Source organism: Mirounga leonina, unplaced genomic scaffold (assembly GCF_011800145.1).
Source record: "Mirounga leonina isolate KUSES-001 unplaced genomic scaffold, KU_Mleo_1.0 Mir_53, whole genome shotgun sequence".
Taxonomy (NCBI): domain Eukaryota; kingdom Metazoa; phylum Chordata; class Mammalia; order Carnivora; family Phocidae; genus Mirounga; species Mirounga leonina.
The window spans coordinates 79,698,155-79,770,243 of NW_023270807.1; the positions used below are offsets into that span (position 1 = coordinate 79,698,155).

The 72,089-nt window shown below is 34.3% G+C and overlaps 1 long non-coding RNA gene across 1 annotated transcript; it reads right to left on the reverse strand.

Moving 5' to 3' along the window:
• Positions 1–25,675: 25,675 nt before the first annotated feature.
• Positions 25,676–27,464, reverse strand: LOC118001537. The gene is made up of 3 exons (XR_004676722.1): positions 27,444–27,464; positions 26,331–26,432; positions 25,676–25,703 (listed from the first exon to the last, which is right to left on the reverse strand). It is a non-coding gene; the product is annotated as an uncharacterized LOC118001537 (long non-coding RNA).
• Between the last annotated feature and the right edge of the window lie 44,625 nt (positions 27,465–72,089).

The window sequence follows — 72,089 nt, forward strand, 5'->3', positions numbered from 1 at the left end:
AAAAAGTTGATTTAATCATGTCATGATGTAGCTTTACTATCTGATCATTTGCTAAGAATGTGTTCTTATAGGCATGCCTGGGTGGCTCAGTCGGTTAAGCATCCAACTCTTGATTTCCGTATCAGGTCATGATCTCAAGGTCACGAGATCGAGCCCTTTGTCAGTCTCCACGCTCAGCGCAGAATCTGCTTAAGATTCTGTCTCCCTCAAATGTCTCCTTCTACCCCTCCCCCCAGTCACTCTCTCTCTCTATATATATATAATTAAATTTCTAAAAATCTCAAAAAATAGGGCGCCTGGGTGGCTCAGTTGATTAAGCGACTGCCTTCGGCTCAGGTCATGATCCTGGAGTCCTGGGATCGAGTCCCGCATCGGGCTCCCTACTCAGTGGGGAGTCTGCTTCTCCCTCTGACCCTCCTCCCTCTCCTGCTCTCTGTCTCTCATTCTCTCTCTCTCAAATAAATAAAATCTTTAAAAAAAAATCTTAAAAAATAAAACAAAGAATGTATTCTTATAGACATCCCTGATATATATATATATATATGTAAAATAATCACTCTATATTATGGCATAATAATTTATATTTTGAACACTGTGGATTTTAAAAGGAACTTTTCAGTTCTGTAGCATGGAAAATTCTCCAACCGTATATTAGGGATGAGATTTGATGTTGATTTTTGGAACATTTTCATCCAGCAGAGCACCACAAGTGATTTATCATCCATGACTAGATTAAATAATGCTTTCAGCCATTAAACATTAAATGTGTTATGAAGGATATACAAATAAATAAGACACTTTCTCTACAGTCAAGGAATTCACAATCAGTGAAAACTGGTGATGATGATGATGGAGGAGGAGGAAGAAAGGAGAAGGATAGAAGAAGATACACTGGGCACTAATAATATGCCAGTCACTGAACTAGATACTCTGCACACATTATATGATTTTTTCCATTTAATACTGATAATAGGGAGACTCTTATTATTTTCTTTTTACAGTCGAAGAAACTGAGGTCTCAAAGATTAAATAAATTTCTTAGGGTTACAAAACTGGCAATGTGACAAAACTGGCAACTTAGATTTAAATTCATGCTCTATAATGCTCCTGTCTTTCACAGGATGACATAGTGATTAAGAGAACAGAGACCATAGGATTAGAACCTTAGGCAATTATGCCTAATTGCCAACAGATTGGGGAGGTCTAGTTTCTATTTTAAAGTTCTATCCCTGTCTTATTTAATATGCGCTCGTTAGTTTATTACAAAAATCTTTCCATACAATTTAAGTAATAATGATTTTTATATTTCATTCACTATCCATAAAATGTTAGAGGAAATTGAGTTAAAATAAGAAAAGAAAAAAAATTGATGTATATTTTTGGCAGTTGTCCTATTCTTGCTTCAGCTTAATAAGGTAGACGTTGTTACTTGTGGATTGGCCCTTTACTGGAAGCCTTTATTCAGTCACTGTGCTCTCTAAATTTTCATAAGAGCTGTAGTTTTGGACCCACCATGTGCTAAAATTTATTAAGCAAAAAACATGGCTCTTGGTGTTGAAAGCTATATTGGGACAGCCAAGCAGGTCCTTGTATGTCCTAGTCATGCCAATAAATCCAGCCAGAAAACTCTGTTTAATACTTGCATGAGTAGCTGGTATTTTAAGAAGACACCCACACAGAGGGGAGAGGTACAGGGAAAAATCAGATTTTCAAGGGCTCAATAGGGGAGTTTGCTTATTCTGTTAAACTCCACCTGCAGTTTAAGCAAGGGTTTGGTGCCGAGTCTGCAACAGCACTGCGTGCTTCCTTTATGTATTGTGTGGGATCTGATAAATTTTTCAGGATCCAGTCCAGCTGTGCTCTCATCACATTGATTTAATGGCCCTTAAGAGAAACCATAAAAGTGCTTTCTGGTTAGTGGGGCCCAGCTGTTTCTCATAGTATTGCATAAGACAGCAAGCTGAATTAGCTATAGATTAATGATATTAAAAATTCAACTTTTTCCATATTGTTTTCTTTTCATACCAAAAAAGACTTAGAGCAAATATGTGATTTGTTAACTTAGGTTATGAAACCCAAAGTGAAAGGACCCAAAGAGATTATCAGATTTGCTAATAAGCTAATTGAGGCCCCCAAATAAACACTGAGTCATATTAAAATATCTAGTATGTATATGAATGTGAGTGTGTGTGTGTGTGTGTGTGTGTGAGTGTTCCCAAAGGGTGATGTGAAGGCTGATGGATGGAAGGAGGGCTCTATTTTCATTACCAGGCAACAGTGTAAGAAGCCAGCAAAATTATTTGAGGATTATTACTCTGATGAGGTTAAGAACACTGAAAGTCAGTATGAAATGAATAGTTGTATAGATTGGGGAGGTCTAGTTGTACAGATTTATAGTGTCATTCTTGTCATTTGAGCCCTTCAGTTTTCTGCAAGCAAAAGGGTGATTGCACTACCAGGCAATCTGTTAAGTATTAAGCCTGGGTATGAAACAGACATATTGAAAGTATTTCACTCAGAAGCAGACATGAAGCATTTAGAGCTTTTTCACTTTAGGTACTTTTAGGCAACAGAGTACCCAGTAGTAGAGTAAAACGTTTTCTCACTCCTATTTAAACAAGGAGAGGTATGGGGATAGGGAGAGTTAGAAAAGAAAAACACTAATTCTAAAACCATGATTTTTTAGTATTTTACCAAATTACAGTTCCTAAATTCAGGAAGTACAGCATGGACTCATTGAAATTAGAAGTAATAGAAACAAATGGCTGGAGAATTATATATTATATGACTAATTTTTGTTGATCAACACTCTGATTGTAATAACCTTTTTGAATACGACCACATGGAAGTGACTCATCCTTTGTGATTGTAGGATCACAGAAGGTGAAAGATTGTGCATATCAAACTGTTACAATTTGAAATACTTGTAGTTTAGATAGGAAATAATTACCTTTCTATTATTGGTGAAGAAAGATTTTGCTAAATAGGGCACCTGGATGACTTAGTAGGTTAAACGTCTGACTCTTAATTTTGGCTCAGGTCATAATCTCTGCATCCTGAGATCCAGCCCTGTGTCAGCCTTTTCACTGGGTGTGGAGCCTGTTTAAGATTCTCTCTCTCCCTCTCCCTCCCCCAACCCCCCCACTTGTGTGTGCGCCCTCTCTCTCTAAAAAAAAAATTGCTAAGCAAAAATATTTTTAGAAGGAGCTCAATTTAGATGCACCCATTTAAATGTAGAGCTTGATATATTCTTATCTACTCATTAATGTGGTTTCCAGTAATAACACTTTGATAGCTTATTTTAAACTTCAATTGGTTTTAAAACATCTGAAGTTGTATATTTCAAATTTAAGGATTTTTTTTTCTCCACAAGCTTAAACACTAAAGATATTTATGTGTTTTTTAGAGGTTGTTCAGGGCTTAAGTGAATTAAGCCCTTCTGAAAATCTATAGAATATCCCATTTATAAGAAAATCTGTGGAACTATTCTCTGGATGGAGAGAAAGTGGCATATTGTATAAAACTAGGCAGTGGTTTATGTCATATATACCCATCATTGTTTTTCCTCTGGGGCAACTGAACAAAGACTTTAGAGTTCTTAACAGACACCTACAGACAGAACTGAAGCAAGAGAGATGCTGTTACTAGGGGTGTTTTAAGGTCAATATTTCAGTAGCTGCTGTTTTTGATTAAGTATCATGTAGACCAGTTCCTCTCTACTGAATAACATTAGCTTGAAAAATCAAAGGCTTGGTGGCCTAAATAGACAATAATAACCAATATCTTAACTTTGCCAGATACTTCTGTGGGAAATGCTAAGCCATGTCAATATTTGCCACTGTTACAATTGTATCCAATGCTCTAAAGGCAGAGTTGTGTTGCTTGGTCATGATGTGGGAGTGGTGAGGATGAGGCATCCCTCTGTTCTATTGTTTGCCAACAAAGTCAAGTTTTCTTTTGCCATCCAGAGCAATGCAGTTTGGGCTCTCTGTAGTTCTCTGTGGTTTGCATTCAGTCCTGAATTTAGAGACCAGGATAAGAAAGTTGCTGGCAACCACCGGCATGCAAGTCAGAAAAATGCCAGGCTGATGTAATGCAGGCTTCTATTTCACTTCAGAATGAAAATTTAATGTTCTTTGAGAGTCTTTTACAGAGGAATTCATTATGGTTATCTTATGAATGATGGGTTCTGAAAAAATAATGTTTGCACTACATATTTTTGTGGCTATTTCAGAAAATACATTAAAAAGGCAAACAGCCAGCAGCACGCATCATGCTTAAGACTGTTAGAAATAGATCTGGTTCAGCACAAACTGAGTTTTTGTTTATTTCTTTAGGTCAAAGGTAAAGGGCTGTGTAGTGTAGAGCATGCACTTTTGGGAAGGGTGCCTGTTCTTGTAAGGGTTTTTTCCTTCTCTCTTTTGCCCACTTTGAGCAATTGAATCATTTTGAAATTTTTCTAATTTATATTGCTCTATGTGCTTATTTTGAAAACCTGGAAAGTGAAGAAAATCAAAAGAAAGAGGAAAAATATCGATCTGATCCCACATATACAACTATTGTCAACATGTTGATGTATCTTCTTCCAATAAAATCCTTATATATATATATATAAATATATATATATATTTATATATAGAGGCTTTAAAAACACAATATGATCATGATATCAGATCAATATAAAAACATATATGATCCGGGGCGCCTGGGTGGCTCAGTTGGTTAAGCGACTGCCTTCGGCTCAGGTCATGATCCTGGAGTCCCTGGATCAAGTCCCGCATCGGGCTCCCTGCTCGGCAGGGAGTCTGCTTCTCCCTCTGACCCTCCTCCCTCTCATGCTGTCTCTCATTCTCTCTGTCTCAAATAAATAAATAAAAATCTTTAAAAAAAATATATGATCCTTATTAGTATCAGATTAATTTTTCATTCAACACTAAGTTCCAAGCATTTTTCATATTTATAAGAGATATTTCCAGATTCTAACATTCATACCCAGATATTAATAGTCCAGAATCTCAGGTTATTCAATTAGCAGGAGGACTTTTATCAGGCTTCATTCCACAAGTATTTTTCGGATCCTTGGGGAATATTCACATGTTGTCACATGCATCCTGATTGTTGATTGTCACCTTAATGCAATATCACCATAGGTTGCTGCTCTCCTCTTGCTCTCTCTTACCACTTTATAATCAATGTTTCCAGCTTTCATTAGTCTGTCCTGACTGCCATAACTCAAGAATGCACACATGCTAAATTTCCCAGGCAAGAACTAATACTGGGCAATTAACAGGTAATAAAACTTTGTTAGAATTTGGGGGTTACCAGATAATGCAATGAAACAATGAAAGAAAAATTAGAAATTTTTAAAAAGCTACTTAATATTCTATTGAGGAAAACAATCTGGAATATCTTCATTGTGTGCCTGTTGTTAAGCATTTAGATTGTTCTCAATTTTTTGCTTTTTAAATAATTCTCATATAGGTGCAAAATTTTTATAATTCTATTTTACATACCATCTCTGTGCAGAAAATATTCTTAGCTCTTCTCTACCAGAACATTTTATGGGAAATAAATCTTAGAGGAAGAATTTCTAGATTCATTTACTTTAGTGGTTAGCAATTGTTTGTGTTTTCTATTTCCACTTGAGTCAATTTGATAAATTATATTTTTCTAGGAATTTGAGCCTCTTATCCAAGTTTCCAAAATTTACTGCCAAAATCTGTTTATAGTATTCTATTACCTGTTTCTCAGCTGTAGTTACTATTTCTCATTTTTTATGTCCATTATTTTGTGTGTGGATGTGCATGCATGTCTGCACTCTTCTTTTTATTTTCCTTGATTGGTTTTCCCAGAGTTTTATTAATTTTACCAGGGAAAAATCTATGGTTTTATTTTTATATTTTATTAATACCTCCTCTTATCTTTATTATTTACTTCCTTCTACTACTTTTTATTTATTACTTTTTCTATTTTAAATTTATTTATTTGAATGCTTAATTTTCAGCTCTCATTCTTTTCTGTTAGACATGAGTCTCTCTCTCTATATATATATATTTGTCTTAAGCACTTCTTTAGCTGAGCCCAGATGTTTTAATTTGTGGTGTTTTTAATGTTCTATTTATTAATAAAATAGTTTCAGATATTTTCTAATTTCCATGAAAATTTATAATTTCTTCTGTCCTTACTCTTATTTAGAAATGTTTTGCTCAATTTCCAAATTTAAGATTTTCTACTCATCACTTTATTATTATTTTCTACCTTAATTACACAATATAATATATATTATAGTAGTAGGTATTATGTGGTATATAAGAAGACATTATATTATATATAATATTCTATATTCTACAGTATATATTATACTTATCCTTTGAAAGTAATTAAAAGTGGACCTGTGGCCTATTTTGTGCTCAACTTTTAAAAATGCATTCATATGTGCTTGGAAAAAAAATATGAAATCTACAGTGGTTGGGTACAGTATTTTAAATATAATTCCAGTGGATCAAGCTTACTAATCATGTTATTCAAATCTTCTGTTTCTTAATGAATTTTTGTCTGCTTTTCCAGTAATTTACTGAAAAAGGTATGTTAAACTATTCAATATGATCATGAACTTATATATTTTCCTAATTCTGAAAAATCCATTTTGGTATTTTAAGGCTATATTATTTAAGCATATGAAGGTATAGAATTGTCATAAGTTCTTCAATTTATAATTAAAACCTTTATCATTATGTGCTAACCTTATTTATTTCTAGTAATGATTTTTACTCCAAATTAAAAAAAAAAAATACTAACAAAGCTCCATTAGTTCTGTTTGGTTAGTATATGCTTGATATGTCTTCTTCCTTTATTGTTTATCTATCTTGTTGTATTCCTAGTTCAAAAATGTCACTTGCACACAGAACACAGGTAGATTTTTAAAAGTTGAGATCAACTATCTTGGAATTTATCCTGTTTGATATTCATCAGTTTTCCTGAATTTGTGGATTCATTATGAATTCTAACTAGATGTATGTTGGATCTTCTCATTCTAATGCCATATCTCTTTATCTCCCTATCATATCTTCCATATCTGTTTCTAAACTGTATTTCTGATATTTTCTTCAGATCAATGGGTTATATCTATCTTCTGTTTAACACATGAAAGGTGTTCTTAATTTCAGTTATATTATTTATATTTTTATTTCTTTATTTTTTTTTTAAAGATTTTATTTATTTATTTGAGACAGAGAGAATGAGAAAGAGAGCACGTGAGAGTGGGGAGGGTCTGAGGGAGAAGCAGACTCCCTGCCGAGCAGGGAGCCCGATGCGGGACTCGATCCCGGGACTCCAGGATCATGACCTGAGCCGAAGGCAGTCACTTAACCAACTGAGCCACCCAGGCACCCTATATTTTTATTTCTAAGTTTCTTAGTCCTAAAAGCATCCTACCACAAGTTGTTCTAACTGACCTCAAGAGGGTCCTGCAGCTCTGGTTTTATAAACTACCAATCTTTGCTTATTGATGACTCATAAAGCTCTCAAGCAGAGATCCCTAACACACAAACTCAAAAGGAGATTGGGAAATGTGGTCTTCTTATTGCTGGATTTTCATGGCACTCATTACTCATAAGTGAATTTTAAATTCACTGGTTCTCAGTAGTCTGGTTTGACTTTTTTTTTTTTTCAAAATGAACAAAAATATGTTTTAAATAAAATAAAACAAAAGATTATAGCATGTGATTACTTATGTATGCTATGACTTCATTCACTCTTACACTTAGATATGCTGTGACTCAATTGGTTTTCCTTGCACTTGACTTGCTATTTAATTTATACAGATATTTGTCACTTATTAAGACTTTTAAACTTTAAACTTACTAAGTTTAGCCTTTGGAACTAAGACATAGAACTTCATCTGTTGATTGCCAACAGCTTATATGAGATAAAAAAACTTAACTTCTTCTATTTTAAAAAGAATTTACTTTTTATTCTCATCAAAAAATGTTACTTCTGATTTGTGTATTCAAAAACAGCAAATTTTGAATAAAATAATATAATGAACTTATAAAATTTATAAATATCTTTAGTGTTTTGTATGTCACAGATTACCAAAACAATATTGAAAAAGGAAGAGAACTAAACAGTAACAGAAATCCAGAGGTAAAGAACACATTATCAAAAACCACTGATAATATACAAGAGGAGTAAAAGAAACAGCAGTAGGAGTGATGGAAGTGCTCAATGATGGTGACATATTTCCTTCCTTACATAATAAGAATGGGGTATAAAAAGACAAACAAAAGGCAATAAAAAAATAGAAAAACACCATATTGTGCTTACATCTAAGGAAATTAAATTAGGATTTAACTTATAATCAATTCATTTTATTGCATACAGTTAATCATAAGTTGGAAAGCAATTATTTATAACTTTTTTTTTTTGTAAATTTTGTTTTATTCACCATGTGTAAAGCTCTGGTTTAGGCCCAGTAGGAGAACTAAATGACATCATGCTATCTAAAAGCTAATGAACTTAGACATATCCAAATATGAATAATATTACAAGGCAATATGTAATTGATAGCAAAGGTGAACTACAGTCAACATATACTGTAGTTCAGAAAGAGGCAAGATCTTGAGGGCGAAAGTGGTGAGGAAATTTTTTATGAAAGAAGATAAACACAAGAAAGAGAAGTAAGATTATAAAGGAGATAAGATTACAAAGGAGTAGAAAAACTGACAAGAACAGAGGTGAAATTATTTGCTCAAGGACAAATAATAAGTCTCAACTTCAGGAACTGAGAACCTCTATTTGTAACTACACTTGGAACAGTAATCATTAAGATCGAGTTACATAATTCTAGGTAATACTAAGACTTGGTTTCTCTCTGGGAAGAAGGAGTTGCCAGCTCTTTTCCTGAGAATTGAAAGAAGAATGGGTATGGAAACACATTTTGAGTTCAGAATAAAAAGATGAGGCTGTAAGTTCCTTAGGGTAAGTAAAATAGGGAGAGAGTAGAAAAAAAAAATAGGGAGAGAGTAGGCATTTGTTAATGGGTGGTAGGACAGGGGAAGAAAAACAACAATGGAATTCAGATGAGCAAGAGATGATTTTGTTAAATGGGTCCTTCCTACGAATGCTGGATTTACCAAGGATAGTAAGTAGCAGCAATCATGGTGGGAAGACAACTTGCAAGTGGGATGCTAGAATCCTCAAGGAATATGACAGTGAGTATTAAATCAGAATGTGAAATTTCTGTAAATTTTCATTCCATGCAAATACTTTATTTTTTATATTTAGGGGAAAGTTAGAGGAACATGGAAATATTTTCAATGTTACATTTATTTTTTATTCCTTTAAAAATCTATGGTTACCATGTTAATATTTTTAAAAAGATTATTACATAAAATTTTTCTCATAAAAATATGTGTAAGGAAAGGTTAGGAAGTCAAATTTCTGCTTACAGACTTAATGTGATTACATTTTAATGCTTATCTATTTAATGCAAATAGAAATATAGGCTGATGAAATTTAGTAATTCTACCATCTCTTAGTTTTTGTGATTTTTTATGAGCATTTGGAAAAAATGTGAGAGTAGATGATATCACTATAGCTACTGCTGCTACAACTCTTGCTAATTCTACTAATAGCACTCTTCCAAAAGTATCTTCTGCTGGATTTCTCTACTGAGCCTGTCTGATGTCCAAACATTGTACTCAGCAATTTACATCTCAATTCTATTAAACCTCACAAAAGTCTTCTGAGATAGGTGCCATTACTGTCTTCACTGGCCAGATGAAAAAAGTGAGACTTAGGGAATTTAAATACTTTTGCCAAACTTGTTATTTGTATATTGTTTACTAATGCTTTATCTGATTTATATATTACTTTCTAAGATATGTGTTAACATTTTCTACTCTCATTGTAGATTTAAAAATTTTCCTTGTAATTGTGGCAAATTTAGTTTTATTTGGGGATAATTTTGAAAGTTTATGGGAGCTCTATCATTAATTTGATTGGTTACTTTTGTAAATATGCAATAACTCTATCTCATGATTATTTTTACATTGAAGTCTTTTGTACTTGATATTAATGGAGCTTCACTAGTTAGACTTTTTGTTGTTATGTTACCTTGTGTTAAGGAAAATTAAGCTGGATATTTTTAAAACTTTAACTGCTGAATTTAATCCATTTATATTTATTGTGATTACTGATAGAATTTGATTTATTTCTACATTGTGATACAGTTATGTTTATAAGTGAGATTGCTTTACAATTTCCTTTTTAAATCTCTTCTGTCATTGGCTGGGTTTTATTTTCTTTTGGTATTGTTAAAAAATGTGGTATCACATTAAAAAAAAAAAAAAGGAAAGGAAAACCACTTAAAATAAGTTAAGTTGTTTGGAAAGGTTTCTAAAGACTGCATAGGCATGTGACACAGTTTGGCCAAAGATATATAGAGGGAAGACTGCTGTGGGACTTTTGGTTCTCTAGCACAGTGTCATACCTTTTCCTTTCTCTTTTTCCCTCCTGGAAAGCAGATGTGCTGGCTGTAGCTATAGCAGTTATCTTGTAACCAAAGGAACAACAGAGACATTGTTAGCCTTAGAACAGAATTTAGCAGCTACCTATCTCTTGTTTTCTTGTTATGTGAGAAAAATAATCTGTTTTAAGCCACTGTTGTGGGTTATAAACAGCAAAACACAACTAAATTTATATCTTTTCTCCTACTATCCTAATTTCTATAAAATGGTAATCCCACCTACTTTTCTTCCTCTGTTGATTTTGAAACTGTACATTAACTGTACATTTAGTTTTGGCTCTTCACTTGTTATTCTTAATTTTTTAAAAACTGGTTTAACTATTGGTTACAAAATAATTGATATCTGTATCCTTCTATATATACAATATACTAAATATGCTTTAGTCTCAGTTATCCTCATCATTCTTTTCCATCTCCTGAGTATGTTGTCTTATATTTTAGTTCCGGCTTGTTTTTAACCTACCCATAGTGACTTTTATTGTTGCATTTACAGTTAAATCATGTTTAGATCATGTTTAGATTTGCTGATATTTTTTCAAATTTCTTTTTGTAATCTTCCTTCTGGTTTTACTTCTTACCAAAATTCATTCTATAGTGGTTCTTTCAGTGAGGACTTTGAAATTTAATTAGCTTAGTCTTTGTTTTTCTGATAATATATTTATTTAAGCTTCACATTTGGATGAGTTTAGCTACATAGAATTCTAAGTTAACATTTATATTTCCTTGGCACTTTAAAGATGTTATTGCATTGTCTCTAGCTTCCATTGTGGTTCTCAGCAATCTTCTCTCATCTAATTGTTCCTTGTGTGTCTTTTCTCTCTGGTTGCTTTTATGATATCCACCTTGTCTTTGATTTCCCTTTTTCTGTTTCTGGTCCTGGCAGTGTCAGCAGCAATATTCTATCAATGTCAGCACCTCAGACTTCTGGTTCCTGTAATGAAATCTTCTGTTGAGGCGCTTCAGCAGGTAATCTCTAGTAGTAAGAGTAGCAGGCCACAATAGTAGCATGGATATAGCAGCAACAACCGTGGGGATGTGGCTCCCAGATATTTCAGTGCCCATAAGAGTGTGAGCTGTTGGATTCCTGCAATATGGTTGTGTTAGCTTTTCCAACAGCCACAGAAACAGCAACACTTAGATAACACTACTTTCCCTTTTGCTCTTCTAGCCCTTCTAACACACTGTAAATAATTCTCTATATTATGTACTGCTGCTTGAAATACTTAGAGTTGTTTCTGTTTACCAATTAGATACTAATTAATACAATCTTGATGAGAATATGCCAGATCATATTGATGTGGAAAGATTATACAACCTTGTCCCATTGATATCAATATTAGCCATGTGACTTGTTTCAACCAGTAAAATAGGAGCAGAAATTACATGAGTAATACCCTAGTGGAAGCTTTAAGAGACATTTATGCTTTCACACTATTCTCTTTACCCTGTGCAACAAGACCCACAGTGTCCCAGAGAAGAGATGCCCATTAATTATTAGGATTTTGGAGTGCACACATGAACCTGAGGCACAGTAAACTTATAATGGATATATAACTTGAGTGAAAAAATATACTGTTGTTGTAATAAAATACTAAGATTTTTTGGTAATTTGTTACTGCAGTGTAATTTAGCTTAAGATAGCTGATATAGTTTGGGTTAATTTTTATTATGTATGAGAATCATTTTATTTTTTTAATCTGAGGAATTATGTTATTCTTCAATTCTAAAAAATTCTGTCATTAACTCTTTGAATATTGCCTTCTACTCTCAAGTATCTCTAGAACTGCAATTTTAAAAAGTTGACTTTTTAAGAATGTGTTAATTTCTACATATATATGAATTTTTCAATTTTCCTTCTATTGTTGATTTCTAGTTTTATTCCACTGTACTTGGAAAAGAAACTTGGTGTGATTTCAATCTTTTAAAATTTGTTAAGACTTCTTTTGTGACCTATTATGTGATCTATCTTGGAAAATGTCCCATGTGTGCTTGAGAGGAATGTTTACTCTGCTGCTGTTGGGTGGATGTTCTATATATGTCTATGAGGTACATTTGGCCTATTGTGTTGTACAATATTGATTATTGAATTTATGTTATGTACTTTCTATATTCTATATATGGTCTATCCATTTGTAAAAGTGGAGTATTAAAGTCTCCTACTGTTATTGTAATTGCTGTCTATTTCTCCTTTCAGTTCTGTCAATGCTTGCTTTATATCTTAGGTGCTCTGATGTTGGATGCATATGTATTTATAATTGTTATATTTTCTTGATGACTTGATCATTTTATCATTATATAATGTCCTTCCTGAGCTTTTTAAATGGTTTTTTACGTAGTCTATTTTGTCAGTTTTTTACTTAAAGTCTACTTTGTCTGATGTAAGTATAGCCAGCCTTGTTTTCTCTTAGTTACCATTTGCATGGAACATTTCTTTCCATCCCTTTATTTTCATTCTATGTATGTCCTTAAATCTAAAGTGAATCTCTTGTAAACAGAATATGTTGAGTCTTATTCTTTTATTCATTTCAGCCACTCTATGTCTTTTGATTCAAGAATTTAAACTATTTGTGTTTAGAGTAATTATTGATAAGGGAGTACTTACTTAGCCACCTTGTTAATTTTTTCCTGTTTGCCTTTTAGTTCTTTTGTTCCTATTTTCCTCTCTTTCCATCTTTTTGTTTGTTTGTTTCACGATTTTTTGTAGTGATATGCTTTGATTCCTTTACCTTTTTCTTTTGTGTATCTTCTATAGGTATTTTCTTTGCAGTTATCATTAGCTTACATGTTACAATTTTAGCAGTCTATTTGAAGATGATAACAACTTAACTTCAATTGCGTACAAAAATGCTACACTTTTATACCCCCCACACTTTCTGTTATTAATGTCACAACTTACATCTTTTATATTGTGTATTCAATAACAATTTTTTATAGTTATTATTTTGTTTTAAGTTTTATACTAAAATTAAAGTGATTTACATATTATCATTACAGGATTACCGCATTCTTTATATATCTACTTTTATATGTGAGTTTCATACTTTCATTGTCTTTCATGATGCTCGTTAGTGTTCTTTCATTTCAATTCAGAGAACTAACTTTAACATTGCTTGTAAGGCAGATCTAGTGGTGATGAGATCCCTCAGCTTTTGTTTTTCTGGGGAAGTATTTATTTCTCCTTCATTTTTGAGGGACAGCTTTGTTTGGTATAATGTTCTTGGCAGTTTTTTTTGTTTTTCAGCACTTAGAATAGGTTATCCCATTTCCTTTTGTACAGTTTTTGTTTTAAAATCCACTGATAGTCTTATGGGGTTTCCCTTGTATGTGATGAGTTACTTTTCTCTCCCTGCTTTCAAAATTCTCTCTTTACCTGTGACTTTTGACAGTTTCATTATGTGTTCTGTTGTTGATTTATTTGAGTTCACCCTATTTGGAATCTTTTGGGATTCATTATTCTGGATGGAGGATCCTCCTCAGATTTGAACATTTTTCATTTTTCAACTATTATTACTAAATAATCCTTCTGTCCCATTCTTTCTCTTTTCTTCTGGGACTCTCAGAATGAATGCATTGATTTCTTCATGGTTTCTTATACATTCAGGAGGCTTTCTTCACTCTTTTTCTTTCTTTTTGTTCTCTGGGTAATTTCAAATAAATTGTCTTCAGGTTTTCTTCTGCTGCTTCATCTAGCCTACTGTTGAAGTTATTGAACTTTTCAGTTCAATTATTATATTCTTTAGCTCCAGAATGTCTACTTTGCCCTTTTTTATGTTTCCTCTTTATTTGTTGATATTATTATTTTGTTGATATATTATTTCCTAATTTCATTTGTCTGTGTTCTCTTGTATTTTACTGAACTACTTTAAGGCAATTATTTTGGATTCTTTATCAGGCTATTCATAGATTTCCATTTTGTTAAGGTCGATTCTTGGAGGTTTATTTTATTCCTTCGGATGTATCACATTTCCAGATTCTTCATTTTCCTTGTAGCTTTGTGTTGGTGTCTGGACATATGAAGAAACAACCACCTCTGCCTATATTTAAGGGCTGCCTTAACACAGAAAGACCTTCACCACTCAGCCTGGCTAGATTCTGGGAGACTTTCAAGCCTTTTCTATGGATACTCACACTTCACTCCTCTCACTCAATGGGGGAAAATTCTTAATGTTGTGCATCTTCTCCAAATTTCACAGATTCCTGCTGGTGGCAGTAAGCCACTCTTTCCTTTTCTGTATTTTTTGCTGCCTCAGACATCTAGATCTTGCCAATTCTGTCAGGGATCTGTGTGAGGCAAGACATAAACCAGTACCTAGCCAGTTGACTGAAAGGCCTGGGATGTTGGATGCACACTCCACTCTCTTCCCCAAGGGAGAAATTTTGGATCAGATTGATATCTCTTGGTGCTGAGCTGTGCTGGCTTGTGGGAGGAACTGATGCAGTTAAAGTAAAATTCCTTGTCTTACCCATTTCATTTCAGCTATTCTTGACGTTGTGCTCATCTGGGGAACTGAAACTTCTTAACAGAAATCTGTATCCCTCATAAAGATATTTTGGTCCATCTATCATTGTTAAATCAGTATTTCTATGAGGTGTGTGGGCTGGGACATCCAATTCTGCCATCTTGCTGATGTCACCTTTCATATTCTTCTTGGTGATATATTTTTTATCCTTGTGTATTTAGTCTTTAGGCATTTTTTTTTACTTCGGATCAGTAGTTTTTCAAGATAAAGATTGGCTCAAATACCTAGTTTTACTTCATTGCTCCACTTTGTTAGAAATCACTCACAAGTTAAAAACACAACTTTAAGCAGTCCCCAAAATGTTGAACATACAGTTTTATCATTTAAATTACTAACATTTAAGTTCTGGCTAAGCATGTTGTTGGTATTGTAGAACACTAAATATTAATTGTCCTTAAGAGGATGTAATTTTAAGAAATCTTGTAAATATTAGTATTTTTAATTAACTGATTTAAATTAGTGGCTCTCAAACTTGAGTACTCATGGGCCCTGAGAATGTATTTACATTTCTCTGAGGGAACCACAGACCCCAGTTTGAGAAATACTGGGCTTAAATCTTGATTTCCATTAAAAGCTTCGCATTAATATACTTCATAAAATGTTATACAGCTAAAGTGAATTTGCTTCTTTTAACAGCTGAAGACAGCTATTGTTAGGGATAATGGTGCTTTTGTTCAACTTAATGATAATTGTATGCAAATTTTAGAATTTGCCACAAGCTTACTATTTGTGGTAAACTTGTGGGAGTAGTTATATTTCCTTTTTCTTTTCAGGAAAACTGCCAGTATCAGGAATCACTGTCTGCCTCAAAATTGCAGCTGTGGTTGTCTTCTCAGATTACTAGGAAATTATAGCAAAGTTTGTAGCAAACTTGAAAATTATTATACAGCAAAGGCTTGTTACTAAGAAACACAATTAATGAATAAAGACAGAGGAAAAGAAGGAATAAAAATAAGAGAAAGATCAGGAAATTGTTAAATTAACTAACTGGTCTTATCCTAAAAGAAATAAATAATAAAATGTTATAAAAATGCTATCTTTGAAGTTCCTCTCTTGAAACTGGGTTTCTTCCAATCTCTCCTGTTCTTTTTAAAAATTTAATCTTTCTGTAGATGATTGTTTATTCATTCATATGGATAAAGCTTGAAGAAAAGTTTTAAGCAAAATAGAAATAGATACATAATATATAATAAATCACTTAAGAATGAATAAGAATTAATAGCTATTAAAACTGAAATGTGGTCAAAAGTAATGTATAGACTTGTAATAGAAGCTACTACTCTACTTCAATTAAATGAAGTAATGCATAAAAAATAAATATTGATGAATAATATTGAAATTTACAATATTACTTCTCTCAACCTTCTTATTTGAATGTGTATGTGTTCTTATCGAGAGCTAGACTTCATTATGTGAAATTTATTAAAAGTTTGAAAGATAGTCTATCATCTTTCTTTGTATTCTCTTTTACATATGGACAATTAAGCATTCTAGAAAACCCATTCCACTTCATACAAAGATTTTAAATGTGTTGTGAAGATTCTGTGACTTAAGGTACAAAGCACTCTAAAATAATATTTAAAACAGAAGAAAATTATGTTTAATATTCTAAGGTTATTCATCATTAAAATAGTGTTTGTTATATGTTTAGGCATAACAGTTGACTTAATTATTTAAATAAGCTAATTTAGCTTTTAAAATAAGACATTTTTCTCCCTAGTATTATATGCTGAGTCTTCCAATCTTTATCTCCTGACCGTGCTCTCTCAGGATTTGGCTTCGTTAAATTTTAACATCAGTTTTCTTCCCTCTGTCAACACTTTTAAGACAAAAGTTTTCCTCATGGTATCAAACTGACTTATTTTTTTCACAAACCAAATTTTCCTAGATCTGTTGGTCACTTAAAATTATTGAAAAGTCATGGTGGGCTTTTGGGAAGTAAATGGGAATCTAGTTTCTTCCTGGTCAATTGTCAGTTGTGATTGGCATTCATGTTTTCTTAAGATAAATCTTTAGACAATTTGTTTTAGACATAGACAATTCTTAAAAAGATAAAAAATTGGGGTTGGTTATGCACACAAAATAGTCAGGTTTCCAAATGTGTAAAATGCACACAGCTTCTAAAATTCAGCAAGTGATTTTCCAGAAAGGCATGCGAAAATAGTAAATGCTTAAAAAATATGTTAATTTTGCTAATCTCAGATTATTATGGGAGTGCCAAAATAAATTTAAGAAAAAAACTTCTTGGGGGCTCCCCTCTGCTTGCTAGATAGGATGATGCCTGATTTATGAATTGTTTAGTAAAGCTAACTAGATCTTCAAATTTACTCAGTTGGATAAAAAAGGAAGAAAAGAAAAGAAAAGAAAGTTTTGACACCCTAAATTTGGTTGTGTACTGTTCCTTTAAATAATAATTATGTGAACTAATTTATCATATCATTTTATATAGATATACCTTTTAAGCTAAATAATAATAATTTATATTTGCATAACATAAAATGTACCAAATAATTTATATTTGCATAACATAAAATGTACCAAATTATATTTGCATAACATAAAATGTACCAAGCTTTTTTTTTTCTTATCTAAATATATTACTATACTATAGAATAAATAGATAACAGGATTTTTGGAGCCTCCTGTAACTCTGACCCACACTCAAACATCCCACCCCCTAATTTCTTTAAGGTTAGTTTTAAGCTTATGATTCCTTTTGCTAAATTTTTGAATTAAAAACTTTTTAAAAAGTGTGCATAATGAGAATTTTTAATCAATGAGGATTTTAATAAATCTGTAATTATCTTGATAAAAAGTCTAAAAATAACAGTACTGTCATATGATTTGGCATGTCATGATATTGCTTAATTTGAAAAATTGTGAGTGCATTGTATTAGGAAAAAATATATAGACCTTATCTGAGAAAGACTCTTTCATGTGTACTATAAATGCTGAAAAAACATTATAGAAAAATATTTCACTTGGACTTAAAAGTATTAAATGTTTTGAAAAAATGTCTGTCAGCAAATTTAAGCTATTTTTTCATGGTTGGTGGAATGAACTGCAAGGATATCTTCTATTTTAATATTAAATGTGTAGAAAAGTAGTTTAATAAATTATAGTAAGGACATTCATGATGAGTCACACCATGAGTCCTTGCCTTGCCTCAGTATGTGAATCACATTAATGAACAATTGTTTAATTATAGAAAGGGGTAATATTCATAGTGTTATCTTAGAGGACCTGATATCAAAATTGGATTTGGTCAGAAAACAACTGTGGTGCAATTGAAACTAAGTTAATGGTAAGCCAAAGTGTTCAGCCAGCAAATGTCAGAAATTTGAGCTCCATCATCATAGACGGCACATTATTAGTATATTAGAATGGAAAATGAAACCCCACAATTTATGCTGGCTGATGGTTGATTGATGAAACTGGGAAATTTGTAATGCAGAAATAAAATAGAGGAAAGGGGAGAGGGAGAAGAGAAAGAAAGTATGAAAGAAATTGAGTGTGTGTCTGAGAGAGAGATTCATAGACTTGACACACCTAGTTTTCTTTTATTAAAGTTTCTGTCAGATTTCAGGCATTATGAAAAGAGAACACCATTGGGTTGAACCATATAAAATCACTGATGATTTCCCATTTTTTACCAACAAATATGACATTTTCATATGCTTTAATATAATATAAAGCACTTACTTGGTTTTTTAATGAGGTTTCGATAGTAGACATTTCCTTACTTTTTCTCATATTATTCATGATAGTTATTTTCACCCCTCTCATATTAGCATTCTACAACCCTGCAGAGATTCTAGGGTTCCAGAGTACTGTTGAAAAAGGAATAGAAATGGAACTTCCTGCAGACAAGAACAAAAGAGGAAAAATAATCCCAGCATTCAACAAATGTTTATTGAACTTTTACAAATGAAGCAGAAGAGACACCTTCAGGGAATGTGACCAGAAATGACCACTATGTAAAATGAAATATCTTCAAAATCCCAGGTTTATCTTTAAATATCATGTGATTTTTTTAGTCTACAATATGTCCATTTTTTTCTATTGTTTTTATGCTCTCAGAGTCTTAGAAAAAAATAATTTCCATGAAAGTATATAAGTGTATCATGTGGTTTCTAAAAATCTCTAGATTACCAGTTCGTTATCAACCTGGCCAAATTTGAAAAGCATGGGACAACTTCAGAAAATACAAGAGGAAAAGGGCTTCTGAAGAGCATAGACATTGTGAGTTGGAGTAATTAGAAGGTTGACGGAAGAGATAGAACTTAAGTGTACTTTTAAAGATGAGTGTAATTTAGCTAGAGGTAGAGAGTGGAGTCCAAATAAGAGTGAGAAAAAGTAGGAATCTGCCTGGCATGTGGAAGAAAGCCAGCCAAAGAGATAAAGATGAATGCACACAAGTAAGTGGAAAGATATTACATGTTCTTGGATTAGAAGAGTTAATATGGTGAAAATGTCCATACTACCTAAAGTGATCTACAGATTCAATGCAGTCCTTACCAAAATTCTAATGGTATTTTTCAAAGAAATAGAAAGAAGTATCCTCAATTTGTGTGGAACCACAAGATACCCTAAATAGCCAAAGCAATCTTAAGAAAGGAGAACAAAGCTGGAGACATCACACTTCCCAATCGAACTATATAACAAAGTTAGAATAACTAAAGCTGTAAAGTACTGGCATAAAAATAGGCACATAAATCAATGGAACAGAATAGAGAGCTAAGAAACAAATCCACACATATATAGTCGACTAATGTTTGACAAGGCCCCAGGAACACACAACTGAGAAAGTTTAGTCTCCAAAAAATGATGTTTGGAAAACTGGTTATCCACATGCAAAAGAATTAAGGAATCTTTATCTAATATCACTCAAAAAAATTAACTCAAATTGAATTAAAGACTTAAATGCAAGACCTGAAACTGTAAAATTCCTCAAAGAAAACATAGGGTGTAAACTTGACATTTGTCTTGGCAATGGTTTTTTGATTTTGACACCAAAAGCATGGGAAACAAAGCAAAAATAGACAAGTGGGTCTACATCAAACTTGGAAACACTTCTGCATAGCAATGGAAACAACCAGCAGAGTAAAAAGTAAATCTACAGAATGGGAGAAAATACTTGCAAACTGTGTATCTGAAAAGGACTTAGTACCCAAAATATGGAAAGAGCTCATACAACTCAATAGAAAAAAGCAAATAATCCAATTATAAGTGGGCAAATGTCTTCTTTTTTTTTTTTTAACATATAATGTATTATTTGTTTCAGAGGTACAGGTTTGTGATTCATCAGTCTTACACAATTCACAGCGCTCACCATAGCACATACCCTCCCCAATATCTATCACCCAGCCACACTATCCCTCCCACCCCCCACCACTCCAGCAACCCTCAGTTTGTTTCCTGAGATTAAGAATTCCTCATATCAGTGAGATCATATGATATATGTCTTTCTCTGATTGATTTATTTCACTTAGCATAATACCCTCTAGTTCCATCCACGTCGTTGCAAATGGCAAGATTTTGTGGGGGTTTTTTTTGATGGCTGCATAATATTCCATTGTATATATATACCACCTCTTCTTTATCCATTCATCTGTTGATGGACAGTAGGAAGGGAAAAATGAAAGGGGGGAAATCAGAGGGGGAGACGAACCATGAGAGACTATGGACTCTGAGAAACAAACTGAGGGTTCTAGAGGGGCGGGGGGTGGAGGGATGGGTTAGCCTGGTGATGGGTATTAAAGAGGGCACATATTGAATGGAGCACTGGGTGTTATACGCAAACAATGAATCATGGAACACTACATCAAAAACTAATGTAATGTATGGTGATTAACATAACATAATAAAATAAAATTTAAATAAATAAATAAATAAATAAATAAATAAATAAATAAACGAAGTGGGCAAATGGCTTGAATAGACATTTTTTACAAAAAAGATGTAGACATGGCCAAGAGGTACATAAGAAGGTGCTCAAGATTGCTAATTAAAACCACAAGAAGATATTACACGAGTTAGACAAAAGATAACAAATGTCAGTGAGGATTTGGAGAAAAGAGAACACTTCTACCCTGTTGGTGGGGATATAAATCGGTATTTGTACCATTATGCCATTATGGAAAAGTACAGTGGTTCCTCAAAAAATTAAAAATAGAACTACCATATGATCCAACAGTCACAATCCTGGGCATATATCTGAAAGAAATGAAATCAGTATTTCCAAGAGCAATATAGGAAATTCTGTCATTTGTGACAATGTGAATGAAACTGGAGGGCATTATGTTTAGTGAAATAAGCCAGACAAAGAAAGACAAATGCTGTATAGTAACATTTAGAAGTGGAATCTAAAATAATTTTTTAAGTTTCATAGAAACAGAGAATAAAATGGTGGTTGCCTAGCTGGAGGAAGGGAGAAATGGGGAAATGTAGGTATGTAAGTCAGCAGATACAACTTTAAGTTGTAAGAATAACTTTTGAGAGGGGGCGTGGGTGGCTCAGTTGGTTAAGCGATTGCCTTCGGCTCAGGTCATGATCCTGGAGTCCTGGGATCGAGTTCCGCATCGGGCTCCCTGCTCGGCAGGGAGTCTGCTTCTCCCTCTGACCCTCCTCCCTCTCATGCTCTCTGTCTCTCATTCTCTGTCTCTCAAGTAAATAAATGAAATTTAAAAAAAAAAAAAAGAATAACCTTTGAGGATCTAATGTACAGCATGGTAACTTTAGTTAATAATATGGTATTGTACACTTGGAAGTTTCTAAAAGTAGATCTTAAGTGTTCTCACCACACACACACATACACACAGAAATATGCAGACACACACAGAGCTATGTGAGATGTGATGGATGTTTTAATTATTTTAATCTTGGTAATCATTTCATAATGTACATGTATATCAAATCATCATGTTGTACACTTTAAGTATATACAATTTTATTTGTCAATTACTTCTCAATAAAGTTAAAAAAAAGAAGAGTACAACACACAAAGTGGATTTTTCCTCAAATGTATCTGGCCTACCCATCTTTTAAGGGATTCTGGGTTTACAAACTGGATCAAGTCATGAAACTGGATTAAGGGGATACAACTCTCCATTTTGATGAACTGAAGACAGGCTTTATATTTATTCCTAGAATTTCAATGATCAATTAACTACTGCCAATGATCCCTGTAGTTGAAATTTTTCTGAGTACTGATCTAGCCATGAAGATTATTATGATAACCAACTCACCTTGTCTCTGATGATTAAAAGACACTTCTAAGTTTTTGCCACTCTTGGATCCCATTACCTCCATTAAAATCTACTTAAATTGTATATGTAACAGTTCATTCTCTGCCTTTATCCAGAGGGTAGTGAGTAAAATGCTTTCAATAATGGCTGTGCTTCTCTCACTCTGGATTTTGCAATTCCTTGATAATAATAAAATCCCTTGGGGTGGGGATGGGAGGATAAAGAATGCATTAAGGAGATTGATGATAAAATACCAGTCAATACATAAATCTATATAACTGTCTTCTTTACCATTATCCAGGACTTGCTTTGATGCCAAAGCTATATTCTTGTGCACATGCATGTGTTTCTATGTAAACTTCTACTAAAAACTGTCTTAAAAAGAAGTGCCTATTCTTATATACATTGTACATTGTTTGAGAATAGGTGCCATCTTTTCATCTCTTTTGGTGGCTGTATTCCAAATTTCAGTGCTATTAAAATAGAAAGAACAAAAATAGGTGAAATTTGAAGTATAACATCATGCTCAAAAACATGGTTTTCATTAGATATATTTTTGTTGTTTATTTTGGAATCTTTGATTCATAGCCTATTATTAAGGAAGGCTACTCTGATTATCAATCATTTGGATTTGTTTAAGTAGAACAGTAACTTTAGCATATTCATTCTTTTTTTTTTTTTACTCTGAAGGAGCCTAGCATATATTTATTTTCCTTTAAGAAAATTAAAATGTGCTGAATCCCCAAGATGTCTTTTGCTTTATATATCGTTAGTACTTTACAAGTATTTATATGCCATTTGACTTGAGTGGAATAGCAATATGAATAAATTTGTGATATATGCTATTCTTGATTTCACCCATAATTCTTTGGTTGACTTAGAGCCTAAATTGCCAGTAACTCTAAGATACCTTTCTCATCCCTGCAGTTTTTACTCATGGAGAGTGTAGCATAGAGTACAAATTGGGAATAAAAATTGGAATTGAAAGGAATATAGACACTTGGCACACAAGCAATTACATTGTGGCCTAACCACTAATAATGGCAATAAATAATAGCTGTGGAAGCCCTTTTCAGACCTAGCAGGTAGGAAAAGGGAGAAATGAAATAAGAGAGAAATTGCATCAAGAAAGCAGGAGAAGCAAAAGGAATAGTAGGATGAAAAGGAGGAGAAAGTAGAGGTTTAGTAATGAGGGAAGGATGACAGTAGGTTTCTGAGTCAACTATCCAACCTCTTTCAGATCAGTGGGTCCTTCTGAGGGAGAGCTAGGTTGAGATTTAAGTAATAAAATATATGCCTGACTACAATCTCCTAATAATCTTTGCCATCTCTTCAATCCCCGTGTGCATTTAGCTCCCTCTATTGGATTGGTATTGTTTACACACAAGTGTTATTTGCTCTTTGAAAACACAGCCAAAATTTCCTTCTAATATTTCACATTCAAAAGATGAGGAAAATATTCTCTTCTTAGTGTTTCTACATTTGTATAAATCTTCTAAGCGGTGACCAAGATGAATTGTTTGCACAACTCAAGACTTTTCCTCCAGGTCTTTGTTCTAGTAAAGAAATTTAAGTATTTCCTATCTTTACCACACTGACTCTCTAACACCAAGTATTCAAAATTGCAACCACATTAAGGGAAAAGTTTGGAAATTTTCCTATTACAAGGCAATCACAATAATTTTCAGTAACCACTAGACCTCTTGTGATTTTATGACTTTAATGTAATAACAAAGCTCTCATTCCCAAATGGGTGAAAGGTACACATTTTTCTAATAGCTTAAGTCGTATCTGGAGATAAAACATAAGGACTAGGAACTCCAGAGTTTTGGGAGATTTTGGAGCAGACAAAATAATTATAATATATTTATCTATGAGTGCTTGATAATGTGCAATATATGATGCTGAAGCTGTATGCCTTGTTTATCATTTTGTGAAGTCTCTCAAGAAATTTTTTATTAGTTTACTGATTTTAGAAAAAAAATCCTGAAAAAAATCGACTTGTAATTTTCATTTTTATGATATTTACAAACTTTGCTCACTCTTTGCTTTTCTTAAACGGCACACTTGATTTCTTAAACTGGAGTGTGGATTAGAGAGATTCCAAAGATTGGAATTGACTCAGTCGTAAGATTTCTAGGATGCCCCAAAATTTGAATGTACCTTGGACTGCCTTGTGTTGTCTATAGTGGAATAAATTGATGGATGAACCCTGAAGTTTCCCTCAAGGCCAGTGTTTATCTTATTAGGAATGACACAGGTCTACTATATGTTGACCCTTCCATGACTCTCATAATTCATATCTCTGGGAATTTCCTAGATCTTAGGTGTGCATAGGACTTTATATAAAATTTTGACTCTTATGTAAATTATATATTTTTCCTATGTATCATTTATTTTGCAGCATACTATAGTATATTAAAAATGGAAGATCTTATATTGGAAGGCACTTAATGCCTTTATGTTACTCAGGTATCACGTAGCTATAAGAAAAGAAGACTTTCTCAGGCTACATTTAGTAAATGAGATTTATGGTAGAAAACCAAGGGAACATCATGAAATCCAAACGGAGAGAAGTTGAGCTAGCCAAAAATGATTCTGTAATAATGGACTGTTATGTTGTTCAAGAACCGAAGATGCTAATCTCTTGATTTCTTTCTTTCTGGGACCACATGACTCTTCATCTATGTGGACGTCTATTTCATGCCTCTCTGTTCACAGAGCTAATTTTACTGCATTCATATGGTCCTGTGTAGCTGCCCTAAAATCTTCCCCAAGCCTCTCTAACCTTCCACGCCTGGCACCCATCACTAAGTTAATATGGTTTCTATGTACTGCTTTTACATTCCTAAGAGAAAGAATATGGTTACCTCAGCTTGCGTCATGTACATGTGCAGGCTTAATCAAGGAACTTGGCTTTGAGTCTAGAACAGGGATATTTCAATATCTACTTAGTGGAAAGTTGGTATCAGACTCTCCAAAAGGGGTGTGAAGAAGACATCAATGGCAGATTCAATATTTCTCCTTCCATGTATAAACAATTCTTTTAAAAAAAGAGACAGATGAGGCTAATTCTACCACTGAAAGTTAAATTGAAAATTAAGGCATTGCTTTCAATAATATTCAGTATAAATTCATTTGAGTAGGTGCCAGAAAATATATCAATTTAGTAAAAGAAAACTGCCAAGCTTATTTTCTTTTCCACAGTACTCTGAGATTTCCAAAAAATGGGAGTTTTGAGAACAGCTTTCTTACCTATAATATAGATAGCCCGGGCACCTGGGTGGCTCAGATGGTTAAGCGTCTGCCTTCGGCTCAGGTCATGATCTCAGGGTCCTGGGATCGAGTCCCGCATCGGGCTCCCTGCTCCTTGGGAGCCTGCTTCTCCCTCTGCCTTTCTCTCTCGCTCTGTCTCTCATGAATGAAAAAAAAAAATCTTTAATATAGATAGCCCATGAATTAAATTCTACTATCATTTCCACTTCTAGTTAAATAAGAGTATAACAATAGAGAGTTATGCTATAACAATGTGAAAGTTTTGAAATATATTTTGAGTTCTCTTGACACCATTTGTGGAGCTGTAGAAGATTTAAACCATTTTACAGTCTGTATTAAGTTTCAGAACTTGCATACACACAAATATTCATTCAATTTCATAGAGAAAATTTAGAGCCAATAATAACTTTGGTATTTATTAAAAGCAGGTCACCCTTTTAATGGTGAAATGTCTTGTGCTAAAAGCAGGAATAGTTCTCTTTACTAGATTTGTTAAGGAAGGCTCAAAGAATACAGGAATGTTTCTTGGGAGGGATAATTTATAGCACTCAAAATATCCATGAAACCAAATATTGCCATTATGTTTTCTCAAAGGACAGGTATACTGATTAGAGACCACCTTTATATAAATGAACTATCTGTTAATGTTGAAAAGTACAGGAATTATTTTGTGTTGTTACGACCAAGTTCTGTCTTAGGGACAATGCTAAATTATTAAAAATAATGTCCATTAATCACTGGGCATATTAAAATACTTACCTTTTCTACATTTTTTGTCTGCTGATTACTTCTACTAAATTCAATCTCTAACATTCTTCATTGACTAAATAATTGTCCTCATATCTTCCTTTTCAAAACACTCTGTTAAAGGAAGGAGGAAAAGAAGAATGAATTAACAATCGTGGTGTAACTATTAAATAAGCCAAGTGCTTTCCACAAGTAAACATATTTAATCCTTACAACAATGTACTACAGATATTATTATCTTATCTATAGAAGAAAATTAAGCATCAGAGAGACTAGATAAATTGTCCAAAATCAAATAGCTAGTAAATGTCAGAAACTGAAGTTTTTTTTTTTAACTCCCTATAGCCTATGTCAATAATTTCTCATTTCTTGTCATGTCAAGTTGAATCTGCTCAGCCTAGCTTCCACAATCATCTGATATCTGGTATCTCCTTGGTTAATCAGCCTTCCTTTTCACTGCTCTCCAGCATGAAGGTTCTTCAGTCATCAATCTGTTTCCACCTCCAGGCCTTTATTTTATTCAATCTAGAGCTAGAAGGCTCAAACCCTCTTTTATATCAATCCAAATCCTAAATACTCCATGACAATCCCTTCCCTTATTATAAATAACATTCCCTGATCTTTTTTGAATTTACTTTATTGTCTGCCTGCTGTTTTTCCATGTCTCTCTTCTCTTTTTGTGGTCTAACAACACCCCTCCAGGCTTACCAACCTGTCTTCTTTTCCTCTTTGGCATCCACATATTACTCTGTTTCTCACTACCTGATTTGAAAATGGGCTGCTTTTCTTCTAGATCCTTTAGATACTACATAATTAGTAACCATTTGGCCATACTGTTGTGCACAGGGCAGGGTGCAGAAGTGTGTATAAGCTAATAGGATTGATATAGCACCTGCTTTTATGAATGTTTTAATTCTCTGAAGAAACAAAATGTGCAGTTTCTATGTATGTAAAATATACATAAAACCCAACATGAAGGCAGACTTTTATCTAAGTGTGAAAGTATAAAGGAGAACTTTGTTATTTTTCCTGTTACACACACACACACACACACACACACTATTATGCTCCTTTATATCATAATGGATAGTGGAAAGGAAAGAGGAAGGAAAAGAGAGATCTTACACTTTGCAGAGTACATATCTTTTAATAACTTTCTTTCTTCTCATCACTTCTGGTATGTTATCTATCTTCTTGCTGTATGTGACTGACATTAATTCAAAGTTCTGAAAATGAGATATTTAATTGGGCCACATTAAGTTTAGGAAAAATCTTGCATGATAACTTGAGGGAACTGATGTTTAACTCTCATGTCAGTAATAGTGATTTCTCCAAAAAAGATCAGGGCTGAGGATCTCATGATTCTGCTGCCAAATTTAAGAATCATCAAATGTTTTGTGGTTTCAGGCACCATTTTTTCCCTAGTGAATTACTACTTACATGGGGCAGTGTAATTCATGTTTTCCTATATTTAGCTACATTCCAAAGAATTTCATAAGCATTTCCCTGAGCTCATTTTCCCATCCTCAGTCTGATGGCATGAAGCAAGAGGGGATTTTTGATGAATGTACTAATATTTTGTATCTTGGAATGTAGATTAGGGGTATTTTCATAGAGAGCTGAAAAGGGGGATTGGAAATGGTGGGAATGAAAGTGATTTCTTCTGGGAATCCTCACTGTTGCTGATTATGTTCTTACACCAAATTTGATTTGTGCACAAGAAGAGGGGCTTCTATACTGACATGCTTCTCCACTTCCATCTTTTATTTTATCCAAACCTACATGCATAAATATCATATCATGTTTTACCTCCCCATTCACAAGAGGCTGCTTTTCTAACTTGCCTACAAGAACTTCGCTGTGAATGACGATAAAGGCCACAAGAAGAAAGACAAAATAGGAGGAATCAGTTGTTATTTTTTTCATAATTAATCCCTTTCCCCCCACAATTAAGGCAGAAAATATTCATTAGTCAATTGACCCCAAAATCATTAAACTTGGGGTTTCTTAACCTCAAAAAAGGAACATGCTGGTTTTCCTTGGTTCTGACCTCCAGCTTCCTGATGGTGTGCATAAGTGTGTGTCACCTCCACAAACAAGTTGGGGAAGAGATGGGCAGTGGTGCCCACCATTTTTGGAATAATAAAGGGTCTCAGCTATTGAAAACTGGTGCCACAGAATCTCTGCCTTCCATGAGGAATCCGTAGCTCTTATTGTAGTTATACATATCCCGTTTTTATTTTCTCTTTCTCTCTGTAGGTTTTTGTTATAGTAAAATTGTATATAAGTCAAAATTAGCCCCTACTGCTCCACATTAAAGCATCTCATCTAAATCAGGCTGAAAGCAAAACTAATCAGCTCCATTTAGAAATTTGATTCCAAATACCAATATTTTAGAACATGCAGGTGGGATGCACTTACAGTTTTAATATCATGTAAATGTCAAAAATTTGTAACTGTTCTGTTGTCTTTTCCAGTATATTTTTTTTGATAGATTCCTAGCCTTATATAGTATTTGTATATTTCTCTTTTTTTCTCCTAAGTAATTACCTTTTAACTGAATTAAAAACTCTATAGGGTGAGGCTATGTCTTATCTTCTTTAAACGTCCCTCCTCTAAATTAATACCCTTTTTTTGTTTATTTTGTTTTGTTTTTACATCAGAGGAAGTCAGTACCTTTTTGTTGTATGCATGAATGAATGAATAAATGATAAACTAATTCTAAATAAGAATGCTCAAGTAATAAGCAATTTTTAAATTTACCCTTTCAAAAAGGTCTGGTTGTAATCTGATACCAATAAATTTCCTCATATATGACTCGTATTTCATGAATAACTAACATACCCAGGTACATAAGATAACATAAGAATATATTAGACTCAGCCCTTGTCTTCCATCAGCTTTCAATCTAGTTGCAAGTTCCTGGGAAATACTTCAATTTTGACACTAAAGAAATCTTATGCCAGAAATTTCTGCTGGTACCAATTAAAAATATTTTCCCTCAAGTTCCCTGAAGCCAAAGTATACAAGGTCTGCAAATTACCTGATTACGGAAACGAGATCTAAAATAAGCATTGCAAAAAACAAAAAAAAAAAAAAAAAAAAATTCCAAGATTACCAACAAAAGCATTTTTAAAAATCAAACATCCTTCAATAGTGGTACTGGGAGATATACAAGAAGTCAGAGGGGGAAAAAAATAGCATTCTTCACCGGATTCCCTATATTTCCTTGTCAGAGCTGCTTAACCCTTGCTTTCCAGGCAGCCAATGTGCTTAGACTAGAAAAGCAGAGATGATGTCAAAGATCTTCTCAAAGTCCAAGAAGGTTTTGTTTCTCACTTGAAGGAGCCTCAGTATCTCTAAAGATACACAGATTTTCATTGTCTAATTAAAAAATAATGACTTTGTTCTCAATGTTAACCAGGAAGAAGTGTCTGACAGTGTCGGAAGCCTGGAACTTACTGGATCAATGAGAAGGGACTTCTGGCTTCTCAGTTAGACAAGGATCAGTAGAAGCTGAGCCATGGAAGCCCACCAAAACCACAAAACATTAACACTGCTCCTCTGCTTCCATTCCTGCTACAGAAGCCATTTGAAGCATTTTTTTTATACAGTTCTCAACTTGTGGTAAGAAATTAAGCCCAAAGCATCTTAGTAAACCTTGTGTTTTGATTTACTAAACATTCAAGAATGCACTTTCTTCCTTTCGTAGATTTGTGTCATGATTTTATTTTAAAAATGCATGACTTTGTCTGTACTTACTTGTTCCCAGAAATGGTTCCATGTGTACAATACATTCATAGTCTTTTAGTTTTCTGAGGATCTCAGCACACTAAACGAGGAAGAAAGTAGTGTGAACACCAAACCAAGAAATTGCCGGCATCTGAACAAGCCTTGCTGCTGGGGCCTAGTTAAGATAAATACTCATCCATCTAGTGCCTTCATTTCTGTAATGTCTCACTGTCCAAGTTAATAAATGCTTTCTTGCTAGTTTTTTGGCATCTCTTTGAATGAGGAATGTAAACTGAAAAGGCCTAGGAGACAAAAACTGGCACATAACTCTGTGATGAATAATATCAGGAGACACAGAGACTGGCTCAGTAGTCCCATATACAGTGCCACAATCTCTATCAGAGGACAGATGGATTTGCTGCCTGAGATGGGGCTGTTATAGAATTTCTAGACATATGAAAAAATAAAGAAAAAGAATAAGAACAAATCCAGGTCCAATTTTATGAAAGTAGAAGTTAAGTATAAAACAAGAGATTTATAGAAAGGATATTAAAGACAATTAAAGCTTGATAAACAGAATCATCAACATATATTTAATCTTTAGATATTGGGAAAGGAAAACAATGTAGGTTTTTTGAAGAACACTTAGAAATTCTGGGAGAGACTTCCAGCAAAATTAGACTAAAACTATTATTTAGTTATCTCTGTTTTTGCACTGTATTATAAACTATTACTGTTAAAAAGCCTAAAAAATCCCCTGGAAAATCATGCTCATCTTTCCTAAGTTAAATACCACTAAAAAGAAAACTTTCATCTTGGTGCTGAAGAGTCTGACTAAACTTTAGTTCAGATGTTTTACCCAAAAAAGCCCTCAATTATATATTTTTAAAGTTTTTTTTTCTTTTCACACATAAGAGAGTTTTTCCCAGGCCATCATGTTCAAATCCTTGATTAGAATATAGAAATCATGTGCCCAGATGATTTGAAATGAGTATTTCTTAATTCAGACCCACCCACTAAATGGGTAGTTTGGTTACTCACTATCTTTTAGGCCTCTAGGACAGCAGTTTTGAAGTATGTTGCAGAAGATGAAGTGGAAAATCAGAGGTAGCTTTCCCTGGGAATGGTTCAGCATTAATTCACTGGAGGGAAGTTGGGGTTGGAAATAGTGGCAATAAAGGATATATTATTTATATTTTGGGGGTTCCACCAAACCAGTAATACAGAGCCCTAATAACTGGAAAGTTTAATTCATGTTCCAAGATGGTTCTTGGGTGGTATATAGAGAGTTTCAAATAAAGTGCACTTGATTTAGGAAAAAAAAAAAGATGGTTCTTGGAACTCCACCCTTTATATCAATCAGAAGAAAGGAGAAAGAGATGAAGGTGGGAACACCCTTTTTCTATAAGGACATTACCTAATAGTTGTTCAGACTTTCTTCTTAGAACCAATTGGCCAGGACTGAGGATCACACTTAGTTGCAAGAAAGGCCGAGAAATGTAACCATTTCTTCAAATAACCATGGGCCCAGTAAAAAAATGAGACTCTAAGGAATAAAGAGAACATGGATATTGGGGGACAAATAGCAGTATGTATCTCAGTAAGAAAAGACTAGAACTGTTTATTTAAATGGAGAACATGCTTGTTTATAATGCTCATCATTATTCTTCAAAAATAAAAATAACTTTTCTAAATTTTGCTGGTCTACTGGAATTATGTTAGCTTTACATTCCCTTGAAGAAGTTCTTCTTAGTCAAAATTTTCTCAATTTTTATGTATCTTTTAGCATTCATGCATAATCTGTTAACATCCTATACATGACAATGAATTGTTTTCTAAATAATGAGATTTCAACTAGCACACACATTTGCTTGCTCAAAATATTTACCTCTGTTGTTAATTATAACATATTCTTAAGTTTTAATTAAATTCTAAATTTAGTCTATTGTTAATTTCCTCCTTTGTTGTTTATTCTTCTTAAGAAGAGTTATAGGAACTACATGAGGACTATGTATTAGTACATGAAAGTTGGGATGGGACCTCCACTTTGGAACACTTATGACAAGGATTTTTGGCTAAACTGAATATGTCAGTTTCTTACAACATTGTTTCCTAGAGGCAAGGAGAACAGGAAAGGTACAATTCATATTTTTTAATTTTAATACTAAACACAATTAAGTTGCCAGTAAGATAGTATTCTCTATAAGTACTCATTTATGTCTGCCATATGAGCTGAACTGGAAGTACATTGGTGAATAAAAGTTATGACAACAGTCTTAAAAAAACACATAATTCCAATACATTGGTGAATAAAAGTCATGATACAGCCTTGCAATCTAGCCTCAGTTTGTCTCCCATAAAACAGGCATTAGATGAGACATATTTACACATTAACAGCCATGTTTATTAACAATCTCAACAAGGGAAAATATAAGAAGTTTACCCTTTCCACCATGTTTAAGAAAAACAAGTTTTGGAACCAGGACAATTCAGTGTATGTATAGAGTGAGACTCAACAACATTAGGAAGGTGGTTATTGCAGCTGTGAAATAAGCACAAAGTTGGGACAAGGTTTAGAGCAAATTTGATGCCTGGTGGATGAAAGACACGTGTGTAGGTGATTTCATGCAATTCTGCTTCTTTCCCACAGACTTTGCTTTAGTATGGTGTATAGTTACCTATTGCTGTGTAACAAATTACCCCCCAAATTAGTAGCTTTAAAATAACACATATATTATCTCATAATTCTAATGAGTCAGGAATCAAGATAAAGCTTAGTTGGGTATCTCTGCCTCAGCCTCTCTCAAAGGCTACAAAGTGTTGGTTGGGACTATAGTCATTTCAAGGCTCCCCTGAAGGAGAATGTGCATTCAACTCATTTGGCTTTTGGCTGGTCTCAAGTTTTTGCTGGCTCTGGTTAAGACATCAGCTCTTGGCCATGTGAGCCTTTTTACAGGGCCCCTCACCAGAGGGAAGCCAGCTTTCTTCAGAATGAGTGATTAAAAGGGCAAGAGAAGGAGTAATCCAGATGGAAGACACTGTCTCTTTATTACCTAATTTTGGAAGTCACATTACATCACTCTTTCCGATTTCTATTCATTTCAGGGGCATCACTAGGCTTAGCCTACACCCCAAAGGAGGAAATTACGCAAGGGAACAAATATCAGGAGGCAGAGAATCACTGGGGAGTATTTTAGAGGCTGCCTACCACATCTTATGAGGTAACCTGATAAGGAAAACACATGGACTCTTGGACGGTCCCTCAGACTTAAGGTAGAATTTGGGCTCTGCACCTTACTACTGCATGAGTATGCACAAGTCTCCAATCTCCACTGTGAAGATAAATAAGTGAATGCTGATATACTGTACCATCCCTCAGTTTAGCATATATAAAATGGACACAATAATCTGTAACTCTTAGGTGTGTGGTTAGGATTAAATAGAGTAACTTGTGCTTAACATATAGGAGGCATGCAGCAGAAATCCCCTTATCCCTGGTAGAAGTAACAGGTTTGTTTGTAAATTCAAGAAAAACAGCTGTTCACAGTGACTGTCCTGTGAACTTCCTGGGTTCAGCATTGGTGCTTTCTTGCAGAATAACCAACATATTTATATCTTCAGAATTTAGTAAAAGTGGTGGTTATTTTGGACCACTTTCTGTCAGAAGCAGAATATTATGACCCAACTGAAAGGAGATATTTTTTCTAAGTTTTTTTTTTTTTTTTTTCTCTTCCTGGTACTTGAGTTCAGCCAAGATACAGCAATTCCTCATTATTCTCAGTTAATAGTTAGACCTCTAAATGGTCTACTTTTTACTTGGCACTGACAACAAAACTGGAGTGTTTTGATAATTTCTAGATGTTACATTTTAGAAGGGGGCATGGACAAATGGGAACATGTTCAGAAAAATGATCAGATTGATGAGTGGATTCTAAAATCAGCCACATGTCATATTAAAGATGAACTACCAGAAAAAGAATATTTAACTTAAGGAAGGAAAGACTTGCAGTATATGGTAACTACCTTCAAATATTTTAAACTATTATGTTGAAGAGAGATTATATCTATTTTTTATTGTTTGGAAAGCTAGAGCTGGGACAAATGTGTTGGGAAAGATTTCAGGTCAATGTAAAGAAAATTTCCAGAGAGCGTTAAAATGGATGGAGCTGAATTAGAATCTTAGTTCTGCCTCCTACTAGCTGATCTTAAGAAATTTCATTTATCATCTCTGAGACTTGGTCTCTGAATCTGTAAATTTATAATAATGATCGTATATTACGGGTCTACAATGTGCCATGTACTGAATAAGTTGCTTTGCATATAATATTAATAATGCTAAGGATGGTTCTTCTTCTTTTACACAAAGGGAAGAGCTTTGTGGCAATAGGTTTCAACCTTCTGCTGAAGAGTTTGTTTAATATTTGTGTTGGTGCCTGAGATATGCTGGTGCAGAATCTTTTTTTCTAAGTGAAGTTATTGCCTATGTTAGTGATCAAACCTGTCAGTATCACAATTTTATTTGGCTTATAGTCTATTAGTAGAAATTGAAAATGAGTATGTGGAGTGGACCTTTAAAGCCATATGGCTATGTTGAAACAATATTGGGTGACTCTGTGTGTGTGTGTGTGTGTGTGTGTCCAATATTAGAAAACTACAAGAGCTTAGATTTTTCTTTGGTAAAGTCTTGAAAAGGTCACCTGATCTCTTTAAATATCAGAATTTTTCCTATGAAATGAGGAAACTGTTATAGGTAGTTTCTCTTCATTTCACATATCTGGAGCTCTATAAATAGACTTAAAATTACTACATTAGTTGGAAATGATAAATTAATAGGCTTCCTTAGATTTTCCTTCTTGCATTTATATATCATAATTTAAGTGAAATGAAATGTCACTCTTTATTCTTATTTATATTTATCAAATATAGTGTTCTGACATTCTTCAGGTTGCATAGGGTTTATTTCATCAAGATTTGAGTGGAGAACAACATATATTTTATTTTGCAGATACAATAATTTCAGTCCTAAGTATGACTACAAAATTTAAAATTTAAAACATTATAGAACATTTGCTATCTTAACATGGATTTTAATTTTATTCATATATTACAAAGAGGCAGTGAGGTAGAACTACATAAATGAAAGGAAAATGAGGAGAAAAAAGATTAGAAGAATCTTGATATACAGAAGGCAAAGAGATCCAACTCATTTATAATTGGAGTCCTCAGTAAAGAAAACTAAAATTTAAGAAGAAACCCCATGATTACAATTCAAGATTTTTTTAAGAAATAAAAAATGCTTGAGTCTAAATATTAAAAAATGTGCAATGCATGTGAAAAAATGATCCAGGATGGTCAATACTAAGACATTATTGGACTTGAAAGATAAAGAAATGATCCCTTTTTAAGACTCTACCTAAGTAAAAGAAATAAAAATCACCTATAGTAAGAAGAGCATCAGACTGGCCCACATTTCCCCCACTGCAACATTCAGTGTCATTCAGCTGAATAACATCTAAAAAATTTGATTTAAAAAAATCAACCCAACGATGTCACATCCAGCCAAACTATCCTTCAAGTTGTAAAATATTATACAGTAATTTACATGCAAAGATTCCCTTGAGCTTTTCTGGGAAAACTATTAGAGGGTGAAGTTCAGCCCACCAAGTGATGAATAAAGAAACTACAGCAAAAGGACTATGTGAGTACTATATATAAATGTTTAACTACAACCAAAATACATAGAAAACATTTATATAGCACTGCCTTTGTACTAACCACTGTTCTAAATTCTTGACATATTTTAACTGTAGATATTAAAAATGACTGATGAAAATGTAACTATAATATGCTTTCACAATTTACACATATGCCTTACAATTTACAGGTAAAGCTTAGAGAAGGTTTGCAGTTTACCTCATGTAAATGTGGGGATCAAATGACTTAATTTCAAACATACTGAAATAAATCAACTATCAGAATAGGAATTGATTTAACCATATAAAATTAAATATTACAAGAGATAATATTGCCTAAATTTGGATGGAATAAGTGGAGGGCAAGGAAAAGAAATAGGATAATGCTATATTGATTGTGATAAAAGTATGATGGACACAGTTTTTAAAATACCAGTCTGAAAGTAAGATATAAAGTTATAAAAGTAACCTCTATAATAAAAATGTAAAAAAATTAAGCATTTTAATAATTACAAAAACATATAACAAGTAAAGAAAAAAGACTACCTACTGAAAGACTTTTAAAAAACCATAAAAACAAAAAACACAACAAAAATAGAGTCAGAACTAAGGGAAGACATAGGTTCATATGTATAAATATGGCTTAAAAGAAAAGACAAAGATCTACTAAAAGAAAAAGATTTTCAGATTGAGTCACAAAGTAAAACCTAACTCTGTACCAAGTACATGAGATACACCTAAATCCTAAATGAAAGGTAGAAAATGTATATAAGTTTACCATGATTATCAGGCAAATGCTAATAAACACAGCAAAGATTTTATACTATCAAAAATGGCAGCATAGCTTGTTACAGAACAATCTTTGTTTTGAGAATAGCTAAGAAGCAAGAGTCACACACACACACACACACACACAGAATCTGCTTTGAGACACTGGAGAGCGAGGCATAAAGATGTCAGAGAGGATCAAAGATATCAGACAAAAGGGTTATAAAGAGAGAAAATCCAATATTCAGCCTATTTTTCTATTTGACATTTGTTAGTTTGCAAGCTGCAGCTGAGAAGGTGAGAAACTGAACAAAGTCTCCAGGAGTCCTTTGAGAATGTGGAAACAAATTTGGATTTTGGGACCTTCTAAAGAGAGAGATCTCACATATAATCCAGGCTTTCAGATGAGATTCCCACTGGGCTACACTCTAAGAGTAAGGGAGAAACAGAAATAGACCAACCCTCCTAAAGAATGAGGCTCAATCTAGAAAAGGTTCAATTCCTGATTAGATTAAGGTGATCTGCCTTCAACCTATTTGCCTAAAACAAAATGAATCCTCTCTTGAGCAAGGTAACATCATCTAGAACTTCAAATTATCCCTATAACTTTTCATTTATTTATTTTATTTTTATATTTTTACAATCTTGAGGTTTTTTATTTATTTATTTATTTTACACTTACCATGCCATGAATTCATAGGGAATAGGTTCCAGGAGCTCAGGTGCCTCCCTGTCCTTTGGTCCTCACAAAGTGTGCTTCTCTGGATGGAGGAGGCTGGCGCTTCAGTTGAACCCAAGTACCTTTCTCTTTGGCTTCCTTCTTTTTCTAATCATTTTCCTTCACATGTTTTCAGGAAGCTATCTTGGCTCTTTGAGTGCTTAATATGCTCAGTACATAAATTCTCTGGGCAGGAAACTTGCCCTTAACTTGTTTGTTTATAGCAATGCCAACTGCATGCTGGATAATATTGTAGACTCTCCCAGTTTTGCCATGGTAACATTTGTGGGGCTTTCCTTTTTAAACAGTGCCCATCCCCTTGATGTCTACAATATCACCTTTCTTGTCGATTTGCATGTTCGTGGCCAAAGGAACAACTCCATGTTTTCTAAAAGGCCTAAAGAACATATATCAGGTGCCTCTCATCTTTCCATCTGTGTTGGTCATTTTAGTGAATTACTGGAAGATGAAGGTTCTGGCTGAAAAAGCCCTATAACTTTTCATTTAAAATGTTCGTACTTTAGTGAAAAAATTACCAGGCAGATATGGAGACAGACCGCGTGACAAAAAAGACAAGAGGAGAAACAACTAATAGAAACAGTACCACAAGTACAGATATTTAAATTACTAGATGCAAATATGGATTGACTGTGCACTTCTGACTAGGATGTAAAAGATTATGTCAAGCCTAAACACTCACAATTTACAACTAAGAGAAAAAGAGAAATTACAAAAAATGATTTTGAAAAGGCACCCTATAGCTATGGAAGTTTTGAGGATTAAGTGGTCCTAAATTATATAGAGAGGAAAAACGTTCAGAGATGAGTAGATAAATAGCAGCTCGGTTTGTTTGTTTGTTTTATATGGGGGATTTACCAGTTCTTGATGTGAGCTGAAGTGTGTAGCTAGCTCAGACAGAGAGCAACAGTTAAAAGGAGAAACTAGTGTAGCAGTTAGCAGTCTCTTGGGGGGTAGGGAGACTAAATTAAAGGCTTGAGGTCTACAGATACATAACCATTATCCACAAAAGACTTTTGCTATATTCTAAGACTACATAAAAGGTTGAAATCTAAACTAAGAAGTTTTGAAAGTGAAATCTATTGCAGTCTCATACTTAGGAAACAAAGACTTAAAAACAGAAAAGGCAAGAAATGAAAGCCATAGAAGATGTGGTGTATTGACACCGAGGATCAACAACCCTTTTTACTAACCAATGCTGAGTATACCAAAAAGTTGAGAAACCAGACCTCTGGCAGGGATAAAATGATTGGATAAATGTATTTGAGAAGTAGGTTATTTATACAATCTGGGAAAAAAATATCCTCACATATTGTTTAGTAGTTACCAAGGGAAAAATGATATTTATACAGTGAAAAAACCTGACTTTGCCTCAACAAAGTGACTAAAGTTAACATCATCAGCAACAGGGCAAAAGAATATTGTGTGCCTCTAGAAATGATATGCTAAGAAGGTCACAGCATCACTTATATAGATAGTATTCCTTCCAGGATAGTCATAATCTGAATCTCATCATGGAAAAAACATAACCAACGACCTAAGTTGATGGACTTTGTATGAAACATCTGACATATGTTCTTTATAAAAGTCACTTCACGAAAGAGAAAGTGTTGTGTCAGTTCCAGCCTATTGATAGTGATGTTCTTGGCTAGGCATGCCTGAGACTCTCACCCAGGGTTCAGTATTTACCTGTAGTGAGCACCACATACATTCCCCCCCAACACTACCAGGACCAATTTTGTGGCTGCACTGGCCCTTATGGTTCTTATTATGACGACAGAACACACCTCAGCAAAACTACCAGGGAACTTTGAAAAACAAGATTTTTTACTAATAGGTGCTGGAAGATACACAGCAAGGCTGAGGGCCACACAGTGAGGTCACAGGTGGAGAGAGAGGGAAGGAGCATGGACCAAGGGTTCTGCTTTTACTAGGGTCTGAGGATGGAGTGCTTAGAGTCGTAGGGGTTCTCTCTTTATTGGTGAATTTAGAGCATTAAGAATGGAAATTAAGTCCCAGGAAGGGAAAAGTGGGGTCACTTAAGTGGTCAGTGATCTACATTACCAGGGCTTTCTCAAAAGGGAACTTCATGGGGAGGGGTGACCTGGTTCCTTATGTAATTGTTTTACTAGTAGCTGTGCCATACAGCTGTCAATAGTTCATTCAGAATGAATGTCTTTGAAATGGGTGCCTCAGCAATCAAAAGCTTAATGGCAGACGCTTACATGACAATCAAAAAGCTCCCTGTCAGGCACTTGCACTACAGAAAGAAAGACGGAGAAACTTTTAAATTAAAAGAGATTAAAGACATGACAAGTAAATGGATGCATGATTCTGCATTGATACTTGATCAGAAAAATAAATTCTATAAAGGACAACACTGGGACAATAGGTGAAATAGTTCTGTATTCATGTTTAATTTTTCTGAACTTAATAGTTGTGCCATGTTTTATGCAAGAAAATGTCCTTTTTTCTTAGGAAACATACACCGAAGTATCTTGGAGTGAAGGGTCATGATTTGACACTCTCAAATGTTTCAGCTGATATGTAACGTGTGTATATTGTGGGTGTGTAGAAAAGGAGGTGTGGCAAAAAATGACCAATTGTCACGCTAGGTGAGTGTGCATGGGAGTTCATTGTACTATTCTTGAAATTTTCTTGCAGTTTAAATATTTTTTTAATAAAAGTTTTAAAAAAACAGAGAGAGAGAGAAGAACTCTGGAGAACTACGTTATAAGAACAGAAGCAAACCAGAGCTGGCCTTAGTCCTGCCATTTAGGTGAGATTATGTTCATTTTGGTGCCCCAGCTCATCACTGATTGGAGAGTAGTGATCATCTAATGGACCTGCACTATAAGAGATATTAAAAGTAATCTTCAGGCAGCAGGACTATGATAATAAAAATTTGGATCTACTTAAAGAAATACAGAGTGCTAGAAATGAAATAAAGGATGGTAAAATCATTTTTTTCTTATTTTTAATTCCTGCAAAACTCAATTAACTCTCTAAGATAGGAGCTGACAGACTTTTTAATAACAACACTTTTCAGCTTTGGGGGGCAAATGAACATTGTTGCACTGACTCAACTCTACCCATGTAGTACTTAAACAGCCATAGAAAACATGTAACAAATAAGTGTGGTTTGTTCCAACAGAACTTCACCCTTTCATCAACATAGTCTATATTTTGTCATATTGATCTCTTTGTGTCTTCCCGAAGGTGCCAGACTCCCTCATTCCTCTGCATAGCAGCTCTTATTGATCCCTTTTTCTGGTATATATTACCTATCCAGACTATTCACCTTTGGAACCTTTATCTGTTCTTCAAGACTCAATTCAGATGTCACCTCTTTTAAGAAATTTTTTTCCAAAATTTTTATTCCTAACAGGCAGAATAGGTTTCCTTGTCTGTATGATTCCACAGGAACTTATACCTCTTGGCTGTACCTCTGACTTGATTTGTAACCCTTGGAAGGTATTTAATATCCCTAAATCTCAGTATTCTCATCTACAGGATGATAATAATACCTAAATTACAAGGCTGTTCTGAGAATGCCTGTGCATTACTTAACAAAAAGATTGGGCCAGAGAAAGCATTTAAACCATATGAAATGATGTATAATAATATTGTGATGATGATAGTTACTCCTTTGTCATACTACTTAGTGATGGATAATATTGGCCAGAGGTAAATTTTATTTTGTTTTGCAATACTTTTATAAAATATGCTTCATTAGCAACTGTGTAAAGGAAAGTTATGATAATGTGATTAGGTATATTTGGATTTTTTTGTTATTTTAATAGCAATAAAATCTACTAAATCAGAAGAACATGTCTTACTCAGTAAGATATATGAAGAGGCAGGTAAGATAAGGAAGGATAAATGTTATGGTCCCTGTAATTTCTCAACCACCAAAGTGAAGTAAGCCAAGAACATAGCTGGAAGGGGACCAAGTGAAGCAGGGTCCAAATGAGCTTGTCAGCTATAAACCCTGATTGCACTAGACACAAGGCCCTGTTCACACCAAGGAGCACAGCAAATAGTGATGGACAGCATATGCTTGACTAATAACATCTCAAGAGAGCAACCATATTAAAGTTTGGAAGGGATATTGAATAGAAGTGATGAGAGTCGAGTGGTGAATAAAAATGAACAACAAAATGCATGCTTGGGAATATCTTGGGTGTGTCATGTGTCTATACATTCTTTAGTTGGTATTTTTAAGACCTGCATAAATAAAATGAATATGGAGACACATGTTGTCTCATGTCTTAGTAGCTCTCCTTAAAAAAATAAAAAATACCCTAATTATGTTATCATGAAAAACAAGATAAAAGCATATTTTTCTCCTTTCTTCTCAACAAATTTAAAAAGTAATCATATACAATAGTATGCATATTGGGCCTATAAATGTATGTAAATAAATGTAATGTTGGGCCTATAACATATTAAAATGTAATATATTTGCCAGTAATAACACAAAGGAGGCAGATAGGAACAAAGCTGAATTGGACTTAACTATGTAATATTGGGTTTGTAGTATTAACTGATGTAATATGTAACATTAATAGATGTAACAATAATACCACAAAAGAGGGGGAGATAGTATAGTTATATAAGAGTTACATGTTTCTATATCTCACTGGAATCAAGCCAGTATAAAGCTAAAGCTGATTCTGTAAGTCAAAATATATATGGTAAGCCCTATAACAACCATTAATATATGTTATATGTGTATTTATATGTATAGGTAGATAGATAGATGATAGATAGATAGAGTAAAAAAAATTAAATAAGTTTAAATGTTTCATTGGAAAATAATACAAAAGAAAGCAGTAAAGTAGAAATAGGGAACAAAAAGACATGAGACACATAGAAAACCAAAAGTACAGTGGCAGATGTAAATCCAACTGTATCAATAATAACATTAAGTATGAATGGATTAAACAATCAAATAAAAATGCAGAGACTGTCAGAATGAATTTTTTTTTAAAAAACCTGATCTAACTACATACTGTCTATAGGAGATACTTTAGACATAAATGTTTATAGCAGCATTATTTATAATAGTCAAATGGTGGAAACAACCCACATATCCATTAACTGACAATGGATAAGTAAAATGTTCCCTGTCCATAAAATGGGATATTATTAAGCATGAAAGTGAATGAAGTAGGGGGTGCCTGGGTGGCTCAGTCAGTTAAGGATCCAACTCAGTTTCAGCTCAGGTCACGATCTCCAGGTCCTGAGAAGAACCCCGAGTGGGGTCTGTGCTCAGTGTGGAGTCTGCTTCTTTCCCTCCCTCTGCTCCTCCCCCCCCCCCACTTTCTCTCTTTTTCTCTCTAGAATAAATAAATAAAATCTTTATAAGAAAATGAATGAAGTAATGATTTGTGCTACAACATGAATGAAACTTAAAAACATTTTGCTAAGTGAAAGGAGCCAGTCACAAAAGACCACATATTGTATGTCTACTTATATGAAATATCCAGGACAAGGAAATCTAAAGAGACAGAAAGTAGATTAATGATTACTTAGGAATGGGAGTGAGGTGGAGAGCTAGGGGATGGTATTTAAAGGGTATAGGGTTTGATATGATGAATATGTTCTCAAGTTGACTGTGGTGATGATTGCATATATCTGTGAATGAATATACTAAAAACCATTCAATTGTACACTTTGGGTAAATTATATGGTATGTGAATTATATTTTAACAAAGCTATTTTTAAAAAATAATAGAAAGAGGTACAGAAAAATGAATGACTAAAATTGAGAAATTCAAGAAAAGAACACCATTAAACCTAATTCAGAATATTATTTTGGCCAGAACTAAGAAATCTTTCATAGTTTCTTTCTGAGAAAGAACAAGAAATAGTATCAGAACCCCATTGTAAAAAAACCACAATCCATTGTGTGCATTTTTAAAAAAAGATTTTACTTACTTATTTGAGAGAGAGTGAGAGTGAGAAGGGGCAAAGGGAGAGGGAGAAAGAATCTGAAGCAGACTCTGCACTGAGTGTGGAGCCCCACTCAAGGCTCAATCCCACAACTGTGATATCATGACCTGAGCCAAAACCAAGAGTCGGGCACTCAATTGACTGAGCCACCCAGGTGCCCCTCCACTGTGTACATTTTGTTATTAAATTTATAGGGTTAAAAATAAACTTAAAAGCACAGTGACAATACACAATATTTCTTAGGCATACTTATGCATAGAATAAAAGTAGAAGAAAGTTTGGGGGGCATGGTTCATGTTGAGGAGGAATTTCCTTTCCTAGGCCTTCCAGGTTCAAGTCTAGGCACATCCAGAGTAAGACTGCTTGCTTTTCTCTACTCAATCACTATTTTTCCCAAAGAGAACAGGAGGTTCATTAATCTGATTAATGATTGAGGAGAAATATTGATACTTGCTCTGCTCCATCTCTCCCTTCTTCCTCTTGAAATCTGCCTGTGTCAGAAAGAAAGACATTTGCTCTCCTTCACGTGGTAAGTTGGCTCTGTTTTTTTGTCAGAAATTCTAGTCGGCGGGGAGTGCTAGAATGTCATATGGCCAGATAAAAAAGCATCTGCTTCTGTCCAGTTTCTGTCTTTTACTTGGTTCTGAACTTGGCTGGGGGGAAAGGATGTTGCTTACTGAACCCCCTCAAAACCCAGCAGTTAAAAAGAGAGTAATTTGCTTTTCAGCAGCATGCACCTGCCAGTTTAGTATTCTCAGGAGAGTCAGAGTTTTCTCCACATTTCAGTCATTAACACCAGAAAACATGAGACTCACCTTCCTTATTAAAACTGACAAAGAAACAATCAAACCAGCATTTACCTCTTCAAAAAGGAAATGAGGAGAGAGAACATGATCAGGGCAATGGGGTCCCAGGGTGTTCAACTCCACTTGCAACATTTAATTCATTAAGCTCCTCATTACATATATTGATGTTTATTATGCCATTTCTGATATAGATAGATAGATACTTATGCCATTCCTGATACATTATGCCATTCCTGATATATATGTCTGAAATATGTTCTAATATTTTTTAAAGGAAAGAAAGGGTGTAACTGGACTCAAGATATGGAGTGCTATTACAGGAGGGGAAAATTGGAGGACTTTAAGATCTTTAAAGTGCACTATTTCTGCTTGCAAGTTTTTCTGAAAGAAACATTTCATGGACCTACAATATAGCAAGCCACTGTTTGCAAATGCTTGAAAAGTATATGTAAACATTTATAGAAACAATTGAGCAGAAAAGAATTTCAAGCCCATGTGGTGACAATGCCTTAACTTTGTGTATTGAAGCTAAACCAAAAACCTCTATTCTGCTTGAAGTTTCATGTATTGTCACATGCAACAAATTAGGAAGCTGTTTAAAATAATTCCCATTATGTTTAAGATTATTCTTTCATTGTGAGAAAGCTTGCAGAGGACATTCATGTATACTTACTTTAAGATACGTAGAATTGTCAACCACAAAGGACATAGAAAGAAGCAGTAAAAACTATGCATTACTGTCAACATATTGTCTAAGTCAGAGCTTCTCAAGGCTGACTTTGGTAAAGGCCAGTCATTACATTTTAAACATTTTTTAAAAATTTTAAAAAAGATTTTATGTATTTATTTGACAGAGAGAGACACAACGAGAGAGGAAACACAAGCAGGGAGAGTGGGAGAGGGAGAAGCAGGCTTCCCGCCAAAGCAGGGAGCCTGATGCGGGGCTCGATCCCAGGACCCTGGGATCATGACTTGAGTGGAAGGCAGACACCCAACGTCTGAGCCACCCAGGCGCCCCTAAATTTTAAACATTTAAAAATTTTTCAGTTTTATACATTAAAATTTTTTTCAATGTATCTTTTTGACCTTTAAAAATATATAATTAAAAGTGGTTTCTAAAAAAATCAAGTAGAAAATGTGCAGGTACAAACCCAAATTTATAATTCATCAGATTCAACAGGAACAAAATTATTCCTTCCAATTGTGTAAAGATTTCTAAATGCTTACTCTTTCATTCTGTACCTGTCTCACGGATCCGTGAACCATGGACCAGGACTGGCCTACTGGACCACTCTTTGAGTACCACTGATTGAAACCACTGTTTACTTTTTTCCTATATTTATTTTTTGCCTTGACAGTAGTATATTAAATATGCTTAATCTTGAGTTTAGCCTGTTTTGACCTTTGTGTTTCTTCCTTTAAAGTATTTCAGCTTGTTTTTTCTTTTCCAGTTTTGTGTTATGCTCTGAACTTTTTTTTCTCCTTCTCTCTCTTGTCTTAACACATTGCCTTGCATATCAGATTTCAAAAGAAAATGGCATCTCTCTCTTTCTTCTCTTGATAGGTAATAGCATCCCTGAGATCAAACTGATCTAAGAAGCAATATTCACAGATGATCTGTTTCCCTCAATTTCTACCCCTCTCTCCCTCTCCCTCTTTCCTTTCCTTAACAAATAGTAATTGAATGTCTACTCTGTACCAAGAACTACAGATCCATTGATAAGACACCAGGTCCCTCTCCTCATGGTGCTCAGTGTCTACTAGGAAAGCACTAGTTGAGCAAATAATTTATTACTTAGAACAGGGATAAGTTCTACAAAGGAGAAATAGAGGCTACTTTGACAGGGTTAACATGCATGATGGGACTTGATAACCTATATAATTCTAGAAGACAAAGGTTAGATTTATTTTTAAGAAATGAATTATGTTTATACGTACCATCTTTAAAATGAAACTATATCTTTTCAAAATGACATTTTTAATTTTAAAAGTCTGAAATGAATGATTTCTTAAAAGTAATTTCAATTGACTCAGCTTAAGGAGCTGAGAACAGTAATCTAATTATCAAAAAAAGATCTCTTAGCCCAAAGGATTTTAAAAATCAGATTACAACCTGATTTATACTCAAATACACTAATATTTTTTCTTAGTATTTTTCCAAGATAAATAAATATCTATAACTGTTTTAGTTTCAGTAATATGACCTTCCCAACTCAATTCACCTATTACTGGTAAATTAAAAATATCTCTTGTTGAGAATTTCAATGCTTAAACATATTGTCAATATTTACTTTTTTTTTATGCTTCAATTTAGTTTGCTGGTCTGAAATTTCTGGCAACTTAGTTCTTTCTTTAAAGTCATTCTCTCACAAAAATGTCAACTCTAAACTTTCACTCATCTATGTTGATAAGGAAAACAAGGATGATTTTATCCAGATATAAAACAAATGTCTTACATTATCCAATTATTCCAACATGTAATATTTCATAAATGTAGACTTTCTTAAATTTTTATCAAATTATTCCTGCTCTTCCTCTCTTTTTAAAGAAGTAGTAAAATCTCAAAATAATTTTGATGATTGATAAGAAGAGAACAAGAGTATTATCTATATAAGCACTGAAGAATCATCAGTAAATAATAGTACAAATGGAGGAAGTGATTGAAAATGCTCATCTTGCTATTGAAAATGATCATCTTGGAAAACTTCGTAGTTTCTCTTGATTATATCAGCAAGGTAGAGAAATAATAATTAGCAGCATAGAATGGCAATGGCAAGAATCCCAACTGCTTCACTATCTCCAGCTTGGTGTGGTAGTGATGAATCTATGCATCATTTTGAGGTACTCTATCCAGAAAAAATACAAATAAATATATTCTTAAGAAAACTAACAACTGTCAAATAAATAAATAAAATCTTAAAAAAAAAAAGAAAACTAACAACTGTGTTTTATATGAGATTGCTAACACTCAATAAGAAGCAAAAGGTAAATTTCTATGACCATTTATGTATATTTATTTGTAATCTATACCTATTTTCATAAAAAAACATATAGGTATATTTATAAATCAGGCTTCTGAAGTGTTTTAAAATTCTTTTTTTTTTAAAGATTTTATTTATTTATTTGAAAGAGAGAGAGATAACGAGAGCAGGAACACAAGCAGCAGGAGTGGGAGAGGGAGAAGCAGGCTTCCCGCCGAGCATGGAGCCTGATGTGGGGCTCGATTCCAGGACCCTGAGATCATGATCTGAGCCGAAGGCAGACGCTTAATGACTGAGCCACCCAGGCGCCCCTGAAGTGTTTTAAAATTCTAAGTTCAAATAAATGCTACTCAAGTTTTTAAAATTACTCATTAAAAAATCAAATTTTCTGTTGTATCTTATGAATACAATCATGGATTGCCAGAAAGTTATAGTTTGATGTTGTATCAGTTTGGAAAAATAAAACTTCCTTTTATTGCAGAAGTATAGAAAGTAAACTCCTGAAAACATCAACAGAAGCTGATTTCTTTACTACCATCTGTGCTGACAACAACCATATAGTCCACCTCTTGGTCTAATATTTTTTCTGGATAGAGTACCTCAAAATGATGCATAGATTCATCACTACCACACCAAGCTGGAGATAGTGAAGCGGTTGGGATTCTTGCCAATTTAACTATTTGTTCAGTAGTAAGTGTTCTGGAACTATAGTCCTGAGAACATGGCTATTAACCTATTGATACTTAATGTCTACACTTTCTTTGACAGATATATCTTATACAGTGTCTCCAAGTTTGTAAGAATGCCTTTTTTGATCTCCTAGGAGTTCAAATGTCAGGAAAATCTGAAAGAGTGGAGTGTTTCTATAGCTAAGGAAATATATTTTCCATCATGACTTTGCTGTAATATTGCTGCATGTTGTACGTAGGAAGTGTCCTCAGATGAACTAGTGAAAGGGCTTATTTATGTATGTATTTTAAGCTACTATGTCATTAGCTTTTATACAAATGGGATGTGTTTAAACAGTGAAAATATAGTTTAAAACTCACATTGGCAATAAGGAATTAAATTTTTGAGTGAAATTTTAAAAATAAAATTTTGTACAATAGTACAACATGTCATATGTAATTATCTTTATTCTCCCTGCATTCACTTTTCATACTCATGGGATTTCATCTGTGATCTTTTTGTCAGGTACCTCACATGCCTACTGATTTCATGTTTCCAGCCATCTCTCTGGTTTCAGTTTTTCTCAACTATATAACCTGTAATAAATAAATAAATAAATAAATAAATAAATAAATAAATAAATAATTTTTTTAATATCTTGAACTGCACCACTGTAAGCTTACCTGCAGACCCAATGAGATCCCCTATTAACATATATAGTCAGCTGGCTCTGCAGATACTGAGTATGATTCTGGACACTCCAGACCTCACTCCATGTGTCTCCAGCAGAGTACAAGGCAGCATGACTGATCCACAGGTGAGTAGCACTGGCTCTTCTAGGAACAGTACATCAGAGTTTACACAAATTCATAGCTTAAAGGAGAAACAAACATACAGAGCCTGGAAACGGTTGGGACCAGAGTCATCATGATGCCATGGTTAGCCAATTCCATAGGCACATCTGGTAAGCAATTGCAGTCCATGAACCCTGTAAAACTGTAAACGTGGCCTGTTGAGCATAAGGGCCCTTTATATCTGACATTATATTGACCAGGCTCTTGCTATTCCCTCCAGAGAGGCCCTTCACCCTGCTCTGTAAACAGAGAAGGAAATCAGAGGCCCGCTCTTGCATGCAGGCGGTCAGCAGCTCACCCTGAACTTGCTTCAGCCAGAGCACACTCAGGCGTCATGGTCAGTGGATATCTTGGAGCTTCAAAGGTGAGTCCACTGCTCAAAAGGAGACATTTCGATGACCCAGGATTCCTGGCAGATTTTATTTCAGTTGCTGGAAAGTTCTCAAAAAAGCTCAAAAGCCCTCCAGCTGCCCAGAGAGTCTGAAATGCATACAGTGGGTCTCCAGACAAAGCTTTAGAAAGTTGCTAGCACCATAGATCCAACACAGCCTCTTCATCTTGATTTCACTAGAACAGATGTTATCTGCAAGCAATTAACATACTTGTCATCACCAGTGAAACAGATACAGAATTCTTCAGGTTTTTTTTTTTTTTTTTAATGCACCCTAAAGAAAAGTGTTTGTACATAAAACAAAATGTTCACATTAGTATTAAAATAATATTCAGTGAAGAAAGTTGCATGTGTCAATTTTTCAGTTTTTCAAATTTTTTTGTAGAAAAGACTGCAATAACTTTTAGAAAACTGTGAGGGAATAAATGTCACCAGAAATATAAATATTTGTGGCAACTCCCTATTTGATTAAAGCAGTGTCTATTTGTGATTATTTTGTATCTTCGTATCTTGGCTGATAAAATATGCCATTTGGTGCATTTTCTTCTACTTTAAATTTTTCAAAATTGATTGATTTTATAGATTTCTATGGGAAATAATAGGATTTGCTTTATAATAATAATTCAAATGTCAAAAAGTAAAATAATGATCAAAATATGACCCTTAAGATTGGTACAAGTGAAAAGTTTGGTAAAATTCAATGCATAATTATCCTAGGTAATAAAAACAAAAACAAAAACAAAACAGAAATCTTAAGCTTGAGTTGTTAAAAAAAAAAAAAACCCACATAGCAGAATACCTTTGTATTATATAATTATACTCTTGACATCAACTCAATTTCTTATAGGCTAGCTCCGTAACACAACAGTCCTGAATTATCTTTCCTCATAAAATTCATAGATTTCATTCAGCATTCATACCCTCACACTTTTTTTAATTAGTGAAAACTGAAAGGCTTGATTTCTATCATTTCAACTTCTGATCATAAATTTTTCTGCAGAGGTTAAATTCATTTTTTCTTTTCTTTTTTTTTCCCTTTAAGAAATTTTGTAGGGCGCCTGGGTGGCTCAGTTGGTTAAGCGACTGCCTTCGGCTCAGGTCGTGATCCTGGAGTCCCAGGATCGAGTCCCGCATCGGGCTCCCTGCTCGGCAGGGAGTCTGCTTCTCCCTCTGACCCTCCCCCCTCTCATGTGTGCTCTCTCTCTCTCATTCTCTCTGTCTCAAATAAATAAATAAAATCTTTAAAAAAAAAAAAAAGAAATTTTGTAAAATTTAACGGCAATGTTTCTGTCATACTGACAGTTCAACTAGTTTGAAAATACAAACACATCACCTAAGCAATGCTATGACTGATAGACTCATTCTGAACAGAGGTACTTATAGTATATGAAGTGAAATGTATATTCACTGCTACTAACTGCAAAGCAGATGTGGGGTTGTAGAAGATCACTGGATTAGTGTCTAATATTCTGGTTCACTCTCACAGGTCTGCAATTTACTGATGGGTGATCTTGAACATGGCTTAACATTCTTATCTAGAAAATGACAGTCTTCTTAACTGATTTACTGTGAGTTAATATAATTTATATAAAAACACTTTATAATTATGGCATATTATATAAATGAAAATAACATTTTAATCATAAAATATTTTACAAAATATATACTCCATAAATATCTGATGTAGAGCATTGCCAACTCTATTGGGTGATGCTAGCTGAAGCGCTCCATTGGTTCTTGATGCTTCCTCTCCAAAAGGAAGTGTTTACTTGGTTCAACTTTACTATTAGATAAATTGGTTGTTTAATTGTCTACTGGTAATCTCTCCTGTATCATTCAGATGGTTGCTCACACTCTTCTCCCAATATTTTCTTTCTCTATCTTTGGACAAGACCTCATGTCCTTAGGTCTTGCTCAAGTCTTGCTTGTCCTTGGTGCTCAGTATTTGTCAGGAAGTCAAATCCTTTAGTTTGTAATTTCCACAGCCCTCATTAGGTATTTTACTGCCTAAGACAAAGCTACCATGTAGTTTAACATCTTTTACTGATTTCCATTTACATCAGTTATATCAGAATCCCCTTGTGGTTTCTCATTCTTCTGCATAGTCTCAACATCTATTAAACTTCCCAGTAAGAAATAATTACTTAAATGTCTACTAATATTAATGATTTGAAATCTCTAAAATCAGAACCTGGATATTATGGGTGAGCTTTTGTCCAAGTAACAGCACATCCAGTTTTAGACCAATCCTTTAGCAACAAAGGCGAAACAACCAATGAAATAATCAGGGTACTATGATGGAAATGAGCAGGTATTAGAGAGCACTTTAGTGGAGTCTAGAAGTGACAATATAAGTTGAAATGTGAAGAATGTGAAAGGAGGAGAAGCAGCCTGTCAGACCAAGGGCAAGGCAAAAGAACAGAAGTTTCAAAATCCATTAGCGGAAAAGAACTTGACCTATTCTAAGTTTTCCGAGGCCTGTGTGGGTAAATAAAGCACAGGGAAAGAAGGAGAAAAGGCATGGGATAATGTAAGATAATAATGGCAGTTTTGTCTGCTAACATTTATTGTGTGCTCTTTTATTTTTTATTTTTTTTAAAGATTTTTATTTATTTGACAGAGAGAGAGAGCACAAGCAGGGGGAGTGGCAGGCAGAGGAAGAGGGGGAGGAAGAAGCAGGCTCCCTACAGAGCAGGGAGTCTGATGCGGGACTCAATCCCAGGACCCTGGGATCATGACCTGACCCGAAGGCAGATGCTTAACTCACTGAGCCACCCAGGTGCCCCTATTGTGTGCTTTCTATTGCCAGATATGATGCAGCTTATCTCACTTGATCCTCGGGAAAATTCTAGGAGGTAAATGTTATTATCAACATTTTGCAGATGAAAAAACTGATGCTTAGAAAGATTAAATAGGGAGGGACTCCAATCACAGAATGAATTATAGGATGCGGTAAAGAATTCAACTTTTGTCTTAGTACAATAGGAAGCCATTGAAAGATTTTAGTTCGCAGAATGATGTGATTCATTTCTGTTAGCATAAAAATTTACCCTGAAAGACAGGCAAACATGGATTGCTTAATTTCTCTCTTCCTTTCACTTCTGGTTTGTTTTGTGCCCATTGGATTCTGAGCCACGTTGGAAGAGCGGAGAGTTAGTCTTATTACTTTATGTTCAACACTTAGCATGGTATTTAACATATTTTGAATGCTCATTTAATATTGATTGAGTGAATGGCTGTACTTGATACTTGCTGATTTCCACTTACTTGTATTCTGATTTGGGTTTCTGATACTAAAAGTTATATTAGTTCCTATTTTTTGAGTCTCATAACTAATCCAATGGCCATTTACCTTACCTAAGATTTTGATGTGTGGTCAATTGCATACAGTAACAGGTGTATATTGTTCCTTTTTGGCTTTATTACAATGGCTGTGACAAATTCCACAATGGCTGGGAAAGGGTGGACATGGGGCCTACAGCCAGAGGGGTCAGATAAGAGGTTACAGAGGTGAAATGGATAAGAACCATCAGGGCAGAGTCCAGGGCAGTATGGAAAAACTACATCTCTCAGTTTCTTTAAGCACTGCAAAGACCCATTCCACCTGAGGATCCCATTCTGTCTTGCTTTGCTCTGAGGTGTCTGAGTTTTTTGCTCCCTCCGAGTCAGTAATTCTTCAATAATAATGGTAATTATACATGTTTTATTGGATATAATGAACTAAGTGAGGATCTTAGTTCTGGCAGAGAAGTAAAGCTCGTAAATTAGAATTTAGTCCTTTTTATGGGATTATAGGATTATATCCACTTTGGGGGAAAAAGGCAAAAATTCTAGTTCTTTTTGTTATTATAGGACTCACCAAAATTTTGAAAAGTTTGGTTATTTTTTGATTTGTAAAAGGCAATACTAGATCTAGCAGTTGCTCAATATGAATCAGAATAGGTAGAATTTGTTGTTATAACAAATTAACCCCAACTCTCAGTGCTTTATCATATACTCACTCACATAGGCAGAGATTTGGTCTGTATAGTTGCATGTAGTATCCTGGGATTATAGAGGCTCCATCGTTTTGAAGTAGCACCTTCTGAAACACGTAGCATCTTTGATTGTTGGGACAGGGGAAAGATATGTGGGAGAATCATTGGTGGGATTTTCAGTTCCTTAATCTGGAAGTTACACATATACCTTCCACTGTCATTTTATTGTCCAAGCTTGGTCACATGCTTGTGATGAACTGCAAGAAATATGAACAAGTAGGTGAAATTCAGTTGAGCATCAGATCTTCTGTAATGCTCCTCAAACACCACTTTAAGAAGGGTAACAAACCTGAGATTTTTAGTTGATAATAGAGGGATCATATTACTCTTTCAAGTATGTATTCTCAGATTTTCTTCTGCTATTCTTTAGAGTCAGGGTATACTGATTATTACACAGTCACTGGAAGCACCAGATGTGTTTCCATAGTTCCCCTTCATGTAGGATATTAAATAAATAGATGCCATTTCTAATTAGAAACTTCCATTTCTTCCTACTTAATATAAAATGTATCAAATCATTTCCAAATTAGATTTTTTTTCTGTTTATGTTTCTCATGGTTTTGTAGTAAGCTTCTCTAAGAGGGATAGTCTTAAAATTTTTGTTTGTCCCAAGTGTACTGTTCATATGCTGATTTTTTTGAAACCAACTTCAAGAAATGTGAAAGTATCTTCCAATTTTTAAATAAGATGCAGTTGTGCTCTGTTTCTTAAATGATATACTGTGTTGGCACTGTATCTATATGGTGTCATCATTATTGTAATATCAAAGGTTTAGGCAAACGTTCAATTGTGTTTTCACTTATTTTGGAAAATTGTATTACACTAATAAATTTAGGAGAAGGAATACAGTTCAAATATTTTAAAAATATCTTTCAAATATAGTTCTGGAGTTCAAATTGAACATCATTGTAAAATGTTTTTAGAAATGTTGGAAAGCCATCTGTGTTATGCTTTCAGAGGAATTACTGTATCAGTTGGAAGGTTAAATTGGAGGACTTCTGGATTTTCCCGGAAAGTTTCATTCATCTCTGTAGTTCTTTTGCTTTAGGACCTGATATGTTTAAGATTTACTTACTTACTTACTTAATTACTTCTTTATATATTCTGTCTTTAATCATTAGGTCCTGGGTTCAGGCATAGAGCACGTCCCCCCCCTTTTTTTTTAATTTTTATTTATTTATTTGACAGAGAGAGAGACAGCGAGAGCAGGAACACAAGCAGGGGGAGTGGGAGAGGGAGAAGCAGGCTTCCCGCCGAGCAGGGACCCCGATGTGGGACTCGATCCCAGCACCCTGCGATCATGACCTGAGCTGAAGGCAGACGCTTAACGACTGAGCCACCCAGGCGCCCCATCCCCCCTTTTTTAAAACAAAAACTTGCGAACAGATTATTATGACTTTTGAGTTAATCTGATAGATAGGAATTGTACATTTGATTCCAGCAATGCAATAGACTAGATACTCTGAAGTTCCCTCCAACTAATCTGTAACTAGAGACTGACTAAGTTATATCAAACATAATTTTTAATCATGGATTTTCTCATTAAAAATTGGAAATTAGTAAGAGTGAAAAGAACAGACAGCAATGAGAATCAGGATGCTGAAGAAGACTTAGATCAGTGGCTAATTCTACCACGTTCATAGGAAGACTCAATATCTTAAAAAATATCAGTTCTCTTCAAATTGATATGCGGGACCAGGGCAACTATGATAAAAATCAAAGCTGGATTTTTTTTTAAAGAATTTGACATACAGATTTAAAATTTATGAAGAAGCTTAAGGGCCCAAGAATGGTCAAAATATGGAAAAAGAGCAATTATGGTGGGGGGATTGTCTAACCAGATATAAGGTTAATCATTACGGATTGGAAGAGACTTAAAAAATGACCAAGAAAACAGAATAGAGAGCCCAGAAATAGATCAATTAATCTATGGAAATGAATATATGTCAGAATCAACATTGCCAGTGACAAGGGAAAGCAGGAACCATGAAATGCCTGTGCTGGACAGCTGATTATTTGTATGGAAAAAATTAAATTGGAACACCACCTCAGATCATATACAAATACCAATTTCTGACTGCCTAAAAAGATTTTTTTTAATTTTAAGCAAAATGTGGAAAAGTATCTTTATAACATCATGATACCCTAAGAGTTCCTAAGCAAAACATAAAATGTACTAGCTACAAAAGAAAAGACTATCAGCAAACTTATGATTTGGTTCATAACCATTAAAAGACAAAGACATATTAAGTAACAAGTGACTCAAATTATTTAAAATTATTTAAAACATGTAAAGATAATATTTAATACTCTCTAGAGTAGTAAAGGTAAGACGTTTTTGTCAAAGGTTTGCCAAAGATGAGGAGCAGTGGAAACCGTAATATACTTCAGGAATGAAAATTGATACAACTGTGGAAAACAGTTGGGCAATATATAGTGCAGTTGAATCATGGTATACCCTACATCCATAATCTTATAATAACAATATTAATATTATATTATATATTATAGTACATACATTATGATGATGATATAAAGGAACTCCACTCATAAATACTCTATCAGTCAGAACTCTACTAAAGAAGTAGAACCTGTAGGAAAAATAGACACATCTGTCCACTCTTCCCCAATACACTTTTGTTTGTTTGTTTGTCTATGTGCTGGCTTATGTGATTATGGGGGTTGACTAAAAGTAAGTCCAAAATCCATAGGTCAGGCCATCAGGAAAGGTAAGCTAGAAATCGTTGGGCAGGAGTTGAAGCTACATTCCACAGATGGAATTTCTTTTCCCTTAGAAAAACCTCATTTCTGCTCTTAAGGCCTTTCAAACGATTGGATCTGGAGCACCTAAAGTATTGAGGATAATCTTAAAGTCAACTGATTGCAGATGCTAATCATATCTACAAAATATCTTCACAGCGACACCTAGATTATATCCTAGCCAAATTGGGGGACTATATCCTAGCCAAATTGACATGTAAAACTATCACAAGTATAGAGTCTAGAGAAATTCTTCACTTGTACCCTAAGAAAAGTGTACAAGAAATTTTATGGAAATATTCATAATATTGAAAAACAGAAATTAACACAAATGTTCATCAAGAAATAATGAAGAAATAAATTGTGAACTAGTCACACAATGAAATATTATGCAATAGTAAAATGGACTCTAGCTACCCACAATAGCATGGATGAAGTTTAAAACAATGTGAATGAAAAGCAACTTCTAGAAGACTATGTTCACTCTCATTTTTAAAAGGTCAAAAACAAGAACTTCACTAGTTTATATATGTAAGAAAATAATTAAATACAAAAAAACGAAGGAATAATAAATTCATAATCTTGGTTGGTTATGTTGGTTTTGGAGAGTCAGGGGCATTAAGAGGGAAGGTGCATAATGGTAGATTTAATAATACTGAAAATTTCTAGGTTTTATGTGGTGATGTGTTCACAAGTGCTTGTTTTATAAATATAGTACCTATATTCTTCTATATCAAATTTTACACAATAAAAATGTAAAATTAAGGAACCAATCATTTTTGTCATTCATTTGTTGATTGGCGTTATCATTTTTGGAAAGTGTGGAGCTCAGATATGTGTTCAAGCCTGGTAAGCTGAATTTATTGGGCCAGAGGTCTCAGTAGATATCCTGATATAAATGACTGTGATTTGTGCAAATTGCAAATACTTCCATAACTCCTGCATACTTTCTTGGTTCCCCTAGCTTCTCTCTTCATTTTTTTCCTGTTAGGTCTCTTCTCTAATTTGCAAATAAGCTCCAAGTCCTGAGCTGTGCTTTATCTAGATTGAGTGTCAGAAATAGCCTGGTTCCACGGAAGTTAATATCAAGGTATAGGGTGGGTCTGAAATGTCCTTATTGGAAAGCAAGCAACAAAACAGGTACTTGCCTTTGAGTCCCAGCTATGTGTTTGTTTCTTGGTTTGACAGCTGATGTTTTGATTCATTGTTGAACAATTGATTGTGCTCTCACACCACCTTTTGCAATATCTTTTATATCTTAACAACTATGTGTCAGTGAAAAATACTATGAAAATGCCGCAATGCCGCTATGAAGTTGCTCTCATTCCTTGCTCCATCACTGCTGAGGGTCTCAAGTTAATGTTGAGTATTTTGTTTTGGCCTGTCTTTGACTCTAGTATTAACCCTTGTGCTAGGCATTTCTGCTGTCAGTGTTCTTAATCTGCTTCATTTCTGCACTTTTTACTTCCATCTTGCTGCTGAAAATACAAAGGTGCATACTTTGTAATAGTTCTTAAGATGGGGAAACAATAAATATGCAGACAGGATTAGAAATTTGAAATATATGTAATGAGATTTTTACTCTGATAGTTTCATTATTAACTTCAGTCCTGCCAGTTTTCTATTTGATGTTTTCAGTGACAAGAAAAAAACCCAGTTCATTTTCTAATACATATCGCTCAGTTCTTGTCCTTACTTAAATTACTGTTCACATATGTTAAGAAATAAATGCTAAATATTAATGCTAAATAATACTAAATAATATATTAAATAAATAAATATAAAACAGTAGCAATAAAGACTCTTTCCAATGGACCTTAGCCGGTCCATTGCTCACAGGGCTCTCAATCTCTTCTACCCCTTCTTTCTGGCTTCTCCTGGGCATTGTCAACTAGTGGTATCTCTGAGCAGCTTATTAAAAAGAAGCATAAGCTTTGCTTCCCAGTATGAGGGGTTCCAAGGCACTGAACTGCCAAGACTGAGGATATCTTGAATGGTCCGGTCAGAATTCAGACCCCTGGGCTGTAGCTAGATTTATATAATCCCCCAAGTCCTGCAAGTCGTACTTATGGAGCTGCACAAACTTTGTCTAGTTAACTCTACACTTGTCATGGGAAGGGGAGTGCCTAGGTCAGGAAATAGAGTATAAAGAATTACATATGACATTTTGAATTAAGCGAAACTACAATTCACCAGAGAGAGGACAGATGATAGAAATACAGACTTAGTAAATCTACTTGTATGAGACCACCTTCTATTTATTCCTCTTTTCTAATTACATTTGTTAGAACAATATTAATTGATGCTTATGATAACAGGTGATTTGTCCCGTTTAGCATGATGATATCTTTTTAGTTAGGGGATAGTGAGACAAGGGGTAGGGATCCCCAAGGAGTTAAAAAAAAAGGGCAAAATAAAGCTGAGGCCAGACTCATGAATATATATTATCACTTTATCTCAATTTTTAAATAGACGGTTGCTGCTTCTTTGTGTTCAGGAGGAAAGAGAAGCTACTAGTTCAAGATGGAAAATGAAACCCCTTCCTTTCCACAGTCTCAATAAAATTTCAGAACAGAATGTATTTAAATTGTTTCATCTATTTAATTTTGACTAGGTAACATGTCAACTAAAAATTTTTTAATCAAATACCACAGCAGAGTTTATACTGAAAAGTAAGTTTCCTGTTTACCCCATGTCTCTTACTTTTTGTGTCAGGGACAACCACTCTTAACGGGGTCTTGTGAGTATTTACAGAATATTCTGTCTGTACAAACCATTTTCACGAAACTTATAGATAACTTCTATGTAGATGGCTCTGCCCTTTGATTATTTTTTGCGTAGTAATATATCTTAGAAATCGTTCTCTATCAGTATTAGATCTGCCTCATTCTCTTTAATGGCTATCTAATTTTGTGGATGAGCCATAATTTATAGGACCAATTCTTATTTAGGTTATTTTCATTCTTTAGTTATCACAACCAATATTGTTAATAATAGAATACTGTTTAGAGTACAAGTGTGACTATATTGGTAGGATGCTAAAAGTGGAATTGGTGGGTGGAGGGATATGTGCATTTTGACAGAGAGTATGAAAATGCTTACCTAAGAGGTTGCTTATTTTACAGTAATGTTTACAATACTCGAGAGTGCCAGTTCCACCTACTCAAGCCTAACAGAGTTGATTTATAATCAGTCTGCGTGATCTTTATCAAGATGACAGGTATAAAATGGTATGATATTCTATGCATAATCTACATTTCTTATTTTCAGAATGACTTTAAACAACTGTCATGCATCCAAAATTGCCGAATGTTTTTTTTTCCTGTCCTTTGACTCAATTCCACTGGAATGTTGTGTCTTTCCTTACTGGGAATAGAATATGTTTACATACTAATTGATTGCTCACTCTCTGTTATATATATTGCATATACTTCCCAGGTCATCATTTGTCTTTTGCTTTCAAATATCACATTTGTTTCATATTAAAAATTATGTAGACAAATTATCAATATTTTTATCTATGGCTGCTACATATTGTATATCAACTAGATATATCTGTCTCATATTGAGACCTAACAGTTTCAAATTTTATGTTTAATTTCTGGAGTCATCTGAAATTTGTTTGGTATGAAGTTTGAGGGAATGAATAAATGTATTTTAATATGGCTTCTATTTATCCCAGCAAATTGATTCAATGATCCAGTTTTGACCAAAGATTGCAAATACTATCTATATAATTTTATAAATCCTGATGCAAATTTGGGTTATATCAAGACATTCTATTCTATTACATTGATATATTTGTATATTGATATTCCAGTATCAATCCTACTTTAATTAATAAAGCTTTACATTATAGTTTGATATCTGATAAAGCTACTGTGTTTTTATTTCTCTTCTTTCAGACATTTTCTGCCTATTCCTGCACATTTATTTTGCCATAAAAATTATAGAATCACTTAGTTTAATTTTTAAAAACATATTTTAAAATTAAGATAATCCATTCAATACTTTTATTGGGATGTGTAAAAATCTTATATAAATTTGAAGTCTTCCTATCAAAGAACAGAATGTGTATTTCCACTTATCTTCTTTAGTAATATCCTCACATGTTTCTTGCTAAATTTATTAAATTTATTTATTTACATCTCTTATGTTGTTATTTGTAATGGGTTCTTCTCTCTTTTATTATGTTTTGCAACGGAGAGTGGTTTCCATGTAAGAAGGCTATTAATTTTGGTATGTTGATATTGTCCTCAGCCAACTTACTGAATTCTCTTATTTTTGGTTATAGTTTCCTGAATGAGTGCCTTGAAATTTTCAGTCATGACATTATATTTCAATGTAATATAATTTCAGTTTTTCTTTAAAGACTATATAGTCTTTATTTTTCCTTTTTAGTTGCATCTACTAGAACAATGTTAGTTAATCCTATGTTAGTTAGTTCTTTTATATTGTTTCTGATCCTAGAGCAGCACTGTCATAAAACTTCATGCAATGATGGCAATGTTCTATGTCTGTGTTGTACAATATGGTAACCACTAGCTGCATGTGACTACTGAGCACTTGAAATTGAGCTAATGATACTGAATATCTAATTTTATTGAATTTTAACTAATTCAAACACAAATTTAAATTGGCAAATGTGGCTAGTGTACTATATTGGACAGTACAGTACTAGAATTTTAACATTAGGCATGATGATATTCTAATTTATTCTAATTCATTCACTGATGTTCTTCAACCTACCTAATCTTTTTTCTTCAATTTTTTTAGGTCATTGGTTTTTGTTACTTTTCTATTTTACTTAACTAAATTCTTGATTTATTTTTCATTCTTTTTTTACTTATTATTGTAAGAAGTGCTTTACCACTTTTTCTACTGTATCTCATGTATTCTGAAATATCATCTTTCATTAATTATAGAGTTTATGTAACAGCTTTGATATTGTCTTTGACAAGAGGTGGTAGGGTGGTTTTATTTTTCTAATTGTTAATTCACTGAAATATGCCTTGTGCATACATATGATTTTTTTTTTTTTTTTTTTTTTTTACTTTTCTCCCCTCCTCACCACTCCTCCATCCCCCTCCTTCCCAATAACTGGGCAGCCTGGAAGGTGTAATGTAATCCAATGCAAACCTAATTAACTGAAAGGATTTGTTAATTTGAAGAATAGAGATGATAAATTATTTAGAGGTAGGAAAAAAAATGAACAACTATTGGAGAGGACCTGGTGTTTCTGAAGTTTATTTCAGGTTAGGGCAAGAGCAGAGAAAAAAATCTAATGTGAGAAGAAGACATTAAAAGGGAAGAGGAAAGAAGAAAAAGTAGCAACTAGATATTGTAGTGGTCAAAATGTTCTCTTGGGTCATTTCTAGAACATGGCTGTGAGTATAATGAAGGCTGATTTCCTAGTTGACTTAATTTATTGGTTCTACATCTGTGCAAAACAATAACCTCTCTAAAAGAACAAGAATCAGAACTACCATAATAGCCTGGGTCCTATCTACATCTTAGCTGAAAGAAGTGTATGCTTCCCATTTTTTCAGATGAGTCAACCAAGGCCTTTGAAGATGCCTGACACATAGAGATTGCTTCCAAATATTAGTTTGATGAATAGGTGAATGAATAAATGGTTCAGCCAAGGTCAGAGAGCTGGAGGCAGGTGGAGAATTAAGGGTAAGTGATCCTGGTCTCCTGCCCCTTAATGCCTTAGTCTTTCTAGCACACCAATTCACTATTTATTAAATATGACAGACTTAAACTTTCATTTCATTGGTTAGATATTGTTTCAGTTTCTGCTTTTCTTAATCTTAAATATGAGAAAAAGAAACAGCCAAGGCAAGATCTGGTGAGTATAGTATTTGACAGTGTTTAGGAATATGTACTAAGGAGAAGGACTGTAGAGGCATATGATGGGAATGTCCAGACCCAAAAAACAATCTCATATGAATTATTATCACTGCACCCCAGCAACACACCCACAGTTAATAGTTGAAGATCACTCAGAGTAATTGCATATAGTAAGAAAACAGAGTATAGGTTATATTTGCTATACCAATTCCAGTGGTTTGGTGGTGGCTTTCTGGAATATAGTTGAGAAAAATTCAGAGCTCATGCATGAGATCAGCAAGAAAGTATACCTGATTGATTAAAATGTCTATTATAGCTATCGAGGGAGATGCAGTATTACTAATACTATAAATTTCCAACTCTGACTTATTATATTTTACATAATCTTTCATATTATTCAGTGAATTATCTTAGCTGACAGATGGCTAAACCATAGTAGACAATTTGTATGTATTTGCTGAACTAACTTTTGTTAAAATAAGCACTTTCCTTACAACAGTGGCTAGATAAATATTTGATGAGTAACATATGTAGTGACCAAAGATTTTGGAGGTATGCTGATAGGAAGATATATTAGAAAAGATAAGAGAATATCATCCCAGAATAAAAATTGCCTAGCTGTATTGCCTGGAAGTGAAGAGGAAGAGAGAGATTTCTTGATACCAGGGAAAGATGATTGACATTGCCTCACATGCCAGTGATCAGAAGAAAAATGCATTTTAATTGCAATATTTTAGAGAAGTTCAATTAAGTCTACATTTTGAAAAGATTTGGGCTGAAGTCAATTAAAACGTACAAGAGAACGAGGTTAAACTTGTGGTTAATGTGGTTGCACCATTCAGTGACATGTGGGACACATTCTTGGATGGAAGAAACCATCATCCAAGTTTAGAATTATTTGGAACCTGTGGCTTTTGAGATCTGAACCCAACCTGAACTTCTTGGTGCTGTGTATTTTCTTTTTGTTTTATTTCCTGGCATGAGAACTTCTCGTGTGTGTGTGTGCGTGTGTGTGTGTATTCATTCTAGCATTTCTAAAAAAGTTTATTATAAAGTCAATTGGGAAATATGTTTTTATTAAATACACTTTGATGAGTTAACTGTAAATAAATTAATATTAAGAGGATTAAATTTCCACTAAAATATACAAAAATTTAAAAATTGAAAAGAGAGATACTTAGAAAAACATAGCTTAGGTTTTATCCAAACCAGAACATTTGTAAAAATAGCTAAAAAAATATTAGGTGATCTCAAATTGTGGTCCAGCTCAAAACCTTAAGTTACATTGTTTTCCAATATTCAGATTCCCTAAGATCCTCAAGGAATAGAGGTAAAACTATTACTCCTTGGAGAAGAGAATTTCAGATCTCTGATTTTGGTCTCCTGCTCATTCATCAAACCGCACTGGAACCTGTCCTTGGTTGGATAATATATAGGGCCACCATGCAAGTTCTAAGAGCCACCTGGGAGAAATGATTAAAATCATGTGGCTAAGCTCTTCAAAACATATAGAAGCATTGATATGCCTGTCCCTGTGGGAGGAAAAGTAATCCACAAGAATAATGACCTTAATGGAGCCTTGGGTGTTGCTTGACTTCCAGTGTATATTCTGTAGTGCAGCCAAATCTTCTAATCTGAAGGATTGTGGTGTTGGCCAGCAGGAGAGTAAAATAATGTACGGAATATGGGACATTGTTTGCATGTGGTTTTGTGAGAATATGATTGTTTTAAGTAGTAAGTCTTTTACTATTTTACTCAGTAAATTGTGCTATTTTAAATTTTTTTCAAAGGTACCATTTTAATTTAATATGCTGGAGTGGAAAGAGCGTGGGTTTTGAAGTCAGGCATATTTGACTCCGTCATTCACTAGCTGAGTGAATTTGGGCAAGAGCTGTACCTGGCATATGGTGTAAATAAATACTTGTTAAAGGAGGGAATGAATGAATAAAAGCAAATAACCACTCTTAGCCTCAATAAAATTTACCCATGCCTGTCAGCTTTTGTTTAATTTTCATGTAATGGGACCAGATCACTAGGCATTTAGTACAAAAGACATGAGAATAGAACCTCTTCTCTTGACAAAAGGATCTTGACAGCATGGTGGCAAGTTAGAGAACAAAATTGGCTTTATCATAAATGGGAAAGAAATTAAGAGATCACATTTAGAATGGTTCCTTGCCAGTGTTTTGGTTATGCAAATATTCAACATTGCTGTTCAGTGCTATTGTAACATTATGCTCTTAGAGCCTCTAAAATAAAACCAGTGAATGCTGGTTTTTATAGTCTAATTTTTGGATGGCTATAACCATCAGATGGAAAACAATATTCTGGAATCTATAGTTAAGCTTATCAAATAAGAAATGTTTTCCACTGTCTGCCCACCTTACCCAGGCCAGTTTCTGGATATTGCTGATTGCCTTAAAATATTTATATCCATTCCAGAAACCTACGTTAATGCTCCTATCAGCTTAGAGGATGTCTATTAGTACAGAGCATCCACGATGCCACTATATCCATACAGGTTATTAGTCAGTTATATATCAACTTGGGTGTTTGAGGGGTACATATCTGCCTGGTGTATCTTCCATTATGGGACCTCAGATCCTAACTAATGAACATTAATTATTTCTGATCTTTAATATAAATCTATGAAAGAAATATCTTTAACACATAACTGCTTTCTGCCTTTATAGCTACTGTGTTTCCTTTTCCTCTTTAATTTTTTTTTTTTGAGTGTAGTTGACACATGATGTTACATTAGTTTCAGGTATACAGAACAGAGATTCAACAACTCTATACATTATGCTGGGCTCACCACAAGTATGGCTACCATCTGTTACCATACACTATTACAGTACCATTGACTATATTCCTTATGCTGTGCTTTTTATTCCTGTGATTATTCATTCTATAACTGGAAGCTTGTATGTCCACTCCCCTTCACTCATTTTCCCCATCTCCCCACTGACAGCCATCAGTTTTCTCTCCATATTTACAAGTCTGATTCTGGTTTTTGTTTTTCTGTTTATTTGCTTTGTATTTTAGTTTCCACATATAAGTGAAATCATATGGTATTTTTTTTTTTGTCTGACTCATTTCACTTAACATAATACCCTTTAGGTATATCCATGTTGTCATAAATGGCAAGATATCATTCTTTTTTACAGTTGAGTAGTATTCCGTTATATATATACTCCATCTTCTTATTTCATTCATCTATCAACAGACACTTGGCTATTATAAATAATGCTGCAATGACACATAGGGGTGCATATATCCTTTCAAATTAGTATTTTTGGGGGATAAATATCCAGTAGTGGAATTATTAGATCATATATTTCTCTTTTTAATTTTTTGAGGAACCTCCATTCTGTTTCCACAGTGGCTGTACCAATTTACATTCCCACCAACAGTGAAGCAGGGATCCTTTTTCTCCATATCCTCATCAATACTTGTTATTTCTTATATTTTTGGCTCTAGCTATTCTGACAGGTGTAAGGTAAAATCTCATATGGTTTTGAGAAGATATTTACAAATGATATATTTGATAAGGGGTAATATTCAAAATATATGAAGAACTTACACAATTCAACACCTTGTATTCTTTTTATTACTGCTTCTGCCTTTGTGTTCAAGACTCTCATCAGTTCATCACTTGGTTTTACACAACTCAAACTATCTCATAGTTCAAGGAATTATAGTATTGAGGATGGAAGCATGGGCTCTGAGCCAACTGCCTAGTTGTAAATCTCAGCTTTGCCAATTCCTCCATTCATGAATATGGGGTATTTACTTTAATATTGTTGTGTCTCAGTTTCCTCATTTGTTTGTTATACGGATTAAAAGAGTTAATACAAAGTAAAGAACTAAGAATTTTGGCAAATTGTAGTTGTTTAGAGGAAAAAAATCTTACAGCAGAAAGCAGTGAGACTGATACACTTCCAGGTAGTCGGGCTATAGAGAGAAAATACAACACTCATGCCAACATGGATATTTCAATTCTCATATGTATTTCTCACTTTAAAAGAATAAATTAACATTTTGACATCTCCTCTAGTTCTATGTATATTAAAGATGACATGATCCATTCTCTCAAAGTCTGATAATCTCTTGGCACTGGCAATAATGAATTTCTGAATCTTCCAAGTCATGGGCCAGATGATCCAGCAGAACTGCCATTATATTAGTTGTTTCCAGACACCTCTCAGTGGATCTATATAAGCCTGTAATGAAGTGTTCCACAGTTCTCATATGTTCCACAAATGAGAACATAAAGAATGGACTTTTCACAAACCAAAGTTTTAATTTAAAGGAATGTCCTTTATTTTGAGGTTGTAGTCTGCTATATATTTTTTTGTTTCCAGACAAAATTGCACTGGATTTGTTTTACTTTATTAAAATGTGAAATCCCAGATTTTTTGCCTGGCCCTTCCTAACTAATCACTACCCAGTATGTGTCCTGAGCTCCATTCTGCCATAATTTCTCACTTTCCCCTGACATATTTGAGCAGAATCTTCACATCTCATCAAAGTCTCATCCAAGTATTTCTTGGAGGCCCAGAGTGTATCCAACAATGTCATCCCTATCAAATCCATGGTGCTACCACACCAAACCTAAAAAGTACTGTATAAGCCCCACCCCACTAGGTTGAGTGGGTTGTTCCTACCTACTCTTGCAGGTGCTACAGTTTTCTGCTAGCCGCTCTTCATAGCCCAGCTGGTAGTGGGTGCCAAATTGGGAAAATAGCCCTCTCTCCTTTGTATTTCTCTTTGATGTGGCCGAAAGAAGCATTGTTTGGGGCCATGATGTCATTCATTGGTGTTCAAATACCAGCCCCACAGTAATTCACATGTCTACTCTTCTCCTGTGACTTGAATGAGTCACTGGGTCAAGTTCATCATGCCTGGTTTAGTCTCTTTCAGGGGGAATCCTTTCTGGGAAATGTATTCAGGATCTTGTGCTAAAAGGCTTTGAGAAAGCCACTCCATCAGGATTATCCACCAGTGTGTCCGAACTACAACAGTAGATTGAATTTTTTTCTAGAAGGTACAAATATATTTCCATTAAGACTGTCTCATCAGCTTGACAAACATACTTGAAGCCTAGTGGTTGGTAGTAGGAGCCCATGCATAACTCAAGGTGAATCATTACTATCATCATTTAGGAAGTTTTGGATATGTAAATAGCACCCAAACATCTAGCCTCAAGTTCAACTATCCTTGGCAAATTACTTAATCTCTCCAGATGTCAGGGTTTTTATTTAAAAAATGGGGATAATAATAGTACCTACCTTATATGTAAATTAAATGGGTTACTATATTTTAATACATATCTTAATATATTTTAAGTTAATATATTTTAGTAGTGCTGTCTGCCATAAATACTATGTACAGATTAGATATTATGACTATAATTATTAACTTTGTCACACTGTCTCCTAGGATAGAAACAGACAGATATATTTGATTGTCTTCATATTAAGTTGATCTAGTGTATTCTGATATCATTTCTTTTAAATATACACATAATGCCTTAAAAGAGAAACTGCTATAATTAATTATGTTGTATTATTACATTTACTTTACACTTTACTCTGAGGAGTTTTTAGACTGTAACAAACAGAAGAAATCTTGGAATACAGCACATAAATAATTCAATCAGTTATAATATCCTACATGATTAGCTGCATAAAATTGGTAAAAGCATTACATCAGATGATGGGATATGTAAGCTCATAGAATGAAAAATTTTCTTCATACTATAGATTATCCTTCTCCTTCTTGCTTTTTTACCCAGCAAGTGGCAGGAAAGTTCAAATGACTGCTCACATTGTAGCTTTAGTTCAAGTCACGGCTCAGCCTCACAAAGGCACAACTGACAATTCCAGATGTCCATTAGTCACGGCACCATGAAGACAGACCCCACTGATCAGTTTGTAAGCTGCGGGCATATCATGAAATTGTCTTGCCACCATCACAAATAAACAAAGCATATGTGCTATTAGTTCAGACCTGAAGATAGAAAAGGAATATTAACTTCAAAATCAAACGAGAACATGCAAGAAACAATTTTTTTTTTTTTTAAAGAAGAAAATGCAAACTCTGAGGACATAAACAAAGGTACTGGTAATGTAGAAGAGAGCCTGATTTTTGCGGTAGTATTGCCGTCTTTGATTATTGTATGGGGCAGACCCATGCTGGCTGAAATTATGTCTAGCCCTTTACAGCAGCAGATTGGACTAGCCAGAGGCTTGGAACCTTGTGGATTTGTGGCTCTTCAGAAGTGCTTCTGTATTGGAATGTGTTTGTGTTTGCCTTTATTTGTTTTTAATAAAAAAAAACTTGAAGAAAAAGTTTCTGCCTTGGTAGATTTTCTTTGGAATCCCAGAAAGGGCTCTTGAGGGCTCTGTGGCTCTTTTGTGATGATAAACCAAAGCTTTGAGCTTGTCCCAGTTGGAATTCCAGACACTAAAGAAGCCAACTTCAATTATTATTATTGTTGTCTCCAGAACTGAGCCCCTTTCTGATTATTCAGGTTTATACTAACAGTCTTCTAAACATATTAAGTTTTTTATTTTTTTACAACGATGCTGGGACTACAAAACAAAGCAGGGGAAACTTCACAATAATGTTTCAGAGGTCCCAATTTTCTGAGTCTCCATGGCGGGTACCTGTGGTGTGGTGGGTTTTATTGGGAGGGAAACATTAATAAAAATATTATTCTGCAGTGAAGAACAAATTTCATAAACTGGTAGAATAGATTATTACGTGAGAGAAGATGGCAGCTGAGATAAGTGTAGTCTCTCTGAAAGAAAAAAATTTATTACAGTATTGGAGTCTCCAAACTGAGTCATTAATATTTGTGAGGATAATCATAGACTCTTAAGAGTTATATAAGTTAAACCTTAATGTTTTAACTCATAGACTTAACTTATATAACTCATAGACTTAACTTATATAACTCATGTCTTAACTCATAGACTCTTAAGAGTTATATAAGTTAAACCTTAATGTTTTGCAAGATCTAGCTGTACCATGTTCCAGATAGAGTATTTAGTTTCTATTTAAGCCCATATCCTAGCAGAGAATTAGCTACCATACAAGATAACCCTTTCCAGGTGAGAACAACTCTGAGACAAAGTTCAACTCCATATAGGGCCAAAGTTATTTCATTTTAACTTTGACCCATTAATCATGATTCTGTCCTCTGAAGTTATTCCTTCTTTTATATAAGATCTGTCATTTATTAAAGATAGTAATCATTCCATCCCATTCCCTAAAGCCTTTTCTTGTCAAGAGTCCTTAGCTCCTGCAACCGTTCGTCTCCTTTAAGTTAAATTAAATCAAATTAACATTTGCTGAATACTGACCATGAGCCATACCCTGAGGTAGGATCTTGGAATAGAAAGAATGATAGTCTGTATTCTTAAGAAGATCACAACTGGGACAGAAGGACATTAATGACATGTAATCTTATCACTGCAATACGGTTCTCACAGATGTTAAACAGAGACCTGTGCAGCCTGGATGGTGGCCAAGAGTGATTATATCTGCCAGGGGAAGCTGGGAAATCCTTTTCTAAACAATAGCATTTTCCAAATGAAAAATTAAGGAAAAGCATTCCAGGTGAATTGAAATACTGTGTATGGCATAGCTGTGAAAAGCAAATTGTATTAGGAGACAGGGTCACATGTATTATGAAGCTTTTTCTATGAAGCTTGACTAGACCCAGAAATGCTATTAACATAAAATCAGCTAGGGGCTCTTTTCCAATTTTCTAACCTATCTTGAATTTCCATCTCCTCTTAAAAATGTTTATTCTGCCTTTTCTAGTTTAAGAATAATTCTACTTCATAGGGAAGGCAGAGTGAAAGTGGAATTGAGAATTTGGGGTTTCTCACAATTTCCTTAAAAATCACATCCTCCTACCCCAATTGATTGGTCTATTTCTCTCTTTTCCTAATTCTCATACCCCAGTAGCCTTAAAGCGCTTCCCTTCTGCTGATCTTTAGCTTATCACAGGGCTTATCTTTACCAACACTATTCTATTCTTATTCTTACACTTTGTGATTGCTTGTGCTTTCTGTGTTTCTTATGTTTACCTATTTTATTTATTTATTTATTTTTTTTTTCCAAAGATTTTATTTATTTATTTGACAGAGAGAGAGACAGTGAGAGAGGGAACACAAGCAGGGGGAGTGGGAGAGGGAGAAGCAGGCTTCCTGCCGAGCAGGGAGCCCGATGCGGGGCTCGATCCCAGGACCCTGGGATCATGACCTGGGCCGAAGGCAGACGCTTAACGACTGAGCCACCCAGGCGCCCCGTATGTTTACCTATTTTAAACATTCATTGAGAGTCATCAGTGCTTTTTAATAGTTAATTATTGAACTATTACTGATCATTTCTCTAAGAACTTTAGGTACATTATTTCATTCAATCTTTATAATAGCTCTATAAAATAATAATTATTATTGTTTACAATTTACAGATGAAGAAATCTGAAAGGATAGGCAATTTAGCCACAAAATTTGACTCTGGTGCTGGCTTTCTTATCCGATGGAATGTACTGATAATACTGTAACTTTCAGATCCTTTTTATCTTTAGCACTTTGGCCCCATTGGTAATGGTTAAGTGGGAAAATTCTACTTTTAGCATTTTGCCTATTTTTTTTTCTATTCTTGAGTCTTTAACCATGTAAACAATCTTTTTCCTCCCAATTTTGAAATCTCATTTGTGCTTTTGGCCAAGAACTCATTGAACACTCCCTGAATAACCCCATCTGCAGATGCACTCCTGAGGTTCCTAGATGTGCCTGACAAATAAGACATTTTCTTAGAAACTGAGGCTTGTTTTGGGTGATTACTGCAATTAAATAACCTATTGCTGGGGATTTGTGGTTTCTATTTTATACATAATTGCTTTTATTAAGAGTCTTATAGTCAAATAAAGAATGATAAAGTCAGTAACAAAATTCAAGCTGAAAATTACAATATTAGAAAATTATAAAAATATAATGAGGCATCCTTCCTAACTATAGAAATCCAGTATTTTATGGGCTATTGCTGATCTCCCAAATTTCCAGACTCCCAGACTCTCATCCAACCCAGGAATGCCCACTGGATAGCCACAGATTTTAGCATCTCTTTAGCCTTAGATAGCTCAGATGTTACTTTTGAACTAAAATAACTAGTGATTGGGATCATTACAAACATTTGCTGGTAAATACTAAAGACACAAATGGGAAATTCTGTTACATTAGCTTTTATAAGACGTGAGAAGTGTGTTTTATCAAAGGACACACTTAGGGTACTTCTGTGGAAAAAAAGGATGGCAATTTATTGGAAGGCATCAGAGGAAATTGAGCTGGAAGAAGAACAAACAGAAGCGAAGTTGGAGGCTTTGTTAAAGGAAAGTACACTTGTTATTAGTCTCCATGTTATAAATCTTTTGAAGAGAAGTAAGCTCACAAAAGCAGGACATTGTCTGTCTCTGGTGCCTGACAACATGAGAAAGAAAATGGGAACATTAACATTCTATCAAATGGCCAGTACAAGAAGCACATTATATCCCCCTAAAAGACATAATGGACACCATGGAGGTGGTGATAACTGTGAAGGAAAATGCAGAATGTATTAAAACAGATACATAATCTTAAAGAAAATTAACACAAAATTAATTACAAATTTTAATGTAAAAGAAAGCACTAAGAAGTGTTTCTGATCTTGTTCATATTTCCATGATTTCTTTTACTGTGAAAATGCTTGCCAGGCATTTCTTCTAGAAACTGAAATAATGCCCTTGCCAATTCAAGAAGAGGAGAAAGGCATAACTCCTGTGGAGAAAGAAACAGGGAGAAGAAGGTGTGAATAGTGTTGAAGTAAAGGAATGCTGTTTTGGCATCTCATCCATGTCAATGACAGCAGGTGCCACAGAGGAAAAGACAACCAAATAAAGGGCAAGGAAACCAGGAGAGCAGACACAAAGAGGGAAACACATCCATCTGCCCTGTGCCTCATTAATCTTGTCACAAATACTTGCTGCTGAGAAATGTTAATCTTCTCACTACCCAAACTAGCCTCCTTCAGAAGAATGTTTTCAAGGTCTGGTATATCTAATGACTGAACCATTTAATAAATTACTTACTTATGTTACTATAAAAGCTAGGCCAGCAGCTGTAACCTACATGTAAAGCACTAAATCCTTATACCTGACTTTCTAAAGGTTCCTTTAAATCATATTTAGTGACAGGGTGAGGTACACAGGAATCAGGATTTAGTGGCAGGGCATACTTCATGCTGTTTTGGGTAGGTCAGGAGGTCTGATTTGGATTTCTTCCCAGTAACCTGATCTAGGTGAATCAGCAGGTTATAAATGAAAGTCAGTTTCTAAGATCTCCTGATTTTCTCTATCAGAAACTTTATAAAAACATAGTGAAAAACAGGAAAAGACCGAGAGATAATAAATACCATTGACTGATATGATGATATTGCAATTTCTCCTTCCTCAGACAATGTGAAATGAGATGCCATTTT